Source organism: Glycine max, chromosome 18, assembly GCF_000004515.6.
Source record: "Glycine max cultivar Williams 82 chromosome 18, Glycine_max_v4.0, whole genome shotgun sequence".
In the NCBI taxonomy this organism is placed as follows: Eukaryota; Viridiplantae; Streptophyta; class Magnoliopsida; order Fabales; family Fabaceae; genus Glycine; species Glycine max.
In genome coordinates, this window is record NC_038254.2 from 43,345,170 (window position 1) to 43,417,258 (window position 72,089).

Genomic DNA, 72,089 nt, shown 5'->3' on the forward strand with positions numbered 1-72,089 from the left:
CTTGTGGAGAATCACCCTGAGCCTGCCTCTGTGTGCAATACTTCTCGATAAAGGCTCGGGTGATGGGTGGCCGAATTACCTTACTAGGTATGACGGGGACTCCGAATGACTGGCAGAGTCCTGTGATCAACGCCGGAAATCCCAGGGCCCTGTTGGACTTATCTGGGTCCAAAGGGTGCCTGGTAGGTGCCATACCTGCAAACAAACAAATGGCATCAGCGATCAACTGAGCCACATGAACGCTCATCCGTGTCATGATGGCATACACCAGTTGACACTTCGGCAGGGCGAGGTCAGAATTATGGTCGCTGGGCTGGATGTTGCTGAGCAGCAACGTCATCCATATCTGGGTCAGAGTAGTCATGCTGGTGCGCATGATCCGTACTCGTCTCCCGGCAGCGGTCCGGGCAAAATCCTGTCCCGGTATGCACAGTAATTGGGCGATGGCCTCCTCATCAAAACCATCGGCCCGATTCCTCCTCTGGCCATACTCGCACTCATGGCCCTCCTACAGCACTAAAGGGTATCCCAGGAACTGGCTGAGGGCGTCCGCATCGAAAGGAATCCACTGACCCCTCACCCAAGATCGCATATCCCGCACACCCTCCTTTGTAGGCCAAGCATTGGCATAGAATTCCAGGACTATGTCTGGGTCGAACTTGGCCATGGGGGTGACCAGCGACGTCCACCGCCGGTGAGCTATCTCTTCCTGGAAGTCGGTGTACTCATCGTCCCTGAGCTGGACGCGTCTCTCTCGGTGGAATGACCATCCTTTGATGGCCTCGAAACGCTGCTGGTGCTCAGCACTCCGAAAACGATGGCTGTCATACTCGGGAGCGGCGCTGGTCCCTTTAGCCGCTTTGTCCTTCCTGGACCTCTTTGCAGGAAGCTTTCTCGGAGCCATTTCCTGCGAAGACAAACATTTGGAAAGTTAGTTTTACCAAGAAATGCTACTTTTAAAACAAAAATGGCATACAACCTCCTCCAATCAACGTAAATTTAGAGCAAACTCATACACATATTTCTTTGTGAACATATATGCGTGCATGATATTCTGCTAAGTAAAAATTGTACTCATGCACATTCAAGGCATTTTTGTTACCTAGACCACATGCATGTACTTCTAAGGCGTATTTCCTAACTAAACCACATGCATTTCCTTTGCTAAATTTATATATATGCATACTCAAGGTATTTTGGCTACCTACCCAATACGGTATTACATTTCATGCCTATTCAGGTGTCTTTGCTACCTAAACTGCATGCAAATTCAAGTATTTTTTGCTACCTATGAATGCATTCAAATTGACAAGGTATTCTGTGAGGTATATATTTTTTATAACATGCAATATTCATGCATTTTGTGAGACATTTTGGCTACCAAAAATTACATGTACACACATCCAAGTATTTTGCTACCATATCCAAAAGGCGTAAATTAATAAAGGTATCTTGCTACCTATTCTACACCACATGTTCATGATGAACAAAATTTCTAAACATCTAGGTGTAAGGAAATTATCATGGCGTAGCTCATAGCTGATTACTGGCCTAAAAGGGTAGCTTCACCTAATATGCACCCACTCTGGTGTTCTCTTGCATAAAAACTTTGGTTCCTAGGCCTAGGGTATATGTGGGGCAATCGTTCTAGCCCTTAGGAAACTGAACACATGTTCCAATAACAGCAAACACGCGCAAACCAAATTGCCCCATAGGTTGTTTCCCCACAAAATCATGCGCAAATGCCATTGAGGCATTTCACCGAACACTTGGTGGGTGCATGTTTAGGCATGAATAGCAAGAGAATGGGGACAATGTGGCATGCCCCATTGCTTCAAAATGCATTATAGGCCTAGGGCCATCTCATACATACCCTCAATTCAACCCAATCAAGCAAGAAAACAAACCAAAATTGCCCCACATATTTGAGCACATTCCCACAATTTAGAGCACCAAAAGAAGATCAAAATACACCAATGGAAAGCTAGAAAGCTTAAGGATGAAATACTTACTTGTTGGTGATGAATGAAAGTGCAAAACGGAATCAAAAACGCGAAAAAATGGTGATCCTAGGGCTGCAACCTCGTGAGTCCCGTGGGTATTGCTTTTGGGGGGGGGGGGGGAGTTTTTGAAGTGAAGAAAATTCCGCCCCCCCCCCCCTCGTTTTTTCTTTTTATATTTTGGTGCAGGGGTTGCTCGCCCAGGCGAGCTAACCTGCCATTTTTTTTTGCACCGCAGTCTGTCAACATTGCCCAAAACCTTGATTGGACAACATTCCATAAACTCTTAAAATCAATTGATTTAAGAGATGACTGCATACGGGAAGGACTTGTGTGAGGGGCTCAAAGCTTTTGATGCTCCGCCAGCCACTCCGTAAGGTACTGATCGAAACCCCTCAGGACAGATTAGGCATCTTTTATTTATTTCCAATGAACAATGGTAATAATTACTGTGAATTTAAAGGATACTGGGCTGCTTTACAGCAGCGCTTTCCGCTTGTCCTAGGCTAGGCATAGGACGACGACCTACTGGTCGCAACCCTAGCCTCTCTTTGCGTCCGTCCATAAGTACCTGAAAGTAGGAAACAACGAGGTGTGGAAAATCTCGACCGCGTCGTCGTCTTACCTTGATTGGTTTCTGTCGTTTTAACTTTGTCTCGACCCCTAATGGTAGCTCGAGATGATTCTGCCCCTATTTTACCACAACAATATGCATGCGTATGCGTATGCATGAACATTTTCAAACGCAATAAATTTTGGTGAAAGCCAATTTAGGTTCAATTTTAATTAAGCGCTTGGGGCATCCCATGAATTGAGCGAAAGGGCTCAGGTGATCACAAACTAACACATGGTTTAAAACCAATGTAAGGACTGAAGCCTCGAACCCACGTTCACTTCTTTAAAAGATTGTGACGAGAGATATAGAAGACGGGGAATCCCTGGGGGAAACCCAGAAAACACACAAAAATAAAAGAACATGCAGCGACATCCTTAATTGCCCCAGATTCTAAGCATAGTATCGCTTGACAACATCAGAGTTCACGGGTGAAGGTAGCTTCTCGCCGTCCATGTTGGTAAGCACCAAGGCTCCTCCAGAAAAAGCCCTCTTCACAACGAAAGGCCCTTCGTAGTTTGGGGCCCACTTTCCTCGATTGTCTTTGACAGCATGGGACATTTTCTTTAGCACAAGGTCTCCCTCATGGAACTTGCACAAGCGTACCTTCTTGTCGAATGCATTCTTCATTCTTTGCTGGTACATGCGCCCATGACTCATGGCCGTTAAGCGCTTACCTTCAATAAGGTTGAGTTGGTCATAGCGCGTTTGAGCCCACTTTGATTCCTTTAATCCGGATTCTACCAAGATTCTTAATGATGGGACCTCTACCTCAAATGGTAGCACAACCTCCATTCCATATACCAATGAGAACGGTGTTGCCCCAGTCGACGTGCGTACTGAAGTTCGGTAACCGTGTAACGTGAATGGGAGTATCTCGTGCCAATCTTTGTACGACACGGTCATCTTTTGGATAATCTTTTTGATATTTTTATTAGCCGCTTCCACGGCTCCGTTCATCTTTGGTTGGTAGGGCGTGGAATTGTGATGTTGGATTTTAAACTCCTCGCACATTTCCCCCATCATCTTGTTATTCAAGTTGGTGTCGTTGTCCGTGATAATATTCCTTGGCAAACCGTATCGGCAGATGATCTCTCTCTTAATGAACCTGACCACTACACCCCTCGTGACATTGGTGTAGGAGGCCGCCTCAACCCACTTGGTGAAATAATCTATCGCCACGAGGATGAAGCGATGACCGTTCGAGGCCTTGGGCTCGATGGCCCCGATGACATCTATTCCCTACATGGAGAAAGGCCAAGGGGCGGACATGACATTCAGAGGATGCGGTGGAGCATTAACATTGTCTGCGAACGCTTGACACTTGTGGCATTTCCTTACGTAGACGCAGCAATCACTTTCCATGGTGAGCCAGTAATAACCTGCCCTCAGGATCTTCCTGGCCATAGCATGCCCGTTGGCGTGCGTTCCAAACGAGCCCTCCTGGACTTCCTCGATCATGTGGTTTGCCTCTTTGGCATCCACGCACCGCAGGAGTGTCATGTCGTGGTTTCTCTTATATAGTATGCTTCTGCTCATGAAGAAGTCGGCCGCCAATCTTCTCAATGTCCTTTTATCATTGTCGGCAATCTCTGGTGGGTATTCTTTGCTTACGACATATTGCTTGATATTGAAATACCAAGGCTTACCGTCCCGTTCCTCTTCCACTTGGCAACAATGCGCGGGTTTTCCACGACACCAGAACTCAATGTACGGTAAATCCCCGTGCGGCATTAGCTGGAACATGGACGCCAAAGTGGCAAACGCATCAGCCATTTGATTTTCCTCCCGGGGAACATGATGGAAGGATATCTCATCAAAGGTTTTAGCCATTTCCTTGATATAGGCTTTGTAGGGTATCAACTTAGGATCTTTAGTTTCCCATTCCCCTCTCAGCTGATGGATCACCAACGCTGAGTCCCCGTACACCTTGAGTAGCTTGACATTGGAGTCAATCGCTGCCTGGACGGCCAGGGCACATGCTTCATACTCGGCCATGTTGTTGGTACAGTCAAATCCTAGCCTGGCTGTGAAAGGTACACATTGATTATCCGGAGAGACTAATACTGCCCCAACGCCATGGCCTAGAACGTTTGACGCCCCATCAAACCATACGGTCCATTTGTCCCGGTCTACGTCCAATTTTTCCTCAAACAAGGCCATGATGTCCTCATCCGGGAATTCGGGATGCATGGGCTGATAGTTTTTAAGAGGCTGCTGAGCCAAATAATCTGCTAAGACACTTCCTTTTATTGCCTTTTGGGTGACATAAACTATATCAAACTCGGATAGCAGGACTTTCCATCGGGCGATTCGTCCCGTGAGAGCTGGCTTTTCAAAGATGTACTTAACCGGGTCCATCTTGGATATCAACCAGGTAGTATGACTCAGCATGTACTGGCTTAGGCGATGGGATGTCCATACTAAAGTACAACACGTTCTTTCGAGCAAAGAGTAATTCATTTCACAGGCCGTGAACTTCTTACTCAGGTAGTAGACAGCGCGCTCTTTCTTTCTGGACTCGTCATGTTGCCCCAGCATACATCCCATCGACTCGTCCAAAATTGTCATGTATAAGATGAGAGGCCTTTCGGGTACCAGTGGCATAAGCACAGGAGGATTCATGAGACATTTCTTGATCCTTCCAAATGCCTCTTGACAATCCTCATTCCAACGATCAATTTGGTTTTTGCGTAAGAGTTTGAACAACGGCTCACAAATGGCGGTGAGCTGTGATATGAATCTGGCGATATAATTCAAGCGTCCCAGGAAACCTCGGACTTGCCTCTCGGTACGGGGTTCCAGCATCTCAAGGATGGCCTTTACCTTTTCGGGGTCTACCTCTATCCCTTTCTGGCTTACGATGAAACCAAGCAATTTCCCTGATTTGACCCCAAAGGTACACTTAGCGGGGTTCAACCTCAATTGATACTTCCTAAGCCATTCGAACAACTTCCGCAGGTTGACAAGGTGTTCTTCCTCGAATTTAGATTTAGCAATTATGTCGTCCACGTAGACCTCGATCTCTCGGTGCATCATATCATGGAACAAAGCTACCATAGCCCGTTGATAAGTTGCCCCGACATTCTTGAGTCCAAAGGACATCACCTTGTAACAGAACGTCCCCCACAGGGTGACGAAGGTAGTCTTTTCCATATCCTCCGGCACTATCTTTATCTGATTGTAACCGGAGAAACCATCCATGAAGGAAAACAAAGCGAAATTGGCCGTATTATCTATGAGGATATCGATGTGTGGCAAAGGAAAATTGTCCTTGGGACTGGCTCGATTCAGGTCCTGATAATCCACACACATACGTACCTTCCCATCCTTCTTAGGGACCGGTACAATGTTGGCAACCCATCCTGATAATCCACACACCTCTTCTTTTATTTTCAAGGATGTTTCGGGCTTCATCCTTCTCAGTTTCTGCTTTACCGAGGAGCACTCGGGATTTAGAGGTAATCGGTGTTGTACAATGTCAGAACTCAAACCGGGCATATCTTGGTACGACCAAGCAAAGATGTCTTGGTAGTCTCTTAGCAGGGCTATTAATTCTTCACGGATAGGTGCGGTAATACCCATGCCTATCTTTACTTCCCTTTTTCCACTACCAGTTCCCAAGTCTACTAGTTTTGTTTCTTCTTGATGAGGCCCCATTTCTTGGTCCTCATGGGCGACTATCCTTTCTAACTCCGAGGGAAGTCCCACATCCTCATTCTCCTCATCTTCCGTTTGATTCGTTTCTTGCTCGAAGTCGATAGGTGGGTCCCAGGTATTAGTACCTTCGAGGGACTCGTCGTCGGATCTGCCGTTTTTAAATATAAAGAAGTAAACATGCAAATGGATGAGAATGGGTAGAGACATAGGAACAGATGAAGAAAGATCCTTGTATTATAAATTCAAGAACAAAAGACACAAAGCCTTAACAAAAGAAAACTCTAAAGCCTAGGCCCAACTATAGAGCTTTTAAAACCGTAAAGGTTTACATTATGCTCGTCGCGTAAATGTCCTGGCGTTCCTCCACTCACCAATTTCCTAGTTGGAAATCAGGAGGGCATGGTCGTACCAAATTTAATGCACTTGGAACATCATCTTCGTATATTGCGACGACTTGACCTTCGTCCCCTAGACCCGCGCTTATAAAGCTCCTACTTACGTGGCAGGGTGAGCTTCCTTCACCTTCTTGTCTCAACCGCGAGCCTTGACTTCCGCCCTTCCTTCCCGCAATGCTTCTCTTTACATCTGCCTGAGTGGGTTTATAGCCTAACCCATACTTCCCACGATTTCCTTTGGCATTTATCAGGCTAGTTATGCCGTCGTTGTCCTTTCCTAAACCCATTCCGGGCTCATAACCACTCCCCAACATCACTCGGGCCATCATTACTGCAGCATTGGACGGGCAAGCTTGCCCAGAGAAGGAATCCACGGAGGAAATGCTTACCACCTCGAAAGACTGGAAAGCGGTTTCTAATGACTTCTCTGCGGCCTCCACATAAGGCATAGAGGACGGGCAGCTCACCAAGATGTCTTCCTCGCCTGATACGATGACCAGATGCCCTTCCACTACGAATTTCAACTTTTGGTGGAGTGTAGAGGGAACAACTCCCACCGAGTGGATCCACGGGCGCCCCAACAGGCAGCTGTAGGGGGGGTTAATATCCATTATTTGGAAGGTAACTTGACAGGTGTGAGGGCCTATCTGTACTGGGAGGTCGATCTCTCCCCTAACCTCTCGGCGGGTGTCGTCGAAGGCACGAACCACCATGGAACTTGGCTTTAGGTGGGAAGCATTGAATGGTAATTTCTCCAAAGTGCTCTTGGGCATCACGTTTAAACTGGAACCATTATCGATGAGCACCTTGGCTACAACGTGGTTCATACACTTGATTGACACGTGCAAAGCTTTACTATGCCCTCTTCCCTCGGCAAGGATTTCTTCTTCGGCGAAGGCGAGATAGTTGTTGGCAGTGATATTATTGACGAGCCCTCCGAAATCTTCTACAGAGATATCTTGGGCCACGTGGGCCTCATTCAGAACCTTTACTAGCAGAGCCTGATGAGGCTCGGAGCTCATGAGTAACTCCAACAGCGAGACCCTGGCCGGGGTTTTGTTGAGCTGCTCAATAACCTTGAATTCGCTCTGCTGAATTATACGGAGAAACTCGCTGGCTTCCACTAGTGACACCTCCTTCTTACCATAACCATCCCTTTTCTCCGGAAGACCCTTCACCGGAATATCTTTATTCAGAGTGAGGGGTGTTTCATCATCTTGTTCTTCCACAACTTTTGCTTTCCCCTTGACGTTTGTGGGTTGAACTGGTAGGTTGGGGGGTGCAAACACACGACCACTGCGGGTCACATCGCTCGGTCCCATGATATTGGTTACCTTGGCTGATAACGAGCTGACATCGGTGGCTTCTTCTTCCCTCTCACTCGGAGGTGTATACTTCCGTGGGACTGCATGGCTATCTAAGTATGGGAAAGGGACAGGTTTAGCTGCCAAGGGGTGTCCGGGCTTTTGCGAAGCTGCGCCCTTAGTGAAGTATATCACCAAGGGTTTGGGCTTCGCAAGACTGCTCTCATCCGCGGACTGCATACATATATGCTGCTCTTCCCTTCCCTCACTGTCGACTTCCAGTCGACCTTGATCTATCATCCGCTGTAACAATTCCTCCACTTCCAAACACGTTTCCATGTTATGCAGCTCGCCGGAATGCAACAAACAAGAATCCTCTTTATGCCCACCATGGGGAATCACACCTCCCTTTTCTAGGGCCTCAAAGATAAACCTCCCAGGGGTTGCCACATCCCTTAAAGGTTTAGACCTATGCGGCCTATCGGACTCGATGGCATTAACCGCTCCCCCTCCATGATTGGCGAGTGGGTTGGTTTTCACGTTGGGTCGATCCTCTTGGAAAGTCAGTCGTCCGACATCTATTAAATGTTGGACCTTGTATTTAAGGGCCAAGCATTTTTCAATAGAATGCCCCGGGGTATTCCCATGGTACTTGCAAGTTGCATTAGGATCATACCACTTTGGGAAAGGGGGTTGGAAGACCTTTCCGGGAGTTATCACGACCAGTTGGTTGGCAATGAGGGACGGCAAAAGGTCTTCATACGTCATTGGGAGCGGGGTGAATTCTTGAAATGGCCTCGGAGGGAAGTTCCTCATTGCGTTGGAATTGTCGGCCGGGCGAGTTGTGTTTGGAGTTGGAACTTGGGGGGCCTCCCTCTGGATGGGTGCCTTAGGCTGCACGGGTGCTAAACTAGAGGAGTTCCCGGCATGAGCTGAGAAACTCGGATAATGTTGCGCGTACTGATGGGTACCATGAGATGGCTGCGGGGGTTTGACCCATGCGGGTGTTGAAGTGACGGCATGGGCATCTCCTTCCTTCCTTTTTTCCCCAGTTGTCCCGATTCTTTTAGCATTCGCACTCGTGGAGGAAACGTAATTGAACTTCCCTCTTTTCAACCCTACTTCGATTCTTTCCCCGCCGAACACTAGGTCCGCGAAGCTGGATGGCATGTAACCTACCAACTTCTCATAGTAGAACACTGGCAAGGTGTCTACCATCATAGTGATCATCTCTCTTTCGACCATGGGAGGGGCCACTTGTGCTGCCAGGTCTCTCCACCGCTGTGCGTATTCTTTAAAGGTTTCACCTTCTCTCTTGATCATATTTTGTAGCTGAGTGCGATCAGGAGCCATATCGGAATTATACTAATATTGCCTTAGGAAGGCAGTAATCAGGTCCTTCCAAGTACGGATGCGGGAAGCTTCCAGATTAGTGTACCAAACCACCGCAGCTCCGACCAAGCTATCTTGGAAAAAGTGTATTAATAGCTTCTCATCCTTAGAGTGTGCGCCCATCTTGCGACAGTACATCTTGAGATGGTTCTTGGGACAAGTCATCCCTTTATACTTGTCAAAGTCCGGCACTTTGAATTTCGGAGGGATAACAACACCGGGTACCAAGCAGAGATCCGTCATGTCCGCGAACGGATAGTCACCAAATCCTTCCACGGCCTTCAATCTTTCCTCAAGGAGATCGAGTTTCCTCCTTTCTTCAGTTGCTGGGGGCGGTCCTTCCGTGGACAAAGTTATTGGCTGTGCTGTGAGGTTGGGCTGAGGCAACGTGTTGGGTGCCGGCCCTTCAGGGATTGGGGGATAGAACTCGACATCCCTCCGAGCATAGTCTTGAGGATCTTCATGGGCCTCGTCGGGCTGTTGAGGAGGCTCCCCTTCAAGGATGGGAGAAGAGATATGACCCGCATCATCTTGCATGACTGGTGGCGAGTAATTAGGCGGCAATCCATAAGGGTAAGCCGCTCGGTTGTATCCCAAATGAGGGTTGCCGTTGTGCCCCAGTGAGTTCCTTCCTCGTCCTATTGCGTTTGAGGGAGGATGGCACGCGGTAGCTAAGAGAGTTGGGTCTACTTCGGCAGCCGAACTGACAGCGGCAGCGGTGGCCACGATTTTCTCCATAAGTTGCCTCATTCCTAACATGGCCTCCATCATGGAAGCCATTTGTTCTTTCAGAGTCGACATGTCGGCTTTCATATGTTCCTGTGTCTCCTCTTGATCACCCATCGTTCTAGATTTGGATCTGGTGCGATAAGGATGCCTTGTGGCGCGTTTAGTTATGGTGTTCTTCCTAAAAAACCAAACGTGAGGAATGGGTAAAAAATGAATGCATGCTAGAAATAAAATGCAGGAGTGATTTGATTCGCACAAGCTTTTGGAGTAGAAACATGGGATCAACTCATTTTATTTCAGAAAGTCATATCTAGTCAAGATCTGAGAGACCATACAAGTTTCCTAGCGGTTTCTAATTATATAGGCCATTAAGTCTATCATATGCTGACAATAGCCGAGAAGCCCGTGGATTTCTTCGGGGGCGGAGTAGGTGTCCGCCATTGCTTTGGCCTTGGCTAGCAATCGGGGAAATTCTTGACTCCCGTTCAAGGTAAGAGCAAACCGGTCCATCCACATGGTCGCCTCTTGGTGTAAAGAGTCGATCACCCTTCCTCTAGCCTCCTTTTTCGCGTATACTTAGGCATACTTGTCCGCCACCCTATGCTCGTGGGCCGTGGCTAGACTTAGCTCTTCTTGGTACTTGGCGATAATAGCTAACATGTTGGTCTCCGTCTCGCATAAACGCTGAGACAAGTTTCTTTTGGACCTTGAACAGGCAACTAACTCCTCTTTCAAGACCACGCCATGTGCTCGCAATTGGTCTCTCTCTTCCCTTCGTAGCTTGAGTTCACTGTTGCTGCCCCACAGAGCTCCGCGAAATTTTTTACGGCCATACTCTTCCTTGCAAGCCCTCTTGGTCTCTTGTTCAAGGGCTCTTGTGGTAGTTGCATTTTCTTCTCGTAATCCGGCACACTCTTTTCGGATGTCTGTAGTGAACAACTTGAACTTCTCCTTGGCAAGTCTCGCCTTTCCTAACTCGTTTTTTAGAGCTTGGACTTCTTCGTCCTCTTCCGGTGCTTCGAAGCTCTCTTCGCTGATGACCTTTAACTTGGTGAGCCAATCTAAACCTCATGCATGAACTTTCAGCCATTCATGATAACCACTAATGATGCCATTACGAATGCCCCTAAGTTCTTTATCTTTCCTTAACGGATTTTCCCACGCCTTATGGATTCTTTGTATAACCTTGAAGCTTTGCACACCAAAATCTCTCACAAGGAAAGGGGACAGGCTTTCTTCCGTCGATGCTCCCCTCATGGGGTACCCTAACTGTCTTATAGCAAGTGCGGGATTGTAGTTAATACAACCCCTCGTCCCTATCAAAGAAATGTTTGGGTACTCCCCACACGAGAAAAGGACTTCCTCCTTTCCTTCCTTCCATCGAGGAAACCAGCTGATTGTTCTACCTCCTATCCTAGCCAAGTGTTGGTCCCAATCTACTCTTCTCTTTTCACCGCACGAGCGATGGCTTTGGAGCGGACATGGATGCCTTGTGTTTTGTTGGAACACGTGTGGAACCAACCATACACAAAGAGCGGGCAAGCAACATATGATCCGTGTGCTACTCTTCTCGCACCTTCGGTCAAATGTGTCAAATAAATTTGCCAAGATAGCTACCACCGGGCTTTCTTTGCTATGGTGGTATGCAAGGAAAGCTTCGATTGCGGCAAGGTCCACCAAACCATCCACGTTTGGAAAGAGGACAACCCCAAAGATTAGCAATGCCAATACATCCATAAACGGGACCCACTCCTCTTGATTTGCCATATCCCTCGCCTTGTCTTCTAAGTACTTTCGTGGTAGGCCTACTATGCCGTTTCGAGCTTGCTTTACGCGGTCCAAACCTCTTGCTGAATCTTTGATCACAATTGCAATTCTGCTCAAGGAGGGAAGAAACCCGGAGAAAAGATATGGTTTCCTTCCCCCGAGAGGACATCCTAGAATCTCCTCAAATTCTTCAATGGTCGGTACTAATTGGAAGTCTCCGAACGTGAAGCATCTCAAAGGCTGGTCGTAGTATTGGGTGAGTGATGCAATGGCTTCTGTGGATATCTCTGCTATGGTCAAATCTAAGATCTTTCCGTACGTCTTGCGAAAGGCTTGCATTTGGAGAGGTCCCATCAACCGCCCCAATTCCTTAATGCTGGTGATATCTAGGCCCTTAATCTTGACTTGATAAAACCTTTTGCCAGTTTGATTTGTCCCCATGTTTACTAAAGTGTAACAAAAAGCCGGTGCAAATCAAAACTCCGACATCTCATGGGTGGAATGGATGAATGCATGAAGGAATGCATATGACACAGATGTAATTTAGGAATACGGGAGCCCGGGAAATTGTCTCCTTCTTAGATACAACGTCTTGGGGTAGCAAAGTGCCCCAACGTATGTATTTAAGAAGGTGACACGGACCCTCCGTTGGTTTGTTAACAGAGGGGATCAAGACAGAACCCTTGTGTGATGCATATGCGAAAGGCGCAACACGGGAATGTACATAGTATGACAATATTCACTGAATATAAGCAAAAGGGTATATGACACTTATGCATGGTAGTGTGAAAAATGGCACGCAGCGTGTTTGCTCCGTGCCCCTATTTAAGGGACCTATAAGGGAGAGAGATAACTAGGCTTTTAGTGATAATTCCCAAGGTAGTCATATCTCTCTTGATGGTTTCTAGAGGTATCATCCTCTTCGAAGAACATACTGCAGCAGTAGGGACTACTAGCAACAATATGTTTTCAAAGAGAAAAACTCTAGATGAGGGTTCACTGTAATCAAGCAAGTCGGAGACCTAGCGTGATTACAGATTCACCTCCGCTCCTTATGTTCCCACGAACCCGAGTATAGGGCCCTTTTTCAACTCCCCGTGTGTGCAAATAGTGTTGGTGTTTGTGTGCATCAAATGAATAAATATTTACCTCACGCATACATTTAAAAATGCACTAAAAGCATCAAAGAGTTATATATACAAGAACATAATAAAGGGAAACCAACAAAGGAGTAAGTCATGGCAAAACATTGCACAAGATTAAATGGCCTAACTCTCTAAAAACAGTCCCCAGTGGAGTCGCCAACTGTCGCAACCTACCCTTCGACGGGAGGACGACGCGAGACTCACGGGATGCGTGTTCCAAGGAAGGAATACGCGCGGAGTCACCACCAATGTTTATTTAAGGAAAACGTCAGAAAACTAGAAAAGACGTGATCTACGACCTCTTAAGTGAAAGGTTCGGGAGTTGTATTTACGCACGGGGAAGGTGTTAGCACCCCATACGTCCGTCACAAGAGACGGCAGCCTTTAATCAACTGTGCAAATATGACTTCAATTTTTATGTTCCCTTTTACGTTCTTATATCTTTTATGCCCTTTTATATTTTTTCTCTTTTTGTGGTCGACAAGGGTGTTTCCCTTTGCTCCTACGTATTCCTCAATTGTGATGAGGAAATCAGACCTACGTAGTTCTTTCAGAACAAAGTGTTTGGTTAAGTTGTTTTTATCCTTTTTGCAAAACATGTTTTTATTGAATGAAAGGTCATTTAAGGCGTTGGACCATTAAATAATCTTTCGATTCTTTTGAAAGATGAGAAAAACATTAAGGCTTTGGACCATTAATGATTTCTCTATTTTTGAAAGAGGTAATAAAGTTACATATTGATTTTAGGGTTTTTTAGAAATCCACATTTAAACAAATAGAAGTGAAAAAGACCATTTCAAGGCGTTGGACCTTTGAAAATGGCTTTTTAGGCAATGTCAAAAGTTTGGTTTGTGAATTGATTTTAGCCTTAGTTTCACTTTGGTTATTAATCGATTCGATTAAGAAAGAGAAATCCCAAAGAAAAACATCCGATTGATTTTTTTGTTTTATTTTACTAAAAGATATTTTTGATTATTATATTACTATTTTACCTCTTTTTGGTTTCCAACGTAGTTATGGCACGACCGAACGGTCGGATTTTATTTTAACAGAAACTAACTGGTATTACAATTCAAATGATCGGTGGAAATTTATTTTATTTTTTGATTAGGCGAGAAAATAACTTAAGCAAATGACTAAAGCACGTCAAAGAGGGGTACGGAAAGTAAATGAAACGTAAATAAAAGCACGTGAAAACAAATGAGGACCACTAAGGGTACGTAGAATGAATTGAAAAGTTCGATTTAGGGAACTTACCGGTTGAAGACCAAAGAACGACGAAGAACGAATGAAGAACGTCGAAGAACGGTTGAAAATCTTCGCGAAATCACCCATGGAAACGTTACGGAAACTTTACGGAAGCGCCTCGGCTTGGATTTTCTTCACGGAACTAATTTTTTCACTAATTTTAAGTGATTCTGAATTACTAGGAGGGCTGAACGAAATTCCTCTTCACTTCTCCCCCTATTTATAAGAAAATGGGGGAGAAGCTTGCCACCCAACTCGCCCAGGCGAGCAAGGTGGCTTCCTCCAGAAGCAACCGCCTTCTGGAGGAATCTTCTGGAGGGCCCAAGTGGGCCTGGTTGCTATTTGCACCCCCATTTTTACTAAATACACCCCCTGCCTTTTTTTGGTGATTCTTTTTTCGTAAAGTTACGGAAACTTACGAATTTCATAACGATACTTGTTTTCTTTCTGTAATGTTACGGAACCTTGCGAATTACATAATCATCCCTTTTTTGGCTTCCGGTATGTCACGAAACCTTACGGATTGTGCATCAATACTTTCTTTTGATTTCTGGTATGCCATGGAACTTCACAAATTGCCTAATGATGGGTGCCAAGTACCTCAAAATGGTCAAACAAAAGTTGCATGCCACCAAGCAAAGGTCCCCGGACGAAATTAGGGTATGACAGTTGTCTAGCTTCATTTTCATTTCCTTGACGTAATTGATAGACAATCTCCAAACTGAAGATCAAATCCCAAAAACTATTTATTTGATGTAATTTGAATTATTTAGGAATACAATTAGTCTCCAAGGTATGATATTCGGACAACAGTTTGCACATCATTGCTATATTTGGGAGTACTTGGGTTTGACATAAATCTATTGATTGTACCAACAACATGTGCTATATTTGGTCTTGTGCACACCATTGATACATCAAGCTACCCATCACATATGCATAAGGAACACATTGCATATCTAGTTTCTCAACTTTATTAATTTGATGGACTTTGTATAGAATTCTGATGGAAGCTTGCTTGTGGTGATTCTATGGAGGCTGGATCTTTGAGCTTCAATGAGGTCCTTTAATGGTGATTTTCCACCATGGAGATGCAGCAGAAGACAAAGGAGAAGAGGTGAGAGGAGGCGCCATCCACTAGGGAATGAGCCATGGAAGAAGGAGCTTCACCACCAAGATGAGCCTTGGATAAGAAGCTTGGAGAGGATGCTTCAATGGAGGAAAAGAAAGACGTAGAGAAAGGGAGAGGGGGGAGCACGAAATTGAAGGAAGAAAAAAGGGAGAGAAGTTGAACTTTGAGTTGTGTCTCACAAGACTCTCATTCATCAAAGTTACAACAAGTGTTACACATGCTTTTATTTATAGACTAGGTAGCTTCCTTGAGAAGCTTCTTTGAAAAAACTTCCTTGAGAAGCTATAGCTCAGCTACACACATCCATCTAAAAACTAAGCTCACCTCCTTGAGAAGCTTCCTTGAGAAGCTAGAGCTTAGCTACACACACCCCTCTAATAACTAAGCTCACCTCCTTGAGAAGAGAAGCTAGAACTTAGCTACACACCCCTATAATAGCTAAGCTCACCCCCATGACAAAATACATGAAAATACAAAAAAAAGTCCCTACTATAAAGACTACTCAAAATTCCCTGAAATACAAGGCTAAAACCCTATACTACTAGAATGGCCAAAATACAAGGCCCAAAAGAAGAAAAAAAACCTATTATAATATTTACAAAGAAGAGTGGATCCAACCTTGGCCCATGGGCTCAAAAATCTACCCTAAGGTTCATGAGAACCCTTAGGCCTTCTTTATCAGCTCTAGCCCAATCCTCTTGGAGCCTCTTGCTCATGGCTCTGGTATTGGTCCTTTCCTAGGGCGGATTGCATCATCCCCTCCCTCTTGAAGAGGATTTGACCTCAAATCTGTTGGTTCCTCCTCCTCTATATCAGCTCCACCTGCAAAAGGAATTAAATCAGAAATATTAAAAGTGGTGCTCACTCCATACTCTCTTGGGAGGTCCAACCTATAGGCATTATTATTATCCTCTCCAAGATCTGAAAAGGTCCATCCCCTCTAGGGCTAAGCTTGGATTTCCTTTTAGTAGGGAATCTTTCCTTCCTAAGATGGAGCCAAACCCAATCCCCCTCATTAAGAACTAGCTCCTTTCTTCCTCTATTGCCTTTAGTTGAATACACCTTTGTTTGGTTCTCTATTTGGGTCTTAACCCTCTCATGCAACTTCTTTACAAACTCTGACCTAGATTCCCCTTCTTTATGTATAAAAGAAGTGTCAAGTGGGAGGGGAATGAGGTCTAAGGGTGTTAAGGGATTCAACCCATAGACAACCTCAAAATGGGATTGCTTCGTGGTTCTATGAACCCCTCTATTGTAGGCAAATTCTACATGAGGAAGATACTCATCCCAAGACTTATGGTTGCCTTTTAGAAGAGCCCTTAAAAGGGTGGATAAATACCTATTCACTACCTCTTTTTGCCCGTCAGTTTGTGGATGACAAGTGGTAGAGAAAAAAAGCTTAGTTCCTAGCTTAGCCCATAATGTTTTCCAGAAGTGGCTAAGGAACTTAGCATCTCTATTGTAGAAGCAAAGCTTCATGGTGAATCAAGAGTGATTCAAAGATGTTTTGATGATAACAAAAGATGATGACAAAGGTGATGACTAAAAGCTCAAAGGTCCATCAAAGGATGAGTTCAAGATGTTCAAGAAGGAATCAAGAACAATTCAAGATCAAGACTCAAGAGGAAAAGTTGAAGAACACTTCAAGATTCAAGAAGAAGGATGAATTCAAGAATCAAGATTCAAGGATCAAGCTTCAAAAATCAAGATCAAGATTCAAGATTCAAGATTCAACATTCAAGAATCAAGAGAAGACTTAATCAAGATAAGTATGAAAAGAATTTTTCAAAAACTGAGTAGCACATGAATTTTTCTCAAAACATGTTTACCAAAGAGTTTTTACTCTTTGGTAATCGATTACCAGATTGTTGTAATCGATTACCAGTAGCAAAATGAATTTCAAAAAGTTTTCAAATGAATTTACAACATTCCAATTGATTTCAAAAAAGTTGTAATCGATTACAATGTTTTGGTAATCGATTACCAGTGCCTTTGACCGTTAAAATTCAAATTCAAATGTGAAGAGTCATATCCTTTCACATAAAAGCCTTGTGTAATCAATTACACTGATTTGGTAATCGATTACCAGTGTTTGTTTCTGAAAAAATCAAAAGATGTAACTCTTCAAATGGTTTTTGACTTTTTCAAATTGGTTTTTAAGTTTTACTAAAAGTTATAACTCTTCTAAATGGTCTTCTTGACCAGACATGAAGAGTTTATAAAAGCAAGGCTTTGATTTGCTTTTTAATACACTTTTTACACTTATTCAATCAATCCTTTAGAAGCCTTGAATCTCTTTGAACTTCTTTTTCTTCTTTGTACCAAAAGCTTTCTGAAGTTTTCTGGTTTTCCAAACCTTGAAAACTTGTGTTATTCATCTTTTCATTCCCTTCTCCCTTTGTCAAAAAGAATTCGCCAAGGACTAACCGCCTGAATTCGTTTTGTGTCTCTCTTCTCCCTTTTCCAAAAGAACAAAGGACTAACCGCCTGAATTCTTTTGTGTCTCCCTTCTCCCTTGTCAAAGAATTCAAAATGACACAGTCTAAGAATTCTTTTGATTCTTCCCATTCCCTTATACAAAAGTGTTCACAGGACTAACCGCCTGAGAATTCTTTTGTATCCCCATTCACAAAGTATCAAAGGTTTAACCACCTGAGATCTTTGTCTTAACACATTGGAGGGTACATCCTTTGTGGTACAAGTAGAGGGTACATCTACTTGGGTTTGACTGAGAACAAGAGAGGGTACATCTCTTGTGGATCAGTTCTAGTGGAGGGTACATCCACTAGGTTCAAAGAGAACAAGGGAGGGTACATCCCTTGTGAATCTTTGCTTGTAAAAGGATTTTTACAAGGTTGAAAGAAATCTCAAGGACCGCAGGTCGCTTGGGGACTGGATGTAGGCACGGGTTGTTGCCGAACGAGTATAAAAACTCTTGTGTGTTTGTTTCCTTCTTCCCTACTCTTTTACTTTCCATTGCGCATTTAATTTCCACTTTTACTTTCTGTTAAGTTTCTCTTCTACTCCTCATTCTCTTAACAACTTAGTAAAAGCCTTAGAAGAGTAATCTTTAATTAGTAAAGGTTTAGGAATAATTAATTCAACCCCCCCCCCCCTTCTTAATTATTCTGAGGCCACTCGATCCAACATCTATCTGACACAATGGTCCTAGGCAAACCATGGAGTCTCACAACTTCCCTAAAAAAGAGTTTTGAGATGTGGGAAGCATCATCCACCTTGTGGCATGGTATAAAGTGTGTCATCTTGCTAAACCTATCCACCACCATAAAGATAGAGTCTACAACTCTTTGGGTTCTAGGGAGCCCAAGGACAAAGTCCATACTAATGTCTACCCAAGGTGCAGATGGAATGGGTAAGGGTGTGTATAGCCCATGAGGCATCACCCTAGACTTGGCTTGTAAACAAGCCACACACCTAGTGCAATGCTTATGGACATCTTTCTTCATATGGGGCCAATAGAAATTTTCTTTGAGTAAGACAAGGGTCTAGTATATCCCAAAGTGGCCCATGAGCCCACCCTCATGGCTCTCCTTCACAAGTAATTTCCTGATGGTTCCTCGGGGTATGCAAAGCTTTCCCTCTTTGAACAAATACCCCTCAGCCAAATAGAATCCATCTTGGGCCTTTTTCCCACAACTCTTGTAAATGGGAGAGAAATGTTCATCTAAAGCATACAAGTCCCTAATGTTATCAAATCCTAAAATTTGAGCTCCTAGGGAGCAAAACAATGTGTGACTCCTAGAGAGGGCATCAGCTACCACATTTGTTTTTCCCTTTTTGTATTTGATAACATATGGAAATTGCTCTAGGTACTCTACCCATTTTGCATGCCTTTTGTTTAACTTGCTTTGCCCTCTAATGAACGTAAGTGATTGATGATCACCATGAATGACAAATTCCTTTGAAATAAGGTAATGTTCCCAAGTTCGAAGTGCTCTTATTAAGGCATAAAGCTCTTTATCATAGGTGGGGTAGTTAAGGGTGGCACCATGAAGTTTTTCACTAAAATAAGCAATAGGGTGCCCACCTTGTAGAAGCAAATGACTTTGATGTTTTGATGATGATCATGATGATTTGATGCAAATGATGCAAATGCGCTTTTCAAGTTTAAATTCAAGATAATGATTCAAGAATGCAAGACACAACATCAAGATGATCACTAGTATTTTAGGAAGGGAATTCCTAATTGATATAGCAAAAGGTTTGGCCAAGTAATTTAAGTTAAAACGTATTTTTCAAGAGATTTACTCTCTAGTAATCGATTACCAGAGGATGTAATCGATTACCAGTAGCCAAAAATGGTTTACAACAGCTACTAAATATTTGAATTCAAATTTTAGACTCTGTAATCGATTACACAATATTGGTAATCGATTACCAGCAGTTAATAAACGTTTTAATTCAAATTTTAAAAGCTGTAATTGATTGCACAAATCCTGTAATCGATTACCAGAGAAGATTTTCATAAAATTATTTCTAAGAGTCACATCTTCTCAAATGGTTTTTACATGACCACCAAAGGTCTATATATATGTGACTTAAAACACGAATTTGCTCAGAGTTTTTCATATCAAAATGTCTTATTCTCTCAAAGAGCAAAAACATTTCATCCTCTTAAGAATTCCTTGGCCAATACAATTGCAATTCAATAAGGAATTAATTGAGTGCTCAGATTGTACAATCTATCTCTTTCAAGAGAGATTAATTCTTCTCTTCTTTCTAAATTCTCAAAGGGATTGAGAGACTGAGGGTCTCTTGTTGTAAAAGAATTCTGAACACAAAGGAAGGATTGTCCTTGTTTGTTCAGAACTTGTAAAAGGATTTTACAAGATAGTGGAACTCTCAAGCGGATTGCTTGGGGACTGGACGTAGGCACAAGGGTGTGGCCGAACCAATATAAATCCGAGTTTGCACTTTCTCTTCCCTTAAACTCTTTTATTTACTTTTGCTTTATATTTATATTCAGATTGTTCTATTTGAATCATTCACTATTTAAGAGTTCATTTTTTTAAAGGGAATTTGTAACTTGCGTAGAAAGTGAAATAGAATTTTAATTGGGGAAATTGTTTGCAATATCTTAATTCAACCCCTCCCCCCTTCTTAATATATATGAGGTCACTTGTCAAACACACCTTGTAACAAAACAGCTCCAACTCCCACTCTAGAGGCATCACATTCTAGCTCAAAAGTTTTAGAAAAGTCAGGAAGAGCTAGAATAGGTGCCTTAGTAAGCTTTTCTTTTAGCAAAGCAAAGGCTTGCTCTTGTTTTTCACCCCAGGTAAATGCCACATTCTTCTTCACTAGCTCATTAAGAGGTTATGCAATTGTAGAGAAATTAGGAACGAACCTTCTATAGAAGCTTGCTAACCCATGGAGGCTCCTAATATCTCCCACACTTTTTGGGGTGGGCCATTCTTGGATGGCCTTGATTTTCTCAGGGTCCACTTGGACCCCATTTCTACCAACTACAAACCCTAAGAAAACTATATTATCTACACAAAAAGTACATTTCTCTATATTTGCATAGAGGGTGTTTTTCCTAAGGACTGAAAGAACTTTCCTGAGATGTCCTAAGTGATCATCTAGGCTCCTACTGTACACTAAAATATCATCAAAATAAACAACTACAAATCTACCTATGAAATCCCTTAAGACATGATGCATAAGCCTCATAAAGGTGCTTGGTGCATTAGTGAGCCCAAAAGGCATCACTAGCCATTCATACAAACCAAACTTGGTCTTGAAAGTGGTTTTCCACTCATCACCCTTTTTCATCCTGATTTGGTGATACCCACTTTTAAGATCAATTTTTGAAAAGATATTGGCACCATGCAACTCATCAAGCAAATCATCAAGTCTAGGAATGGGGCGACTATACTTTACAGTGATGTTGTTGATGGCCGTGCAATTTGTACACATTCTCCACGTACCATCCTTTTTGGGCACCAACAACACTGGCACAACACATGGGCTTAGGCTCTCTTGGACCCAGCCCTTCTCCAACAATTCTTTAACCTGAGACTCTATCTCCTTAGTCTCCTGAGGATTAGTTCTATAGGCTGGCTTATTAGGAAGGCTTGCTCCTGGGACTAAATCTATTTGGTGTTCTATTCCCCTTAAAGGAGGTAGCCCAGGGGGTATCTCTTTGGGAAATATATCACCAAATTCATGTAAGAGTTCTTGGACCTTTGGGGGTAAGGTCTCAAATGTAGGAATTGTGGCAATGCTAAGGGATGTTTCCCTTGATAGGAGAAGGTAGAAATATTGTTTAAGAAGGAGTGCTCTTTTAATATCACCTTTTGTTGCAAAATGATTTTCCTTCTTAACAATCTTCTTGGAGGAATCCTTTTCCTCTTTTTCCTTCCCCTTGGCCTTTGAAGACAAGGCCTTACTATCCTTCTTTTTCTTTTGTTTTTCTAGTTTTTCTTCCTCATCCCTCTTATCTTTCATAGTTAGTTGATCTCTGGCCACCTGTGAAGGTGTTTGAGGATGCAACACAAATTTAGTGCCAAGATGGGTGAGGGTAATCTCATTAGTTAGGCCATTGTAAATGATCTTCCTATCAAATTGCCACGACCTTCCTAAAAGAATATGTCCTGCCTCTATGGGAACTATATCACAATTAACTTCATCCTTATATGTCCCAATGGAGAAAGGTACCTTCACTTGTTGGTTAACTATCATTTCGCCTTGCTCATTGAGCCATTGAAGTTTATAAGGTTTTGGGTGGGGAATGATAGTGAGGTTCAACTTGGAAACTAATCTTGTGCTACAACAATTGCAACAAGATCCACTATCCACAATGAGAGAACAAGTTTTATCTAAAATTTTGCATCTTGTATGAAATATGTTCTCTCTTTGGGATTGAGATAGATCACAAGATTGACCTCCAAGGAGCCTTCTAACCATTAAGAGGTCACCTTCTTCATGGGGGTAGACTTCCTCACTAGACTCTTCACCCCTTACTTCATCTTCACTTCCACTAGAGGAAGCGCAAGAAGTAGTTTCCTATTGACTACTATAAATGTCTTAACCCCTCATAATCATGGTTTTCTTTGTGGGGCATTGAGAGGCAATGTGACCTCTCCCAAGACATTTGAAGCATTTAATGTTGCTAGTCCTTTCTTGGGAACTAGTCTTAGGGGTGTATTTCTCTATGGTCTTACCCTTTTCTTCCTTGGGTTTTGAAGGTGTAGCCCCCAAAATTCGTTGGGCTTGGTCCTTCCTTGGATAAGAGTGAAAGCCATAAGATTTTGAAGAAGGCTTTCTTTTTAGTTGTTGTTCCACTCCTATACAAAGTTGGACTAGTTCATCTAGGTCCCTATATGGAAGGAGTTCAACCTTGTCCCTTACTTCCATATTAAGCCCACTAAGGAACCTCTCTATGCTTGTCCTTTCCTCCTCCCTAAGTCCAGCTCTTAAAAAGAGTAGTTCCATTTGTTGTCTATATTCTTCAACACTCATACTCCCTTTTTTAAGCCTTTGGAGCTTGTCCATAAGCTCCCTTTCATAGTAGGAGGGAATGTGCCTCTTCCTAAGGGCACTCTTAAGATCATTCCAATACTCTACTGGAGGATCCCCATGAATCCTTCGTTCCCTAACAAGGAAAGTCCACCAATAGAGGGCATACCCTTGAAAGCTAAGGGTAGCCAATGGAACTTTTCTCTCTTCACTAATATGATGGCAAGCAAAGAGTTGTTCAACCTTCATTTCCCAATCTAAGTAGGCCTCAACATTATCTTTTCCATGGAAATATGGAAGACTAATGTTAACCTCTTGAGGCCTTCTATCCCTTTCCCTTCTTTGGGAGTGATGTTTAGTATGTGAACTATGGCGCCCTCTATAATAGTAGCTAAGTTCTTCACTTAAACTCTTGCAAGAGTCATGACTACTATAGGAGGCATGTTTTTCTCTTTTCATTTCTTTTATTATTTTTCTTCTTTCTTCCTCTCTTATTTTTTCTCTTTCATCTTGACTTATTTCTTCCACTCTTTTTTTCCTTTTTCTTTTCTCTCTTGTTTTTCTTTCCATAACTTGAGAGAACTCAACTCATCTAAGATTCTAGATAGAGGGTCCTTATGACTAGTACCCTCATCATTAACACTAGTTGAATGATGACTCATGTTGGTTTCTAAGTTATGGTTCTTTCTTGTTGGAGGTTTGAAAACAAAAGGTAAAAGAAACTATGGTTGAAACTAGCCAAAATAAACACTAAAAGAGGTGTGAAAGATAAGGTAAAAAAAAACTAATTGGTAAAATGCAAGCTATCTAGGCGGTTTGACAATGGAAGGTAAAAGAAATAAGCTATGAAAGTAAGCAAGAAATGTAAACTAGGTGAATCCTAAGAGTGTTTGGATGACCACATTCAAGGTTCCCAACAAAACACTCACTATCCTAAGGAAAAATTGCCTAAAATTATTACACACAAATGGAAGTTTGGTAACCTATTGGAGGCTCCCAACACACTTCCAATGAAAGGCCTTTTTGTTACAAAACTTGAAAGTAATGAAGGTAAGTAAATTGCAAATTACAAAATTACAAAGCAGTCCTCAATTTTGGTGGTTGTTCTCTCTTTGGTGATTCACTCAATTTGGAGTGCTTCTTAGTCCAATAGCTCTTAAGGTGGTTGGCCCCTTGCTTCTTGACTCAAATTCTTCAAGGGATGACACCAATCCTTCTTCCAATTCCCTATATGGCAACCCACAAACAAGGAAACAAAGAGACTAGCAATAACCAAAGACCAAAAAAAAAATGAAATGAAAGCTAAACCAATGGAGTTTTAACAAGACAATTTTTCAAGGATTATTCAACAATTAAAGCAATGAAAAGGACATAGAAGCAAGCTAGGACTCAAAGAGAAACTTAGAATGGCTCTAGAGTAGAGTAAAAAAACTATAAAAAAAAGACTCAACAAACCTCTAGCATTGGCACTTGTTTTCACAGTAATTTTCAATTGAAATTTTGGAACTAAGATTGGTATAGCATAGGCACCAATTATAGAATAAATTTTGAGCCAAAACAACAAGCACACTTCACTTTTACTTTTTTTTTTCTTGGATACTGATTTTTCTGCCAACTTGTGTGATTTTTAGTATTTTTTCCTTTTATCTAAATCACTTGGTTCTTTTTTTATAATTTTTTTCCAGATGTCTAGAAAATTCAGTAAACATTTCAGCTCAAAATTCAAAGTAACCAATTCTCAGTGATTTTTACAACTTTGTATGTCCAAGCTGCCAGCACCAGCGATTTTTTTTAAGCATGGTATATTGATTGCATTGGGCTTACTTTCAACCTTCCTATGCATGTTGAACTCACTAGGATTGTTTACCACAATTTTAGAAGTTCAATATTCACTTAGGATCAACATTTCAGCCAGCAATTCAATCACCAAAACTCAAATTCACAATAGACACAATCATAAGGAAACCTAAAAGTTCAAGAAAAGGTTCACAATCAAAGACTCTCTAAGAATTTTGCATGAACATGTTAAGGACTAATTAACACGAAAGATTTGACTCAAATCAAATAATAGGCTAAAATAATTTCATACACTCATGAACAAATGAGTTAGACAAAGAAACAAGAAAAATAAAATTCAGCACAACATAAGAAATCTTATGTGACAAGTTTCATGACTAGACATGACTTCTATGACAAAACTACAATAGGTGAAAAAGTCACTCTAGATTATTGAGGTTTTCTTCTAATTTAATATTTTTGTAAGAATTTTATGGTTTAGGTTTCAGCCACAAAAAATAACAAGACAAAACTCAAAGGAACCTAAACTCAACACAATTCGTGGTTCAAGAACAAGAACAAGAAATTTGAACCATAGAAAATCAAATCTAGCTTCTATAGCAAGTTTAATCAGTGGAAACTCTAAAGAATCGTGTTAACAACATTTAGCACAAGACATGTGAGGAGATACAAGGAGATAAATTGAAGAAACAACAATGGAAGAGAAGGTAAAGCAAAAAATTAATGGAGGTTTAAGGAGCACCTACTTGAAGCTTTGGTGCTCTGATTACCACTTGATGGAAGCTTGCTTGTGGGACTTCTATGGAGGCTGGATCTATGAGCTTCAATGAGGTCCTTTAATGGTGATTTTCCACCATGGAGATGCAGCAGAAGACAAAGGAGAAGAGGTGAGAGGAGGCGCCATCCACTAGGGAATAAGCCATGGAAGAAGGAGCTTCACCACCAAGATGAGCCTTGGATAAGAAGCTTGGAGAGGATGCTTCAATGGAGGAAAAGAAAGAGGGAGAGAAAGGGAGAGGGGGGAGCACGAAATTGAAGGAAGAAAAAAGGGAGAGAAGTTGAACTTTGAGTTGTGTCTCACAAGACTCTCATTCATCAAAGTTACAACAAGTGCTACACATGCTTCTATTTATAGACTAGGTAGCTTCCTTGAGAAGCTTCTTTGAGAAAACTTCCTTGAGAAGCTATAGCTTAGCTACACACACCCATCTAAAAACTAAGCTCACCTCCTTGAGAAGCTTCCTTGAGAAGCTAGAGCTTAGCTACACCCCTCTAATAACTAAGCTCACCTCCTTGAGAAGAGAAGCTAGAGCTTAGCTACACACCCCTATAATAGATAAGCTCACCCCCATGACAAAATACATGAAAATACAAAAAAAAAGTCCCTACTACAAAGACTACTCAAAATGCCCTGAAATACAAGGCTAAAACCCTATACTACTAGAATGGCCATAATACAAGGCCCAAAAGAAGAAAAAAAACCTATTATAATATTTACAAAGAAGAGTGGACCTAACCTTGGCCCATGGGCTCAAAAATCTATCCTAAGGTTCATGAGAACCCTAAGGCCTTCTTTATCAGCTCTAGCCCAATCCTCTTGGAGCCTCTTGCTCATGGCTCTTGTAATTGGTCCTTTCCTAGGGAGGATTGCATCAAATTCTGCTTAAAATGAGCATCAAGAGAAGTGCTCACCTTCTTAGCTTTTTTCATTTGGAATCTTTGCAACACTCTTTTGATGTAGTGTTCTTGTGACAACCACAACTTCTTCTCTTTTTGGTCATGCATGATTCTTATCCAAGAATCTATGTAGCAGCTCCTAAGTTCTTTATGGCAAATGATTTGCCCAATTGTTTCTTTAACCTGTCAATCATAGAAACATTTTTCCCCATAATAAGCATGTCATCAAAATACAATAATAGGATAATGAAGTCATCATCAAAAAACTTTCTAACAAAGACACAATGGTTAAAAGTAGTTTTCTCGTAGCATTGCTCACACATAACAGACTCAAAATTCTTGTATCGCTACCTTGGAGACTGCTTCAAACCATGTAGGCTTTTTCTTAGCTTACCCACGTAGTTTTTTTTCTTCCTTCAACATGAAAGTTATCTAATTGCTTTATGTAGATCTCTTCCTCCAAATCACCAAGAAGGAAAGTGATCTTCCAAACTCAACACGACTCTAATGGATGACGTTTTCACCACAAGTGAAAAGATCTCATTAAATCAACACCCTTCCTTTGACTATAGCCCTTCACCACTAATATGGCTTTATACCTTGGAGACATAGAGTTACTCTCATGCTTTACTCTATAAATCCACCTATTATCCAAGGCCTTAATCCCCTTAGGCAACTTCACCAAATCAAAAGTATGATTATCATGCAAGGATTGCATCTTGTCCTTCATTGCATCTAGACACTTGAGTTGAACTTGAGGTGGTTCAGGAGCATCACCAAGATTCTCATCCTATGACATGTCATGTTCCTCATCATTATCAATAGGAACATCTACCTCATCTCCACATTGTTGGTCACCAACATAATTATGTTGCACATCATTCTAAACATTAGTATCAAATTCTGAATAGGCAACTAAATTGGATCTACATTAACCATGTCACTATCTTCCATGGTTGTAGACTTCTCCACCTTATCAATGTCTTCCATGAACTTCCCATCGGATCTTGTAAAAAGCTTGTTCTCAACAGAATCATAAAACATGTAACCAAGTTCATCCTCACCATAACCAATGAAGATACAGTATCTTGACTTTGCATCCAACTTGGATCTTTCATCCTTTGAAACATGCACAAACGAAAGACTATCAAGTGGCCATACTTAACATCCTTGCCAAAGCAAATTTTGTCTGACACCTCACTATCCAATTCAACAATAGGACTAAGATTGATAACATGCATTGCCATATGTAGTGTCTCATCCCAAAAATGCTTGGGAAACTTAGCTTCAGAAAGTATACACCTCACTCTTTCAACAAATGTCCTACTCATCCTTTCTACCAAACCATTCAGCTGAGGAGTTTTAGGAGGAGCCTTCTCATGTGAAATAGCATGTTGCTTGCAGTAAACATCAAAGGGTCCACGATACTTACCGCTATTGTTAGTACGAATGCATTCCAACTTCTTTTCTGATTGCCTCTCTACCAAAGCATGAAACTCCTTAAACTTTTCTAGCACTTGGTCTTTTGTCTTCAAAGCATAGACCCAAAGTTTCCTGGAACAATCATCAATAAAGAAGCAAAATAAAGTTCACCACTAAAGGATCTTACCTTTAAAGGGCAACAAACTTCTAAATGCACCAATTCAATTAAGGATCTTACCTTCAAATTTTTTTGGAGGGACAAGGCTTCTTGAAGGATACTCTAGTTTACTTACTAACCATGCAATGAGAACATTTCTCCAACTCTGCATTCTTCAATCCCAAAAGCACATCCTTTGTGGCTAAACAATTCATCCCCTTTTCATAGATATGACTAAGCCTTTGGTGCCAAAAAGATGCCTCCATATCCATAACATTCACATTGTCTTTAGCAGCCAAAGCTTTTATCCAATACAACTTAAAAATCTTCTCCCCTCTGGCCATAACCAAGTTACCTTTGGTGTTTCCACTTTCCAAAACCAAAGTGGTTATCATAATCACCATCATCAAGTACCTACACAAAGATCAAATTACAATGAACATTTGGAGCATGATTTACTCCTCTAAAAAGCAATTGTATCCCTATGTTGATTTGCAACCAAACATCATCAAAGATTGGGAAATACATATAGTTCACAAATAGCAAGTCCTTCATCTTATCCTTCCAAAAGTGATAATTAGCTCCACTAAGAGAAACCATCTTCATATGTGCCTCCATCATTCAAGCAAGTAAAAAAACATAATTCATTCAACCAAATAGCTTTGATGTCAACACAATAATACAAACTTGATAGAATCTACAAGGAACACTAATAAAATAGAGCAAAAATAGAACCACAATAATTGCACAAGAGACGCACAATTTTTAACATGGAAAGCCCCTCAAAGTTAACGTAAAAACCACAGATCGTCCAGACTAAAGAAATAATTCACTATGATCAACATAGGATACAAGAAGGTCTCCAAGGAATGCACAAAACATTCTTACAATCAGTCAAAGCAAACAAAGCACCAATGTTCACAAATAAGAAATAAGAAGATGACAAATCCCAATTTGCAAAATAGAAAATTGTGAAGCACTTATTGCCCTCTCTAGACACCGTTTTGACGATCCAACAAAACATAATGAAATTTCATGTGTGTTGAACCTTTTGTCCAAAAGTAACCCATCCAACGGTGAATGAATTTGAAGTTACTATCAGAAAAGTGACTGTTTGGTGGTGTGCAAAAATCACAATGGGTTTTCTTTCTCTCTTCTCTCTTGGTGTTTGTTGTTATATGTTTCACTCTAATGAGGCTCACTTCTCTCCCAAATTTGACCCCTTTCCACTAGGTTTAGTGAGACATAATGGACTGATATATTTGAACCTTTCTCTAGGAAGGGAGCCCAAACCCAACAAATAATAACAAATAATTGCCATGACATCACGATTTTGCAAACTAAAAAGATCTTGGCACTTTAAATTTTTGTCTGGTTCAACCCTGTATCTCTTTTATCTTTCTTTTCTTTCTTTGTTAGTTGATTTCAATTTGTTGATTTGAATATCTTTTCCATGAAGCTTAAGTACTATTTCTAGAAAGAAGTAACATTCATAGGCTTGTCAGAACCAAGCAATTGTCTAGTGAGCATTAAAAAAATCTTGGTACTTTTTCTTAATTAATCAATTCTTAGTATATAATAAATGATTCATTTCATATAATACATGATGATGCAGAAGTCCCTAGCAGCTCAAAATATTGAACCTTCACAACTACACGTAGTTGTCTCATTTTGCATTGCATGGAATAGCTTTCTACAGACTACAATCCATCAATTTGCATATCTTCTTTTCACCTTTGTTGATCCCTAATTATATTCTATCTGTCGTATTAATGTTGGAAATTCATAACCAGTCCTGAATCTAGTAGATGAATTAGTTAGTTTGTAAATATATTCTAGTAACCACATACATTATTTAAGTATTTTTTAGTTTAAGTAAAACTTGAATATGTGTGTGTGTGTGTAATGTAAAATATATAAATATATATAATATGTTTTGTAATTGTTTACATTTTCAAACAAGTATTTTTCCTAATGTAACTCAATGTGGAGCATATAGGCCTTGGATCATCTTCATCAATGGAGTCCTTTGCTTCTTGAAGTTTAACGGTAGCAGAATGGAGATGGAAGAAAGATGATTGGAGACGCCACTTCAAGGAAAAGATGAGTCAAGAAAAAGCTCACCAACATAGGAAGCCATGGGTAAGAGCTTGAAGGTAGGAGAAGATGAGTGGAGGGAGAGGGAGAGAAAGTGATGGAAGCTTGCTTGTGAAGCTTCTATGGAGGCTGGATCTTTGAGCTTCATTCAATGGTGATTTTTCACCATGGAGATTCAGCGGAAGACAAAGGAAAAGAGGTGAGAAGAGGCACCATCCACTAGGGAATAAGCCATGGAAGAAGGAGCTTCGCCACCAAGAATGTGCCTTGGATAAGAAGCTTGGAGAGGATGCTTCAATGGAGGAAAAGAAAGAGAGAGAGAAAGAGAGAGGGGAGCACGAAATTGAAAGAGGAAAAGGGGGAGAGAAGTTGAACTTTGAGTTGTGTCTCACAAGACTCTCATTCATCAAACTTACCACAAGTGTTACACATGCTTCTATTTATAGACTAGGTAGCTTCCTTGAGAAGCTTTCTTGAGAAATTTCCTTGAGAAGCTTCCTTGAGAAGCTAGAGCTTAGCTACACACACCCTTCTAATAACTAAGCTCACCTCCTTGAGAAGCTTCCTTGAGAAGCTTCCTTGAGAAACTTCCTTGAGAAGCTTTCTTGAGAAGATTCCTAGAGAAGCTAGAGCTTAGTTACACACACCTCTCTAATAGCTAAGTTCACCTCCTTGAGATGAGAAGCTAGAGCTTAGCTACACCCCCCCTATAATAGCTAAGCTCATCCCCATGCCAAAAATACATGAAAATACAAAAAAAAAAAGTCCCTACTACAAAGACTACTCAAAATGCCTTGAAATACAAGGCTAAAACCCTATACTACTAGAATGGCAAAAATACAAGGCCCAAAAGAAGAAAAAACCTATTCTAATATTTACAAAGATAAACGGGCTTATACTTAGCCCATGGACCCAAAATCTATCCTAAGGCTCCTGAGAACCCTAGGGCCTTCCCTTGGATCTCTAGCCCAATCTACTTGGAGTTTTCTATCCAATACCCTTGCGGGGTAGGATTGCATCAGAAGGAGCACAGAATTTTGTGCCTCAAATGAGGTATGAACTTTGAAGTATAATTCTCAGATGATCAAATTTGAAAAAAAAAAAAGCACACATATGACCTCTATTATAGCCTAAGTGTCACTCAAAATTGGAGGGAAATTTGAATTTCTATTCAAATTTCACTTGAATTTGAAATTGAATTTGGGGAGCCAAAATTTTACTACTTAGGATTAGTGAATTTTAGCTATGGCTCGGCCCACTAATCCAAGATCAAGTCCAAGATTCTCCACTAAGTATGTTTAGGTGTCATGAGGCATGTAAAGCATAAAGGACATGCACAAAGTGTGACTATATGATGTGGTAATGGGGTGTAGCAAGCAAATGCTCACCTCCCCCTCTAAAATTTAATTGGATTGGACTTCTCCCAATTAAATTAAATTTATTTCCCAACACACACATCAAATATTCACTTAATGCACATGAAATTACAAAACTACCCCTAATACAAAATCTATAGTCTAGGTGCCCTAAAATACAGGGGCTGGAAAATCCTACATTTCTAGGGCACCCTACCTACATTATGGAGCCCTAAATAAAAGGCCCAAAAATAATGAAACCTTAATCTAATATGTAAAAAGATAAGTGGACTCATACTTAGCCCATGGGCCAGAAATCCACCCTAAGGCTCATGAGAACCCTAGGGTCTTCTCTTGCATCTCTGGCCTAATCTTCTTTGAGTTTTCTATCCAATGACCTTGTGGCGTAGGATTGCATCATTCCTTCCCCCCTTGAAAAGGATTTGACCTCAAATCCAAAGGTTCTTGAAACTCTGGGCTTATTTCCTCAACACCTGTAAAAAGAAAAAACATATATATTAGTGATGTTTGGTATGTTAGAGTAAGGTAAGGTCTGAAAACCCATTTCCTGGGCATCTTCCTGTGAGGGAACATGGTTCCTCACCAACTCAATGAGTGGTGCTGCAAGTATAAAAAAATATGGGACAAAACTTTTGTAAAAGTTTGTTAAGTCATGGAAGCCCCATATTTTCCTTATACTTAGTGGAGTGGGCCAATCAGGAATGACCTTTATTCTCTAAGTGTTTGTGGGAACCCCTTCATTACTATTTAAAAAATTAAAGAAAGTAATGCAATAAAACATACCTTTTTCTGTATTTTTATGTTGATTATTACTACCAAAAAGTACGCCAAACCTAAGGTGTCCCATATGGGCACCTAAGCTTGTATTGAAACTAAAAATAAGAACAAACCTACCTAATGAGTTTCTATCTACACGAATCTTGAAGATGTTTGGTGTTAGTCGTTATCTACAACTAACTTTTGTATTGAATAGTTTCATTAAAATTTCATTTTTCCCCTAATTTATGGTTCTTTTTATAGGATTTGTACATAATTTCATGTTTAGTTGATTTTTCTCAGTAGATATTCCCAATTTTGTGAACTAATAGTGAATCAACTTCAGTTTCAGGCCATTTGAAGACAAGGCTAGCTACTGGTGTCTCGCTAAGCGAGCCATGTTCGCTTAGCGAGTGACATCTGCTAAGCGAGGCACTCAGCCTGCTTAGCGCGTTGGGAAACCCTAGAAGAGGATCAGTCAGAAGGTTTCACGCTCAGCACGCCGCCAGCTCACCCAGCCTAGAGTTTGTCCCTTCTCGCGCTTAGCGCGCCCAGCTCGCTAAGCAAAAATTCACTTACTTGCGCTTAGCAAGCAAATCACGCTAAGCGAACCTTCAAAATTTGAAACGTTCAAGAGCCTTTTAAAACACTGAAGATTGGCAAAAATTGGGAGTTTGAAGAGACAAGAGACAAAGGAGAGCAAGAGGAGAAGCTAGAACGACAGAGCCTTAGCTTCAAGATGGTTTTAGGTCTTTGGGAGTGATTTTAGGTTTCTAAAGGTGGAGGAGGCATCCTCACCATTTGTAACCTCTGTTTCCCTTCTAAAAATCCCTTCTTGGTGCTGAAAGTTGCTATCTTGCAATGGAAGGCTAAGCCTCTTGTTGGAGATTTCTGCTAAACATTTGATGTAACATTTCTTACTATCTATTTAAAGTTGTTTTTATGTGTTCATTGCTTCTATCTGTGCTTATTTCTTGCATGCTTGTGGCTTGATCACCCATTTGTATGTCTAGACACGGAATATAGGGATTTAGTTTATTTTATGTCGTAATCTCATTGCAACTCATTTAGGCTAAGTTTGACGAGGGATCTAGAACAAGGTTTAAATAGAGTTAGGCCATTTAGTTGAGGAATCGTGGTTTGGGGTAGTTGTTTTCGACATAGAACACTAGAACAACGTTAAATAGAGAAAAATCCTTAGTAACATCAAATAGGTTCAGTAGAATGACCCAACGTTTGTAATCATTTGTTTTATCTCTCATTCTCATATACTTTAGCTTGTAGTTAATTAGAGTTATAGATAAAAACCACCTTTTAATCATTTACTTGCTTTATACAAATGTTTACTCATTGAGCGCTTATTTTCTGAATGAAACAAGTTCCCTGAGATTCGATACTCGGTTCTTATCGTTTTATATTACTTGTGCGACTTAGTACACTTGCTGACGAGCATCGCTGATTAATTTTACAAAAGAGGGTTGCACCACTCAACACATTCATCATATCACCTATTATAGGGATTTGATGCCTAATAATACCTAATTTAGGAACCAACAAATCATAAGGATTTAAGCTCTTACGAAACAAACCCTCATCCAACAACTTCTTTACTTGAGGAATAATATCAAGCTCAAGAGGTGTGCCAATGCTAGCAAGTGTCTTTTTACAAAGGAGAATATGTGGAGGTTGTCTAAGAGAGCAAGTTTCTTTAATATTTGTCTTTATTTCAAAATGACTTTCCTTCTTAGCTAACCTCTTGGAGGAGACACTTACCTCCTTACACGCATCCTTAACCATTAAAGGTTGTCCTTCTTCTTGGGGGTAGATTTCTTCACTAAATTCTTCCCCTTTTGCTTCTTCACTTTCACTAAAGGAAGGTGAAGCAGTAGCCTCATCTTGGCTACTATAAATGTCTTGGCCCCTCATAATCATGGTTTTCTTGGTGGGGCATTGAGAAGTAATGTGTCCTCTTCCAAGACATTTAAAGCACATTATAGAGCTAGTCTTTTCTTGCATACTAGCCTTAAGGGTTGTTTTTCTATTGTGCCTCAAATGAGGTCTGAACTTTGAAGTGTAATTCTCAAATGATCAAAGTTAAAAAAATGCGCACACATGACCTCTATTTATAACCTAAGTGTCATTCAAAATTGAAGGGAAATTTGAATTTCTATTCAAATTTCACTTGAATTTGAAATTGAATTTGGGGATCCAAATTTTGGAGCCAAAATTTCACTACTTATGATTAGTGAATTTTCGCTATGGTTCAGCCCACTAATCCAAGATCAAGTCCAAGATTCTCCATTAAGTGTGCTTAGGTGTCATGAGGCATAAAGCATGAAGAACATGTACAAAGTGTGACCATATGATTTGACAATGGGGTGTAGCAAGCAAATGCTCACCTTCCCCTCTAAAATTTAATTGGATTGGGCTTCTCCCAATTCAATTAAATTTATTTTCCAACAGAGACATCAAATACTCATTTTATGCATGTGAAATTACAAAACTACCCCTAATACAAAATCTATAGTCTAGGTGTCCTAAAATACAAGGGCTGAAAAATCCTACATTTCTAGGATACCCTACCTACATTATGGAGTCCTAAATACAAGACTCATACATAGTCTATCGGCCCGAAAATCTACCCTAAGGCTCTGTCGCAACCTACCCTTCGGTGGGAGGGTGACATGGGGCTCACGGGTGCGTCTTCCAAGAATGGAAAATGCACGGAGTCGCCACCAACGTTTATTCGAGGAAAACGTCGAAAAAATCCGAAAGGTGTGGTCTACGAACTTTAAGTGTTAAAGGTTCGGGAGTTGTTTTTACACACGGGGAAGGTATTAGCACCCCACACGTCCGTCACAAAGGACGGCAGCCTTTAATCAAGTGTGCAAATATGACTTCAAAATGTTTTATTTTCCCTTTTTTATGTCTTTTTGTGTTTTTATGCTTTTTATGTTTTTAATTTTGGTGTGGTTGACAAGGGTGTTTCCCTCGCTCCTACATATCCTCAATTGCGATGAGGAAATCAGACCTACGTAGTTCTTTGAGAACTAAATGTTGGTTAAGTTATTTTTATCTTTTTTTCGCAAGATAGATTTTAATTGAACAAAGGTCATTTAAGGCGTTGGACCATTAAACGATCTTTTGATTCTTTTGAAATGAGAGAAAAATTAATGCATTGGACCATTAACAATCTCTTGGTTGTGAAAGGAGAGAAACGTTAAGGCATTGGACCATTAACGATCTCTTGATTTTTGAAAGGAGAGAAACGTTAAGGCGTTGGATCATTAACGATCTCTTGGGGTGGTCGAAAAAAGCGGGGTTTTTGCTCCTATGTATCCTCAATTGCGATGAGGAAATAAGACCTATGTAGTTCTTGCAAAAGCGGTAAAGTTACATGTTGATTTTATGTTTTGTTGAATGGTCCATGTTTAACTGATAAAGCAAAAAGGACCGTTAAAGGCGTTGGACCTTAAAACGATTTTTAGTGATTTTTGCGGACAAAGCTTGATTTGTGAATTGATTTTAGCCTTAGTTTCACTTTGATTATTAATCAATTCATTCAAGGAAACTTCAAAAGAAAAACGTCCGATTTATTTTTTTGATTATTTTATTCTAAGATATTTTGATTATTTTATTATTATTTTTCCTTTTTTCAGTTTAAACGTGGTTACTGTGTGAATGATCGGTTGGATTTTATTTTAACAGTGATTAAACAATATTACAACTCAAATGATCGGTTGAAATTCGTTTTATTATTTATTAGGTGAGAAAACGACTTAAATAAATGGTTAAAGCACGTTAAAAGGGGGTACGGAAAACAAACGAAATGAAAATAAAAGTACGCGAAACAAGTTGGGACCACTAAGGGTGCATAGAATGAATTGAAAGATTCGATTTCGAGAACTTACCAGTTGAAAACCGAAGAACGACAAAGAACGAACGAAGAACGATGAAGAACGGTGAAGGATCTTCACGAAATCGCTCACGGAAACGTCTCGGAAGCGTTTCAGAAGCACCTCGGCTTGGATTTTTTCCACGGAAACAATTTTTCTCACTAATTTCGAGAGAATCCTAAATACCAGAAGGGCTGAACATTTTTGCTCTGCCCTCTTTCCCCTATTTATAGGAGAAAAGAAGGAGGTGATTGCCGCCCAGGCGAGCTGGGTTGCATCCACCAGAAGGCACCGCCTTCTGTTGGAACCCCCTGAAAGGCCCAAGTGGGTCTGGTTGCTATTTGCACCCCCTTTTTTACTAAATACACCCCCATTTTGTGTTTTTTTTTGTTGATTCCTTTCTGAAACGTTACGGAACTTTACGGATTACATAACGACACCCATTTTCTTTCTGGAATGTTGCAAAACTTTATGGATTACGCAACAATGCCCTTTTTGACTTCCGGAATGTTGTGGAACTTCACGGATTACCTAATGATGGGTGTTAAGTACCTCGAGGCGGTCAAGCGAAGGTTGCATGCCACCAAACAATGGTCCCCGGACGAAATTAGGGTATGACAGGCTCATGAGAATCCTAGGGTCTTCTTTGCATCTCTAGCCTAATATTGTTGCTGCATCTATCCAAAGTCCTTTTGGGGTAGGATTGCATCATTTCCTTTGACTTCACTACAAAAAAAATGATTTTTTGGATGTTTATTTGTGGTGCTACAAGAAATCGTCAGAAATGCTTTATTTTACACATATGAATGGTTTGTGTCAATAATTCTAAGATGGCACGTGATTATTAGGATAAGCCATATATGAAATTTAAAAAATAGAAAAAATGGAGAAGTCAAAAACACTTTCTACAACCCTTCACAATTAAAAATCAAAAGCCCTCTTTGTGGACAAAAACAAAAATCCACTCTCGTCTTCTCTCTTTGTCTTCTCAGGTTATGCTCTCTGGACTATTGTCATCATCTTTGTTGGAATCTGAACACTCTTTGTTTTCATCTCCTCTATGCACTATTGTCTTCATCTTTCTCTGGTTGTGCTTGTTTCATATGTAGTTGGAAGCATTTTCTTAGACTCTGCATTCCAAAGAATTTTCTCATTCTCTTGCACTTTCACTTTCAACTTCACATTTATTGTTTCCGAAATAGTTCGCACAAAGCTCTTTAGGTCAGTGTTTTTCTGTCTCAAGCTTTGATTTAGATCCACTAACTCTTTGGTCACATTTATCTTTGTTGGTGAATCTAAAGAAAAAAAAAGAGATGAGACGGATCAGATCTAACATTTTATGGTTCTGAATTCGTGTGACAGATACGATATCAAGTTGAATGATGTGATTCTCCCCGAGAGCTGATGAGAATCCTGAAAATGGCCAAATACAGGCTAAAGGCCCAAGTGGAGAAGGACGAAGGCCCAAGTGGAGAAGGACGAAGGCCCAAGTGGAGAAGGACAAAGCCCCCGAGTGGAGAAGGATGAAGGCCCAAGTGGAGAAGGATAAAGGCCCAGAGGCAGAGACATTATCAAGACTATTAATTGTTGTTGAAGGCCCAGATTAATTTGAAGGCCCATAATAAATATGTTCTATTTTATTAATAATTTTTATTTATTGTAATTTTGGCCCAAACTGTTTAGAAGGCCCATGTCTATTTTTATCTTTTTGTTCAGATACACTATAAGTATTGGTTTTTGTTTTCAATAAAAAAAAATTTGGCATTTTCATAAAATTGGGTGAGAGTTTCTCTCTGGGTTCCTTGTTGAACCAATCTCAGACTTATCAAGGTAATCCTTGTGGCGTCTACCCTGACTTATCTTCCTTCACAGGAAGTGGCGTCATCCAAAAACTCCGTAGCCTGTATCAAACGATCTGCTCCTAGTCAGGTTCACATCATCTGGTATCAAAGCCAGGTTCTTGATACAGGTTCTATCCTATGCTATTTTTTTTCTTTGTAATTTGTCCAGGTTCGTGTTTTGTCCTTGTTCTGTAATTTGTTTTCTTGTTTGCACAAACCTATGTAAGATTTTTCTCTTCTCTATTAGTATGTATCTGCATAACTTCATGTAAGAGTTTTGATAGTGTGGTACTATTTTGTCTCTCTTTTTTGTGAATTAATGTTCAATCAGAGGACCAATTCCCTAAATGGGGAAAAATCATAAAATTATGTAAATCTTAGTGATATTTTGGGGGAAATATGTGGGTTGTTGTTATATTAAGGTACGAATAATGAATAATAAGTAATTGTTCTTAGTCAAAGTGGTTTTTATGTGGGAATTATGATACTTAATCTGATTTGGAGAGAAATTAAAGGTTTCTTTGTCAAAAATTTGGTTTTGTTCTGTGATGTGTTGTGTTATATTCTTCGTCAAAGATTGGAGTAGTTCTAGCAGCTTGTTTTCTTTTTTAGGCAAAAAAATTAGCTAGCTACACTTGTCGAGAGCTATCCCCTTCTCCACTGAGCACTACTAATCAAGGTTCAACTCAACAAATGTCTAACTTCCCAATTATAACTCTATATCTTTTTAGTTTTTATTTCTTCTAGCAGACTAACTGATATCCACCAACTTCCTATTCTTTGCCTTCTAGAATAGATGCTTAAGGTCTTATTACATTGTGTTGTATTTAACTTGCAGGAGACATGGCCCTAACACCCACCTACAGTTCCTTAGTGTTTCTTGTGCTCAATCACCCAGTATCAATTTCTTACACCGTGACACGCATTCTGATTTTTTACTATCAAGTATGGTTATGATATCTCCAGTCCTTCACTTTTTATAATAGAAACATACCTAAAATCATTCAAGTATAAAATATCAACCACTAGTCCTAAAGATGTTGTACTACTGTATGAAAATTTTCAATTATTTAGAAGTTATAACTGTAGTTTTGAACTACTTAATTCGCTATAATCAAATTTAGTGTGTACTTGCTTCATTTATATGAAAGACTCATCACTTATCACTTATCAAACTAGAACATTAGTAATGAACAATTTATACAAAACACCCCTTGAAATTACATTTTTGACCATTTTGTTCACAAGATCTTTTTGCTTTATCCCAACTGCCATTGCAAACAAATTGGTTGATGCATTTTCCTTATTCTGTTCAAATGTGTCCAAGTCAAAACATAACCACAAGAGGAAAAAAAATAACTAGGAGAAGAATAGCATAAAAGACAATGCAAACTGAGGTTGAACTCACTTGAAGAGACTACTTAGCCTACTTCAATAACTTTACACTAAAATATCTATAGTTTAGAAATTCTAGAGTTTAATGTGGCTTAGGCTCACAAAATCAGCATATATATGCAGTTTCAAATTTTCTCTGGATAAAACACAGTAGAACATCTGAACATATTATTCTTGAGTCTTGCTATAGTATATTTACTAACACCATAAATAAACATGCATGCTAGTTCTTTTTAACATTATTAATTTTACAAAGTACCCAATTGTTATGGATGTGATGAAGAACAAACAAGAACAGTAGCAGATGAAATAGCAGAAGGCTATGTCATACACACAGAGTTTTACAGCAAGGTGAAAGAGAGAAAAATGAGAAAGAACACACAAACAGATTTTACGTGGTTCACCTTTGATCAACGCTAAATCCATGAGAGGGAAAAACAGAAAGCCTTTTATTACTAATGCGATATTCAAGTGGAAGCTTCTCCTATATAGAAAATACAGGGCATCCTTGCCCTATATAGGCAGAGGACAAAACAGAAAAATAATAGAATAAACTTCCATATGGATTTTAGTCAGGGGGGCGATAATTCACCACCTTGAACGAGGGAGCCATATAAAACACAAACTGCACCCTCCAAACACATGATTTTAACCCCAACAATCAACATTGAGCAAGCTTAAGCAGTGATCAAACTTGCTCTTTGGAACTGGCTTTGTGAACATATCAGCAAGATTGTGCAGAGTGCTGATCTTATGAACTTTGATTCTTCTTTCTGACCGAATGAAGTGATATCTAACATCTATATGCTTGGTTCTATCATGATGAACCTGATCCTTGGCCAAGCATATAGCACTAAGGTTATCACAGTAGATGTTAGCATATTCTTGATTAATTCCGAGATCATTTATCAGACCTCTTAGCCAAATTCCTTCCTTTGCAGCTTTAGTAAGAGCCATATATTCAGCCTCAGTAGTTGAGAGGGCAACAGAAGGTTGAAGTGTTGCCTTCCAACTCACCAAGCAGCCACCAAGGGTGTAATCATACCCTATTAGGGACCTTCTCTTGACAAGATCAACAGCAAAATCTGCATCAGAATATCCAGTGAGGCAGCAATCTGAGTGAGATCCATAGATCAAACCTACATATGCAATCCCTTTAAGATATCTGAAAATTCTCTTCACAGCCTTCCAATGTTCCTTCTGAGGTTGGTTTAAGAACCTACTAACCATGCTAACAGCATAAGCAAGGTCAGGTCTGGTGCAAACCATGGCATACATGAGACTGCCAACAGCACTTGAGTATGGAACCTTTGACATATAGTCCTGATCAGCCTGAGCTTGAACCTTTATCACAGCAGACAACTTCTCTTTTTCTGAAAGGGGAGTGTTGATAGGTTTAGAATCAGCCATTCCAAACCTCACAAGTATCTTTTGAATGTAATCCTTTTGGGACAAAAATAGCCTTTTTTGAGTTTTGTCCCTCTAGATCTCCATTCCTAAGATTTTCTTTGCAGCCCCTAGATCTTTCATATCAAATTCACCAATCAGGAGGATCTTCAGATTTTGTATATCACACATGCTTTTTGCTGCAATAAGCATGTAGAAGATAGATCATTGATCCATCATCCACCTTGTTGTGATAAACACAGTAATCATAGAGACTTCTCTTGAATCCTTGGTTGGTGATAAAGTTGTCAAACCTCATGTACCATTGCCTTGGAGATTGTTTCAAACCATACACCGACCTCTACAGTTGACAAACATACCTTTCTTTTCCTTGAACTTCAAACCCTTCAGGTTGTTTCATTAGAATATTTTCTTCCAATCTTCCATGGAGAAAAGCAGTCTTGACATCAAGTTGTTCAAGTTCTAGATCTTGGTTTGCCACTATAGCAAGCAGAACCCTAATGGATGTATGTCTGACCATAGGTGAAAAGATTTTGTTGAAATCTATTCCTTCTTTCTGGCTGAATCCCTTGGCAACTAACCTAGCCTTGTATCTTATCCCTTCCTTTTCTGAAAGACCAAGTTTCCTCTTGAATATCCACTTGCAACCTACCACATGTCTTCCTTTAGGTAGTTCAACAAGTTTCCAGGTCTGATTCTTATATAAAGATTCTATTTCCTCTTTCATAGCTAACAACCAATTTTCAGCTTCAGGATGATTGATAGCTTCTTGGTAGGTGGCTGGTTCATTTGAATCTATTTCTTCAACTGCATGTAATGCATAGGCAGCCATGTCTTCAAATACGTATCTTTCTGGAGGTTTAGTGACCCTTTTTGGTCTCTGATTGATTACAGAATTGAACTGTGGAGGATCAGGTTCAGCAACCAAATGAGACTCATTTGCACTGGAATCTTCTGATTTCTCACCTTCTTGAAGAACCACAGGAGATGTTTCGGAATGACCCCTTTTTCTGAGTCTTTGGCTATAGATTCTACATCCTTTTCTTAAAGAGAGTGGCAGCTCTGTGTTCCAGCAATTGGAACCTCAAGTTTGGGATGAAACATATGTGATTCATCAAAAATTACATCTCTGCTGAGAAGAACTTTCCTTTCAGATGGTGACCAGATCCTATAGCCTTTCACCCCATCACCATAACCCATAAACAGACCCTTTCTTGATCTAGGTACCAGCTTTCCTTCATTGACATGATAATAAGCATTACAGCCAAATACTCTTAGGTTTGAGTAGTTTGTTGTTTTGCCATTCCATATTTCAATAGGAGTTTTAAGTCCTATAGCCTTTCAGATAGTGACCAGATCCTATAGCCTTTCACCTTATCACCATAACCCATAAACATACCCTTTCTTGATCTAGGTGCCAGCTTTCCTTCATTGACATGATAATAAGCATTGCAGCCAAATACTCTTAGGTTTGAGTAGTTTGTTGTTTTGCCATTCCAGATTTCAATAGGAGTTTTAAGTCCTATAGCAGTAGAGGGTGTTCTATTGATCAGAAAACAAGATGTATTGATAGCTTCTCCCCAAAAACTTTTGTTGAGACCAGCATTAGACAAAAGACATCTTGTTCTTTCCAGGAGTGTTCTGTTCATTTGTTCAGCAACTCCATTTTGTTGAGGAGTATTCCTAACAGTAAGTTGTCTAGCAATTCCTTCATCTCTGCAGAATTTGTTAAATTCTGATGAGCAAAATTCCAAGCCATTATCAATTTTAAGTCTTTTAACTTTCCTTTTAGTTTGTTTTTCAATCAATGCTTTCCATTCTTTGAAGCATTTGAAAGCTTGACTCTTCTGACTCATGATGTAGATCCATGTCATTCTTGAGTAGTCATCAATTATGGACAGAAAATACCTTCCACCACCTAGTGAAGGTACTCTTGTAGGCCCCCAACAGTCAGCATGAATGTAATCAAGAGTTCCTTTGGTGGTGTGAATTGCTTTAGGAAATTTAATCCTATGTTGCTTGCCAAAAACACAATGCTCATAGAATTTAAGTTCATCCAGTTTTTGATTTCCCAACAGCTGCTGTTTTTGAAGTATCATCATACCTTTTTCACTCAATGACCTAGCCTCATGTGCCACAATTGAGTTAAGCCAGGTATGCTCTTATTGGATCTTGATGCAACAGCTACTAGACCATCATCAATACATGTTGTACCTTGAAGTATATAGAGATTACCCCTCTTTATACCCTTCATCATCATTGTAGAGCCTTTCTGAATTTTCATGACCCCATTTTCAGTGCTGCATTTGAACCCCTTTCCATCCATAATACCTATGGAGATTAGATTCTTCTTCAGCTCTGGAACATGCCTAACTTCAGTGAGTGTTCGAATAATTCCATCATGCATCTTGATTTTTACTATGCCAATTCCAATTGTCTTGCATGAGACATCATTTCCCATGAAGACATTTCCACCCGGTTTCTCTTCATAGGTGTCAAACCAGGTTTTGTTAGGACACATATGAAAGAAACAGCCAGAGTCTAATATCCACTGATTTTCAGAATGCTGGTGATGATCAACAACTGAGAGAACAAGCTCATTTTCAGATGTGGAACCTTCCTTGGCAACAGCAGCAGATGGTTTGCCATTTTTCTTGGGACAATCTTTCTTCCAATGACCTGGCTCCTTGCAATAGTTACAGATATCTTTTGGATTGATATGAGTCTTCTTCTTCCCTTTAAACACCTTTTTCTTAATGTTCTTGTTAGAGTTAGAGAGAACGAAGACCAGATCCATTTGATTCTTCAGAATTTTCGGGTGCTTTAGATCGAAGTTCCCTTGAGTATAAGCAGGATTTCACCTCCTCCATGGTGACACATTCCTTACCAACACTAAGAGAATTGACAAAGCTTTCATATGATGCTGGTAGAGAGGCTAACAAAATCATGGCAGCATCTTCATCCTCTATCTTAACATCTATATCTCTTAATTCCATCAAAATAGAATTTAATTCATGAAGATGATCCTTAAAAGATGCACCTTCTTTCATGTGTAAACCAAATAGACGCCTCTTCAAGAAGAGCTTGTTGTAGATTGACTTAGTCATATACAACTTTTCCAACTTGAGCCATAAGCCACTTGCAGTTTCTTCATTTGCAACTTCACATAAAACTTCATCAGACAAGGAAAGCAAGATTAGTGAGTAAGCCTTTTATTCTTGTTCTGCAAGTTCTTCAGTCTTTGAAACAACGGCCTTTTCTTTTGATTCAGAAGCCACTTCTTTCTTCACAGATGCAGAAGCAACAGGAGCCCAAACATGTTGTTCCTTCAACAAAGCACGCATCTTGATGCGCCACAGATTGAAGTTGTTCTTTCCATTGAATTTCTCAATCCTGATTATGTTTGACATGATTTCTTGAATGTTCTTGATCACAAAGAAACAACGAAAGAACCAGAAACAAGACTCCCACAGCTTGATCTTTGTATTCAGACGAGAATCTTGAATTCCCTTGATCGCAACTTGAGCTCTTGATACCAGTTTGTTATGGAAGTGATGAAGAACAAACAAGAACAGCAGCAGATGAAACAATAGAAGGCTATGTCATACACACAGAGTTTTATAGCAAGGTGAAAGAGAGAAAAATGAGAAAGAACACACAAACAGATTTTACGTGGTTCACCTTTGATCAAGGCTACATCCATGGGAGGGAAAAATGTGGCATCCTGGAAATTTCTACCCGGAATTTTTGGAAACGATGTATTTTGAATGATTATATATATATAAGTATTATTCAGTGTACATGCCTATATGTTCTTGGTAGAAGTAGGAATCGTGGGGGGCAAGATACGCGGGTTAGGCTAATTAAGGAAGATAAGTCCATAACTGGGAGGTTATGGGTTAATTCTTAATTAATTAGTCTAAAAATCATCGTTTTGCGTGCGACTTAAAATTTAACGAAACCAACCTCTAAACCACGCTCGGGGTTTTATTCTGAGCGTTTTGATATATATATTAGTTACTTTCGAAAGCTGGCCCCGACGGACGCAGAGAAACGCGAGGAACTGGAAACAGAGAAACGGCACGCAAATCAAGGCAGGATTTTAGCGTTTCAAAGGTCATATTTTTCTCACTTTTTGTGACTGAGTATGGGTCACAATCAAAAGAGAAAGTGGGCCCTTTTTGCTCCACTCAAATGGAGACATGTGGCATAGCTTAAATAAAATAATAATAAAAGAGGAAAAAGCTTTTTTTAAAACTAAAAAGCAACTCTCTCTCCTCACTCAGCCCAAAATTTCAGACAGCTCTCTCTTTCCCTCTCCCTCACGCTACTTTTCTCCTTCTTCTTCATCCACCATTGTTGCCCAACAAAGCTTCAACCTTTGGTGCCGATTTCTGCTCCAAATCGCGAAAGGAGGGCATTTTCAGAGTCGTGAAGCGCGTCTCTACGTGTGGGACTTCGAAATTTCAGGTTTGGATGGACTTCTTTCTCTCTTGATTTTCGTGGGTATGGGGTTTTGGGAGATATGATGGGTAGTTTTGCTAAGTTTCTGCTTCATGATAGTTATTTGTGAAGGAATTTGTTGAAAGCATGTTGAACTTGCCATGTTTGGATGAGTTAAGCTTACCCATTCAGTTCTAGGGTTTTTATGATGATGCTTGTGATGTTTATGTGCTGAAATTGCTTATGGAAAACTGTTAGAGATGAAGGGTAGAGTTAACCTAGGGTTAGAAAGTGAGAATGTGGTGTTATGAGTGTAAAAAGAGTGAGGCTTTGAGAGTTGGAAGGTTAAATCTGGATTCTGTGGTAAATGGAGATTAAAGTGAGTAAATCCTAGCTTGAAATGTCATTTAGGACTCATGAGAAAGCTTGGACTGTGCTAGAGAGAAAAACAAATGACCAAAGTGAACAAAGAGCCATTTCTAGGGTAAATTTGGGTGTTGAGGAGTCAAATTTTGATTCGGTGAAATTTTAGGCGTAAATCTAGTTTGAACAAGTTTAAATTGATGTTATGGACTGGTGTGAAGTGAGAGTTTGCTTCAAATTTACCTCATTCTCAATTTCACTTCTCAAACCTAGAAAACCCATTGAATTGAGGGGTATTGGACACCTAGATTCTGTGTTGCTGTGTTTTGAAGCTTGACTTTGGTTTAGACATGATTGATACATGATTTGGGACTTGTAGGATTTGATTTGGGCAAGATTGGATGAGAGGAAGTGTGATTTTCGAAATCTGCACTTTATACAGAATTTTGCTGTAAAATTGTGCAGCAGAATTTTGCATAAGTGCAGAAAAATGCTATGTATTGCTGGTTGTGGAAAGAGTAGTGCAGAATGAGTTCTGGATGTTTGCTAGTAGATCCCAACGGTCAAAATGTAGGCTTATGTATTAGAGACTTCCAGTAAAAATTTTGCGTCGATCCAACGGTTAACGAACTGGAACGAAGGAATTGTTACTGGAGTCTTTAAGTGAGAAAAGCTGTGATTTTGGTTGGTGTTTTGGGCAGAGTTTTCTGCCTTTGCCCTGTTTTCTTGGTTGTGATAGTTTGTGCTGTTTGAATGTTGAATTACCTGGATGTTGGGGAAGCTTGGGAGGATTGATGGGGACCCGGTGTTGAGAGAAACGAGGATATGGGCTACGTGGGAGTACGTGAGCTCAGTTGGAGGTGGGCAACAGGGGATGGTGGGTTTATGCGCGATTTGTGAATGTGGAAAACTTGTTGTGCACCATCGCCCGACCGCCACCTAGTACCACATGTGATGGGTACCCCATAATCCTACAAGCTTGAGATGAGGAAGTGTAGAAGGGTGAGACTTCTTGCTTTTATTCGTTGACCACAGAGTGGTACCTGGAGATATGTCGCAGGGGTCAGGAGACCTTGGGGACGTCAGGTGGGGTGCCATTGCCCAAAACCAAGCTTGACCAATCCCGACCCAACTCGGGCATAGTCAGTCAGTGAGAACCTGTGATGTACCTAAACAGGCGAGCTCCTGGCAGTCAACAGATAAAAGGAACAAAACCACAAAGCAAGGAGGCTTGTGTGGTGGCTGACCAGCTGTGAATCTTGTGTGATATATGAGTTATGGCCTCTGGTAATCGATTACCAAGGGTGGGTAATCGATTACCAAGGGTGGGTAATCGATTACCAAGGGTGGGTAATCGATTACAAGGCTTAAAAATAAAGACAGGAGGCTAAGATAGTCTCTGGTAATCGATTACCAAGGGGTGTAATCGGTTACCAGGCTTGAAAACGAGGTCAGGAAGCTAGGAGAGCTTCTGGTAATCGATTACCAAGGGGTGTAATCGATTATCAGGCTTAAAAAGGGAACTGGGAGATGGTGGAGGCCTCTGGTAATCGATTACCAGCCTGTGTAATCGATTACACAGAGGAATGGGTCACTGGTAATCGATTACCAGGTATGTGTAATCGATTACACAGTGCATTTTTGCAGATTTCATGTCCTGAGGCTGTGTAATTCGAGTTTGGCCTCTAGTAATCGATTACCAAGGATGTGTAATCGATTACCAGAGATGAAAAGCCTTAAGATACCCCTTTTAATTGCATGTAGTGGTTATGAGACGCATTGTGTTGCGGCATAGTTAGATTCTTGTGAAAGAGTCTACCCCTTTCTTTTTCTTCCTTGTAGATCGTGATGGCGGCGCAGCTAATCCATGATCGAGTAGAGATGGAGTGCCTAGAGGAAGCTTGGGAGACCCTCGAAGGCAACACGAGGTGCCGATTTCAGGGCACGATTCGATTCACGGCTACTTCTTTGGTGCATCCAGATGAACCTGCACGGACGCTTCAGCGCATGGTGGAGTGGATACTACCCACGCCTACACCATATCGTCTAGTGGAGCCCGTCCAAGTGATCGAGGTAACGTCATCCGAGGAAGACCCTAAGGAGGATCTGGAGGAGCTACCTCCTGAGCCTGCTGTGGATGCCCTTGACTTTCTAGAGGGTGACGAGGATCCACTTCTTGAGGTGGATTCTCCCGAGGAAGTCATGTCGGCATCTGAGGCAGACTCTATGGAGGATAGTGGCCCGGGGGAGATGGCGATCAGCGGAGGCTCTTCATCCTAGTGGACAGTTCCATGGATTAGTTTTGTATATTTTTTAGGGTGGGTGTATCTAGGACTGACTGTTAGGTTTACTCTTTTGTTTTTGTATGGGTAGACCTGTTGTATAGGAATTTGATGATTGTATACATGTGGCTGAAGCCACCACTGTGGACACATTTGCTCTGGATGATACTATGCATTTTGTAAAACTCCCATATTTTGGACAACTTTAAATGATGAATGTATTTATAATCAATCTTGTTATTTGAGAAGAAAGCATTAGCAACTTTATTTGTAAAAGAGTTTATCGACCGTATTTTATTCTTTTATTTTCACGTGACGACCTAAAGTAATGGCTGGTACATTCTTCCTTTTGAAACAGCAAAATAGTTTAGAGATTATGAGCGGTAAGAAAGAAATGACTCCGAATAGAGTTGTGAACTGGCCATTCAGAACTCTATAGTGAGGATTTTCCTTCTAAACCTAGTTATAGTGAAAAGAGAAAGAAATGAAAAGAAAAAGAAGAAAAAAAATGTACCATGGTTTTTGTTATTTAAATCATTACTATCAAACCAGTCATTAATTTAGGGACGCCACAAAAAACATAAAGCCTTTTATTACTAATGCAATATACAAGTGGAAGTTTCTCCTATATAGAAAATACAGGACATCCTTGCCTTATATAGGCAGAGGACAAAACAGAAAAATAACAGAATAAACTTCCATACGGATTTTAGTCACAACTCAACACCAATGAGTGTAGAACAGTTTTTGGGAGAGGATCTCGATTCGATCCCCACACAATATAATCTTGGAAAGGGGTGTAGAGTTTTAAATGTAACTAAGTTTCGACCAAGGATTAGTCCCATAATCGATCCAAAGGACTAAATCTTGTGAGAATACCTTGGAGGTATCATTTGTAAGTCTAAGATCCTAATTATGGTGGTACCAAACAAATAAATAAAATAAAACATTGCAAAGTGAGAACAATAGTAACAAGCATTCATTAGTAGTACTAGTACAAACAAATTTACATTCCCCAAGAATAAAATGTATGACCCTAATACATATCCGTAGCCTCATAGGCCACAGGACAAAAAGTTGAGTGGTCATGAATGACTGAAACTCACCTCTATTGTCTTAGTCATAGGAAGATCCCACAAATGTCAGCATTTCCAAATCAGAAGTGTTGGAGATTATGCCTTCAGGTAATGCATGACTTTCACCAGGTCTGCACTAATTCTACTAAGCAAAATACGCAAATATAAGCATCTAAGATGAACATCCCAAACAATAGACTATCAATGACTCAAATACTTTCTAATTTGGTAGTAGATTAAATATTGTGTGTGTGTGTGTGTTTTGTTACTGAATTTATGTATAATGATTAAGTCTTTAAATATTAATAAAATTGATTATAAATAGAATTAATTTTATAAAATTGATTTTGAAGTGATACAATTTATGTTTAAATATTTTATTATAAGTTAAGTTAAAAATAAATAAAATTAAAGTAAAATAAAATTTAGTATAAAATTTTTATTCAACTTAAAATTTATTTTAGCTCAATCAATTTTTGGATCCTAATCAATTCTAAAATTTTCTTTGGTTTCATGAAACTAGACATACAAAATTTATTTAAAATTAATTTTAAATTCTAATCAATTCTTTTACGTAAAATCAAATTTTACACGGACATGCTAAGATTTTGCTGTCTGCTGGAGGCATGGTAAGACGATAAGTTGGAGAGGCTCCCAATAACAACTTAGAAAGCAACTTCAGCCGTGGAAGCAATGCACTATCCAATCCAAGGATTGTAATTAACCCCATAACAAAAAAAAACTCCTGATCAACATTTTAAAGCGTCGATTTTCTACAAATATTGAAATTTGGAAATAGTATGCAAGAACAGTTATTTTGTACATAAATGATATTTAGTTTTATCACATGTGATTTTTATTAAAAATATCAACTTATAAAAGTGTAGAAGTTATTTAATATTATCTTTGATGTTCTTTTAAGAAAACTAAGATAATATTAATCATATTGTTAATCATTTTATTTTTACTTAATTTTTAAATATTTCACACATTTAGTATAAATAAGGTAGAAATAACAATAGACGTCATATAAGTTAAAAATAATATTAATATGAATGAACATATTAATTACATTTTTTCTAATTTGTATATTATCTTCTAGAAATGGACTAGAAATGAGTAATTTAATGAGTGAAGGTGATGTAGGAGTAATTTTTAACATTTAATAAGATATATTTAATATTTAATGTCCTCATTTTTTCCAACAAATATTTATTGCCTTCATATTATGTCTTAATGAGTTCGGCTAATAGTGGCATGAAATTTTGGCTCCTTTTTATTAGCAAGTGTTGATCTTCCTTTGTCACTTGATCCCGAAAGATTCAGTCTTCACTGAAGTAATTTATTAGCAAGTATATACATCCTCTGTGCATACTAATTAGCCGTATTGCAATTACTTTCTCGTTCAACCAAAAAGAAGCATTATTGCATTAGTGTACTTATTTAATTGTATCATAACTATTTTAGAATAGTAGTAAACCTGAGACTACTTTCTCTCTATATCAGAATTTTCACCACATGAGAGAGTAGTTAAAAGGTGGCTTATGTCATATAATATAGAAAAATGGTCAATTAGTGAAGTTTGATTGCTTATTATATTCATTGCTTCCTATCCTTGTAACGCTGCAGACGCCACGCCTTTGTCATTTTTAAAATTAAAGTAATCCATGTCACAAAAGTTCACTTTGATGGGTGCAATATTTTAACTATCCTTGCATTGACTAGTTTAAAAATGTTTAGTTTCCATATGCTATTATCCTTCCATTTCATAGAGATTTGCCAATTGAAATTTTTGTGTCATTTATGTTTTTCAATGATCTGATTTGATTAATTTCTGAATTCCAATATTTTGTGTCATTTATGTTTTTCAGAAGGATCAAACTCACCTAAATTTAAAAGATAAAAAATCAAAATGAATATAAAAAAATAAGATAAAAGACTAAAAGTGTGTAATTGAGCCTATTCATAATATATAACCTCATTTAATTTTCTTACAAAGTAGTAGTAATAATTAACTTTATAATCAAGCCATTTTAATATTTTATATTAAATTATATATGAATAATTATATATTTAATATTCTTATAAAAAATTTATATACTTATTAATTAACATTTAATTATATAAAATATCATAAATACTTTTTTGATAGAAAATGTCATAAATATTGTAATACTACCTTCGGTACTATATATAAGAAACAAAAATTAACATTTTCTTCTTATTATAAGAAATATATGATTACTTTATTGTTCAATTTTCTTTTTATCCTTAATGATTACACTCATTTTCCCATAAAAGTGATACATTTACTAAGCTATCAACAAAACAAGGTAAATTCATTGGTTTAAAAATTATCTTTTAGAAAAGGCTTAAATACTTTTTTTGTCCCTGTAATTTTTTTATTATTTTCATCCGTGCAAAAATATAAATCATTTTAGTCATAGTAAAATATGTTTGTTTTTTTTCTTCCTTAAAGCGCTTTAGAAAACACATTAAATAGTAAAAGAAAGTACTTTGAATAGTGAAAAAATGTTATCTGAAAAACTTTAAGAACGAAAAATAAAATAGACACATCTTACAATGACTAAAACGGAAAAAAAATTGTAAGGACGAAAATGAAAAAAAAGTTAAATTATAAGAACTAAAAAGTATTTAAGCCTTTAAAAGATAATTAAGGATATTCATAAAATAAAACATAAATTTATGACAAATTAACTAATTCAATTATTTTTATTGATCATAATGAATTAGGTAATGATTTCTTATATATAGGATGAGCCGTAGTATTTACTTCCTCCATTCCAAAACTATAGATATTTTAGCAATTTTGTTTTGTGGCATTACTTTTATTAGTGCATTGAATACTTTTTGTTATCCAAGATGACACCAATTGCTAATCACTCATCAATGAGAATGTCCACTTAACATTGTCTCTAGACTCTCCACTATCCAAACATTTATGGTTAATAATGATTCCAACAACATGATTAAATAGGTGTATTTTAGTCCAAAGTTTTAATAATTAATATATCTTAATGGGTGTGCATTAACCTTAAACATTTATAATTTTGGAATAGAGTAAATAATATTTTATGTAGAGCTAGGGATGGCAAAATAGACTTGGACCCTATAAGTACCTGCAAAATTATATACAAGTGGGAAGAGGAATTATCTACTTATTGGGGATGAATATTTACTCGTAATCTTTTGTGAGTAAAGGTGCTAGATGTCATATATATTATATATTAATGTAATTAAAATATTTTACTTAAGTAAATAATATATATTATACATATACTCTTCTATAAAAAAAGTATATTTTCTTAATTTTGACTAAAAATAACAATCTAACAAAGAGTAATGAATCCTAATTCAACATAACTTATATTAAATTTTCTTTACATTCTATTTTAAAATATTGAATTATTATTTACTTTTATATATAAATTTATGATTATGTTGATAGGTTCTTTTAAGATTGACTTTTAATTCTGAATCGATATTTTGTATTATTTAATATTTCAAATTAGTAGGATAGATTAATTTGCATCTATTTAATGATTTATCTTTGTAATGTTGGATGTTTATATTTTTAATGTTATTTATTTATTACTTAAATTTGGATGAATCATTATTATGTTTGTTTATTTTTAATACTACCTCATCTCTTATGCTATATATAAGAAATAAAATATAACATTTTCTCATTCCTAATTATACAAAACATAAGATTACTTTATTTATATAAAAAAATCATTAATTAATTATCATATCTATTAATGATATACACTCATTTTCCCATGAAAATGAGGGTACTTATTGAGCTATCAACAAAACAATGTATACTCATTGGTTAAAAATTCTTCGAAAAATAATCACCTCTTATCATTTAATGTCATGGATAGTCTTAGAATACAATTAAAACTTATGAAAAAATAAATCATTTAATCACTTATGTTGGTCTTCATGAATTAAATAATTGTTTCATATATAGGACCAGATGTGGTATTATATGCAGATGTTTTTAATGTTATGTTTGAGTTACTTAAGAGTACATTTTCAATACTAGTACTAATTTTTTAATTAATATATTTTTATTGATTTATTAATTTTATACATAAGTAAAATGCGTATAGGAATAGGTACTATAGGATCCTACCCCATTCCTATACCTAGACCTTACCCATCCATTATCTAAATATTTATAGTTAACTAGTTAGGTTACCTAGCCATGCATGTGTTAATTTTTTTAATATTTTTTATACAATAACAATTAAATATGTAACGTAATACATCACTAAGTGAAATTAAAATATGAACAAAGTCACAATATTATATTCGATAAAAGGGTACAAAAAACACATTGTGTATATATATATTGTTGGGAATAAATTTGCATGTTCAAGATTCAATCCATCATGTTATCAATTTTAGTAAATAATTATTCTTTATTTTATTATCATATTTATTATTTTATTAAATTGTTAATTTGACAAGTCCTTGATTAAAATTAGAGATTTGTTATCATGATAGAAATAATGATAATGAGAAAGTTCTTTATAATTTTAATCTAAATTATTTTTTATTGTAGGATTATTATGAATAAAACATCAATAATCTAGATAGATCAATATATATATGTAATTATCTTTATTGGATAAATATTAATAGTGTTAATATTCTCATTTATTAAATTTCATATATAGATTATGTATATGTGAATGTCATCGTTGAATTGACACAATTGAAAATTTCTAATAGTTAATAGTATCTTGATATATCAATAGAAAGTTCTCAAGAAGAAATATTATAATTTTCTTTGACTTGAGATTATCATAATAATTAAAAAGTTATTTGTTATATTTTAATTTTGAACGCCTAATGTCGCAACCTACCCTACGACGGGAGTGCGGGCGAAAAGCCAAAAGTGCGTCTTCTTATGAAGAAAATGTGTGAAGTCACCACCAACGTTTATTTGAAGAAAGCGCTAGAAAAAACCAAAAAAAGGTCTGCGAATTTTGAAAATAAGAGTTCAAAAGTTGTTTATGCATGGTGAAAGTATTAGCACCCCACGTGCTCGTCACAAGGGACAACAACCTTTAATCATGTGTGCAATAACGTGACTTCAATATTATTTATTTTCCCTCTTTATGTTTCTTTATTTTTTCGGAGTCGACAAGGATGCTGCCCTTACTCCTACGTATCCTCAGGTGCGATGATGAATTCAAACCTACGTAGTTCTTTAAGTCTGAATGTTTGTGTGTTAAATTGATTTTTTATGTTTTTGAAAGATTCATTTTAATCGTGAACAAAAAGTCGTTTAAGGCGTCGAACCTTGAAACGATCTCAAGCGATATTTGATAAAAAGAAATTAGTTATGAGTTGGTTTTATCTTGGTTTTCTTTATTAACTTTCAATCTCTTTAAAGATAACTTTACAACACTAGTGATCAGTTAAGATTGAGCTTTACAAAGAAAAACAAGATTGCCGATGATAGATAGAGAAGATGGATGTGCACATAGTAACAAGGGAGACCCCTAAGGGTACATAGATCACATTAAATCCTCAAAAATAAAAACTAACCAACGATCGCACGAAGAACACAAAACAAGAAAATGACGTAGGGAATGATCGCGGTCGCGATTCGGTAACGCCTCAGTTTCGTTTCCTTTTCTTTCTTCTTCTCTCAATTCCCTCACCTTATGGCCCTTGGAACCCCTTAAAACACCCCTAGGACGCTTATTTATAGGCAAATGGTCACTTTGGGGAAGTTGCAGCTCGCCCAGGCGAGCTGAAACTTAGTGCTAAAGCAATGAGCTCGCCCAGACGAGTTGGTTGCTTCACCATGAAGTCATTTGGTGGCCCAGGCTAGCCTGGGCGAGCTAGGGTCCAGGAAAGCCAAGAATAAGACCTTTTTTTTGGTATTTTTCGCATTCTTGATTAAAACACAGAATGATCATTTGTTTCACACTGTAACTGGTGTTTGATATCATAAGTCAACTAGTAAGGATCAAAAGATCAACAAATGATAGTCCTTGGACGAAATTAGAGTATGACACTTAATGACTTAGGACACTAGTTGAATGAATATTGGGTATGATTAAATACTTGTAGAATTAATAATTAACCAAGAAGGAATCCATCAACTTTAGGTAATGAGTTTGTGCTCTAGGATAAAATTTAGACCTTGGCCAAGGCAACTGAGTGAAAGAACAAAATAGTTTCTTAAGTCATCCATTGATTAAATGTGTTAGCTTATTAGAATTTGATAATACTACTATATTCTAGAGTTAATATTGAGCTATAACTGACGGAAGGAAATATTACATTATTCCTCTGTTGGTTCTTGAAGGTAAAAAATGTTATTTCATGCTATCCGGACGTTATGGAGTGTTGTTAAATGCCTACCTTGATTAGGATTAATTTACTACCAGTTTAGTATTTAACCTACGAGATCACTCACAAATGAGTGTTCTAATCTTTGCAAAAGAAAATAATTTGTTTGATTATTAAATTAGATAATTTAATTTAATCAAATAAATATTTTAGTAGAATATTATTATTTTTTGTTAGCACCAAGAATATCATTAAGAAAAAAAAGAGTATTATTTTATAAATGTGGAATAAGAATAATATTTTATTGCTACATATCAAAAATGTGATTAATTATTGTAATTAGTCATGTAATTAATTATGAATTATTTTTATCTTATACGAGAAGCTTCATAAAATAAAAGATATGAGCTAATTTTAATTTTTATAAAGATAAAGAGATATGAAATTATTTTAAATCTTTCTTCTTCTTTTTTTAAAAAAAGGGTCAAAATTCATATCTCTTTAAAATTATAATCAGAAACATCCACACGTGAGGTAAAGTGCACTAAACACAAACTAAAAAAGTTCAAGCCTAGTTTAGACCTATAAAACATAAAGAGTATTTGTTCTTTAGAGATCTACTCATCAAAGAGCTGACAACAGATATTGATCTCGGTATGGATACACGTAGAGTCTTCACATTATCGAAGAAAATTTTTGTTATTTCAAGAACTCACATTTGGGTACACAAACCTATTTTTTTCTATTTATTACTCTTATATATTTTTAATGCAAAATAGATCATAATTTTCCATGGTAAGTGTTGGGAACACTTCTATGTAACTATCAATTAGTATTAGAGCCATGGATCTTTTGTGTTTAAAATTATAATGTGAAATGTGTTTTTCTTCTAAAATTGAATATATTTTTGCTCGGTGTCATCAAACATATTGAAATTATTGTAAAAAATGTGTTTTATTGAATCTGAAACATGTTGAGATGCATAGTCTTTATATTAGATTATTAGATATGTGATATCTCTTGTTTTTAGGAAGAAAGTTTGATCCAAAAATAAAGCATTGTGTGTGTGCTCTTTCTTTTTTACAAAACCTTTTATTGACTTCATTGTGAATAACCAAAAATGTGTTTTTATTAAATTGTACTTCAATAGTTGCATAATATTTTTTGAGATTGAAATCGTAAATGCATATATTGTGATATAAGCTTGCTGAAATATCTTTGACTTGATTTGTTAAATCTTAAACCTATATTCAATTGTTGGATTATGTCTAATGAGTTTTTATATTAGACATACCAAGCAAGATTCTAATATTGTATACTTTAGATTATTGTTATATAATATATGGTGATTGCAATAAAAGTAAAAATAATATATCTTGATCACCGTGTGATATTGAATTTGGTGTACATGTGATGAATTGAGATATATATTTGTTTATTATATATTCAATATATAATAGTAGATTTTTTTTTCATGTATTGAAAGGTTATAGAAATATAGATTAAATATGTGAATTATAAGATATTAAGATAATCTTTATTAGATGTAACATGTTTTCAGTTGCTTTGAAGATGAAAACTATTGTCTTCAACATTGTTATATAAATTGATGACTTTGATATGTTTGAGTATATCAAATGTTAAAACCATGAAAATCTATCCGATTAAATGTTAATGAGTTCATTCATTTTAAGTGAAATTATATTTTGTATAATTTATAGAATGATTTGGCTCGACATTTTTTCATTGTGAATTTGTTCACAAAGTATACATTTAAATATTGTGATATATTTGTTTGGATGTTTAGAAATTCTTAAATTAATATCACATTTTTACGTGAATATTTATTAAATATCTAGGGAGATATTTAAATTTATAATTTATTGTTGGTATTTATTTGTGAAATATCAATATGTGTCAATTTTGATTGGTGATTTCTTTTCATGATTGTTCTTATATTATATGATTTCAATATATGAAAATATATTGTAACATATAATTTATAGGATTGTATCAAAATTTTGATTATTATTATTATTATAAAAGTTCATAACGTATGACATTATGTCGATTGTATGATATATCCATCTGATTATGATTATATACTTCTACATGGAGATATTTGACTTATCGATTAGATTGTTATATTATAGTGATAATTTATGAAAAATTATTATTATTATTATTGTTGTTGTTGTTGTTGTTGTTGTTGTTATATATCAGATATATTATATGATTGTAATATATAGATATATTGTAGTATATAATTTATAGGATTGTACCAAGATTTTTATTATTGTGATAAAAGTTAATAACATGTGATATTATATATCCTTTTGATTTTCTTTGTATGGATATATGCTAAAAGTTGGTAGGTTAAAAAAATAATGATTTTGTTTTAAATTTAAACATGTTAATAGCTAGCAGATAGAAACAAAAAAGGAATTTAGTTTTTAAATTTAAACATAAGATAGAAACAAGAGAGAAAATGCACCATGAGACTTGCAGCTCAAAATAAAAGCATGTGATGCAAGTTATTTATTTAATTAATAATAAGGAATGACCATACAACCAGGGGCGCTAGTTGAATGGATATTGGATATGATTAAATACTTGTAAAATTAATGATTAATCAAGAAGAAATTCATCAACTCTAAGTGATGAGTTTGAGCTCTATGATAGAATTAAGACCTTGATCAAGGCAACTAAATGAAAGAAGTTCGAGTTTCTTAAGTCATTCGTTGGTTAGATGTGTTAGTTTATTAGAATTTGACAATAATACTATATTCTAAAGTTAACCCTGAGCCATAAATTATGAAAGTAAATATTACATTATTATTCTATTAGTTCTTGAAGGTAAGGTAAAAGATAGTACTTCATGTTATCCGAACATTAAGAAATATTGCTAGACGCCTACCTTGATTAGTAAATTAATTATGATTAATTTACTATGGTTTAGTATTGAACCTATATGATTACACACAAACGAGTGTTTCAATCTTTGCAAAAGAAAATAATTTATTTGATAATTAAATTAGAGAATTTAATTTAATCAAATAAATAGTTTAGTAGAATATTATTATATTTTTCGCTAGCACCAAGAATATAATTAATATACAAAGGAGAGAATTATTGTATAAACGTGGAAGTTGTCCATACAATAAGAATAATATTCTATTGTTACATATCAAGAATTTGATCAATTATCATAATTAATCATGTGATTAATTGTGAATTATCTTTGTCTTATAGTTAGGAACTTAAAACAAAAGATATGAGATAATTTTTATTTTTATTAAAATAAAGAGATATAAATTATTTTAAATCTTTACTTTTTTTTCTTAGGAAATGGTCTAGGCAAAATGCACCAAACATAAGATAGAAAGCCTTGTTTTAGACCTGAAAAGTAGAAAGAGGATTTACTCTCTTGAGTTCTGCATCAAAGAATTGATAGCATAAATTGGTCTAGGTGTTGGTACATGTTCACCCTGTTAAAGAAAATCTTTGTTGCTTCAAAAATGCAAATCTTGTTGCACAAATCTATTTTTCTCTATTTACTATTGTTGTACATTTTTTTAATGCAAAATAGATCATAATTTTTCGCTGCAAGTGATGGGAGTACTTCTATGTAACTATCACATATTTGCCGCTAATAACAAACCAAATTTTCTATTTTCCAACCACTATTATTACAATTCCATCAAAAAATGATCCCCAAAATACATAGAATGTCAAATATATATTTATCTCACTTTACACCTACGTTGTACCCCAACCAATATCTTTGTATGCACTTGTACAATGTTTTAGAATTAAGAATTCATTGCATCCAAAGCTCTCCAATACATAATGTAACTCAAATTTGTGAACTGCATTTGTTGTCTCTTACTAAAACAAAATAAAGTTGTAACACCTGGACCGCTATTCATTGCATCCCATAAAACTCTTGGTAATATAATGAAAAATAAAAAATTAACCTGAAACTTTGACTAAAGGGAAAATTAGGAAAAAGCATAATCAAACATTCTGGTATTAGGATTAAAGGAGACATCGAAATGCAATATAGATAGCTTGAATTTGCAAATCCATTTTGGCCTTCAAAAGTGCATAATTGAATAACTTGAGTAGTCTTTAATAATTTAATTTGATAGAAGTCGAGAGGCAAATACTACAAATAAATTAAAAGACAATATGGAGATTAATAAAAACAAAGGTGTTAGAAGGTCAGTAGAATAAAAATTTAAGAAATGATACATAAACAAAGAAAATATCTATTACCCGACTTTGATCAGATACGTTTAAATGTTTGAATTTTAAATTCAAATTGTCACAAAAACAATGACTTAGGGAAATATAAAATATTTAATCGATAAAAATAACTTCAAAAAAGAACTGAAAAATATAGAAGTATCTTTTGTTTCTCATATTCCAACATGCTCCCTTTTGTTGGAAGTGGTTCTACCTCTTCTTAATGACCCTAAAGTCGGAGCATGCCCTGTTGAGATGCAGCCGGTAATGTGACAATATTGTGAAAGTCAATATAGTTAGCTTATTTGAAAGAGGAAAAAAATGCTATATATTTAATTGAAGAGAGACAGAGGATGAAGAGAAAATGGCTAGTACCTCTATAAGGTGTAAGTGAAGAAAACTTACAAAGCATAACATCAAAAATAAAAAGAAATGAACTGTGTTAATAATTAAGGTTGTTGGGGGAGAAAACATTAATCTAAAATTTTATCAATTAATGTTTTTTAATGGTTGTCTATTAACCTTAAATATCTATATTCTTGGAACCAAGCGAGTAATATTTTATGTAGAGCCCTGGAAACGAACCCAGCCTAAATAGCAAGAAGTCACTTCATGTTCGTCACCTCCTGTCTCTGTCTCTGATTTGTGACTTTCTGAGCCAATGTGAATGAATGAATGAATGAATGTGGTTAGTTGAAATGTTTCCATTTGGAACCAAAGAAGCTCGCTCTGCACGCGTCTGTGTCTTTTATCCGAATTTATACTCTATCACTGCTGGTGAAACTTTATAGGATTGTTTTGTTGTTTGTGCTCTTTGTTAATTCAACCTTTCTGTTAGCCTTTTTTCTTGTTCTTTTGGTCAATGGGTACACAATATGAAGGTGCGTGATTCTTTTTTATTTTTGTCCGAAATAACTTCTTTGGATATTTTCCAATCTAGTATTCGTTTCAGTATAGTTACGTCATTCACTTATACTAATCAATATTATTCTTCAAGAAAGATAGTAATCTCACCAGGTACCATCTTCAAGAAATGTTTCAATTCTTCTTAATTTTATTTCTCTAGCCTTCTTTTCAAGTAGCTAGTATAAAAGGATCATCGTGTTAACCATCTTCGTTACATGAGAGAAAAAAAGAAAAAGATAGGAGAGTTCAAATTAAAGGTAAAATCTTTTTAAAAAATGGATTTGCACGTCTTTGGAATTTTATGCATTGTTTTGGTCCTGACTTCAGGTAATAAAGAGGTTCATTTCATCTATTTAGTTCTTTTTCTACAGAAGAATACTAGGCAAATATAAAAATAATAATATTATGTATCTTTTAATGTTGTTTCTTCTTAGTCTGTTTATTCGGGAAACATTTTGGTGTTAGGCGAGTAATCTACCAGTTAACGAATTTTTAATCAATTTTAATATAATTTTCATAATTATTTTAAAAATACATAAGTTGAATAAACACTTCTCCAAATATTAGGATATAATTATACTATCTATTTTTAAATCTAGTTGAAGGTTTAGTCATCATGTTTTGACCAGATCAACATTACTTTCTCCATCTCATTTTATTTTTCACAACGCACACATATTAAAAAATTATTGATTATAGCAATTGCCATGATAAAATAATGTTGTTTTACAATACTCTAATTTACTACAATAGTGATTAAGTAGATAGTAAAAACGACTAAATAATGTAATGTAAGTTAAAACAATAAATAATGATATTATAGGAAAAAAAGGAATTAATACTTTCTTGATATTCTTTTTTGGTAGTATACTTTCTTGATACACTATAAAAAAATTAAAACAAAAATATTCTAAAAGTAAAAATAAAATGAGATGAAAGGAGTAATCTAATTTTTCTTTTTCTTTTTACAGGAATTGGAAGGACATGTCTATATTAGTCACATATATATAATTAGTTAGTTAATACATAATCATTAATTTCACATCAATGAAATGAATTATGTGCATAAATTTGTTAACTTAATTATCACAGGAGCAGTAACATGTCTGGATGATGATCCGGAGGATCTGTTTTGTTTAGGACCATGCTCACCATTTTGCAACCATGACTGCATTGTCCGTGGCTATAAATACGGAGGCGCCTGTTTCGCATATATTATGTGTTGTTGTAAGAAGAATTGATCATGACTACCACCAATTTGCAACCAAGCAAGAATAATGCAACAACAGATGATATAAGAAAAAAGTGCATGCTTCTATGGAATTTGATGTGTTTTAATTTGTTGTAAGAATAATTGAATATTTTGTACCTCTATCTAAAATAAGGAATTGATCGATCGTCTAAAACTGCATGAGATTATAGTCCTTCAACATATTCTATTAATATAATATATTTCCATTTTTAGTTAAAGTTTAAAAGAATAAAAAATGGAATCCTCATAATTAATTATATCAATTTTTTAAAAACTTGAGAGAGGATTTGCTTCCCTCCAATGCATGAAAAATCAAATATATATATATATATATATAAACTTACAAAATACATCTGATAAACAAGTGAAACGGATTTATATTTCTTAAGCAAATAGTCTAAGGTTAAATCTTAACTTTAGATATGAAATAAACTATGTTAAAAGAAAAATATAAAAGTATTCATATTGTATACAGTTATAATTGTAGGTGAAATCAATTATCATTTCTAATGATAAATATTTTTTAACAATATGTTGAAATATTTTTAAAAAAATGTTTATTTTATAACTTAATTGATGAGTGTTATTAAAAGTTTATGTAGTAACATTCGACCCGATCGACTATCAATAAATCAAATAATTATCACCCAAGCATTTTTTTAAGTTTTTTTTTATATAAAACCTGAATTACATATAATTAAATTCTTAATTCATAAATTTAATTTCCTTAAAAAAAGACTATTGGCATATACAATTCTTTAAAAAAACACCATCAAGAGAAGACCAGCCAAACAATAATTTTCAATTTTGCTCTTGACTAATTACCTGTATAAATAAATAAAAATTAATAACTTGAAAAGGCAAGGCATATCGTTCTAACAATTGAAAAGAGTACAATATTTTTTTTAAACAAACAAATTGGAAGATATTGTTCTCAATTAAAATAAATGTGAACTGTGTTATATAAATTAAATCAGATTTTTGGTCGATTCAATTGGAAAATCAGTAAACCGGTCCAATGTTCACTCACAAACACCCATTTCATAATATTTAGGAAAAAAACGTTTAATATGGTATTGTTTGGATTTTCTTTAAAAAAAAAATGAAAAATCAACTTTATGTTCTAAGTAGAGGTAAAATAAATGAGTTAGGCCAGCCCAAATAACTCGTCAATAGTCTTGGGTTGAGCTACAAAGAAAATGATCATTTTAAGCCTAGTCAAATTAGTTAGACGGACCAATTGAGCTTGAGTCGGACTAGCTTGATAACTATAAAAATTACACGTTTCAGTCCCCAACCCCCACTTTCCCTTTTATTCTTAGAGCAATCATATGCAAATTACCTTTTTTTGTAAAAAAAAAAAAAATCAAGAGCTCATATTATTTCACTTGATAAAATGCCAATAATACAAATAAGAGGATCACTAAAACTGAGGGCTAGCGTAACCTCTAGATATCCTTGCTAAAGCATGAGCAACTAAATATTCTTTCCTTCTAAAGAAACAGACTTTAGAGTCTCGAATAATATTAAGTAAATCCTTAAACTTCTTAATAATAACTCCATATTCTAAAACATCAGCACTTGTGATGGATACACTATTTGTCACTCTCTGACAATCAAGCTCTATGGTAACATTGATCTTATTCAACTCCTTCAGTCACTAGAGTGCTTCCAGAAGAGCTAAGGCCTCTCCTTCATGAACCAAAGGAAGGAAGTAGCTGTTCTTGCTTGAAGGAAATTCCCAAACTCATCCATAAGGCACATTGCTATACCCAACACATTATCTTCCTCAAAAAAGCAGTGTCAACATTACACTTTACCTGACCTGCTCTCAGTGCTACCCAACACTACTGGAAAAGCAGCTTTCTACGTCAGCAATTCAACGACGGTTTCAAAGAAACGTCGTAGAAGCTGAACCGGTGGCATATCCGTAATTAAGGGCTTCAGAACGACGACGTTTGCCGCTACCCGTCATAGACATCCAGCTGTTGTGGCGATTCGTATTTAGCTGGGTAAGTTACAAAGACGGTTTTTTGGAAAGAACCGTCTTTGTATCGCAAATGGTAGCACGTGGCAAGCACGTGAGTGGGCCGACGAGTATACAAAGACGGTTCATTGGTGAGACCGTCGTTGTTTTTAAAGTACTTTCACGTGGCAGCCACGTGATTTGAGGATTTAAAATCCAAAGACGGTTTTATCCAAATACCTGTCTTTGGATTGTTGGTGGTTTCACGTGTAGGCCACGTGATTGGAGGCGTTAAAATACAAAGACGATTTTTGGCTAACACCCGTCTTTGTATGGTTACAGTATAAACACGTCATCAATTTCGTCATTTAGATACAAAGACGGTCCTACTGCAACACCCGTCTTCGTATTGTTTGTGGTACACGTGGATTGCACGTGATTTAATGCGTTAACATACAAAGATGGGTTTACCCGAAGAGCCGTCATTGTATGTTTAGTATAGACACGTGGCGGCCCCCTGGTTGTTGTTGTTGTTGTCATTCAAAGACGGTCTTTGGTAGGAACCATCGTTGTATCCTAAATTCTATCACGTTTACGGCACGTGCTTCTTACTATCTCTTACGTTGGCGCGCTGTATCACTTCTTTTCTCCATTTTTTCGACTACTTACTATTGCTTTGGCGCCCTAGCTACACAGAGCATCTTCTCCGACAAAGACCATCGTCTCCGACAACCACCATCTCGTGTCCGTTGCGTCTCGTTCCGTTTGAAGCCGCCGCCGACAAAGGTAAGGGTGCATTTAGCTCTTCTTTGTGTATCCCTTCATTTGCATGTGTTATATTCCTTCATTCATGTTATGATTCTGCTTCGTTGTCGTCTTAGGCCCTTGGTTGTTGTTGGTTGTCTTCATCGTGGTCTACATTGTACTGTTTAAGGAAGATAAGGTGGTTCCATAAGGTAAGATACATTGTGTGTTTTGAGAGAGAAAGTACGATTTTTGTCTACCTTCTTATGTAATCTGCAGCTATGGGTTGTAATTTTTTTTTTTTGCGTTTCAGTGGGGTTTATGTGGGGCTCGTTGATGAAGCTGACTTGCGGGCAATGAGTGAACGACCTTCGGGAACAGCCTGCTGCCATCCTTCATCAGTGGTGTGTCATCCTGTGCCACATTATCAGTTTCATTGAACGTTTGGTCTAAGTTAGTACACTGAACTTGATGAAACCCATGATGTTTAATTTGAGCTTCAGATTTACTGTCTTCATGTTTAGTTGTGTCTGTAATTGAATAAACTGGAGAATAAATTATATATAAGTATGTTGTTTGTAAAAGTTTTATTTGATGACTTACATAAGTAAATTGATTTATTTTATAATTGCCGTTAAGATGAAACATTTTGGTAGTTGCAGTAGCTTGTATGAAATGTTATGAGTACTGATGGAAAGAGTTGAATCTCCCTCTGAACCCCTTTTCAACTCAGCCCCTAACTAACTCTCTAATTATTCAACTAACTATTGGGGTTACATATTAATATTGTACCCTTTAAAGGTTCACCTGTAGAATTCTTGGATCTTTCAAAATTGCCCTTGCTATGGCAATTCTTTGCTTTTGACCCCCAAAGACCTGGGTAGCATGCTCGCCAACAATTGTGTCAAGTCCCTAAAATCATAATTTTACTAGTTCAATGAGGTAATAACAATATAAAGTAGTCTTCGTATTGTGAAATTTGAAGTTAATATTGTTGCAAAGGCAGAACAATAGAAATTTCAAAATATGAAAGTGCGAACTCAGATGTGGAAATCTATCAATGAATTTAGCTGCATTAGCAAGTTCAGTGGCAGCTCTGCTTTCTTCATTTGTTGCCCCATCCTTACCATAGGCAATGTTTTCTTTGATGCTGCAACTGAAGAGTATTGGTTCCTGACTGACAAGGCCTATAAGCTTTGGTTAAGGATTGACCCCAGGCCTAAACCAGCAACCACTCCATCTTGCACTGCAATCCTGTAAGCTTTGGTTAAGGATTGATTGTATTGAGCTATAGCTTGACTCTCGCCTGTAAATGATGCAACCTGCATTGGAGGAATGTGTATCTTTTATATTCTACTGTCTACAAACATGTAAAAGAACAAGATTGACAAGTTCCATTATGAAGATTGGCATACTTGTCGAATTGAATCAATTGTGCGCTCTACTACAGTTGCTGCTTCAGAATAAGCTGCTTGTCCACGAGATGCCAACTTTGCAAAAGCAAAGCTCATCATGGAACCAGAGATGACAAGAGGTGGAATACAAGATAGAAGGACAAGGGTTAGAAGCCAACCCTTGATGAATGCTATGACTAAACCTCCTAAAAAACATGCCACACACTGTATGAATTTTCCTACCTGGTATTATCACACAAAGGATAAAGAAAAAGTTAATTTTTATTTTTATTTTAATTTTTTTGTAGAGGAAATAGTGATGATTTGGTACTTGTAGCTTTTCATTAATACCTTCTCTCCCAGGGCTTCTTGAATAAGAAGTGTGTCACCTGACATCCTTCCAACAACCTCACCAGTATTGGTTTCCTTGTCAAAGAAGCTGATATCTTGCCTTAAAATTGCTCTGAGGTATAAGCCTCTTATTCTTGCTGCTTGTCTCTCCCCGGTGGACACCCAACAAGCAACCTCTGAGTAATCGTTTACCCAACATATCCAACCATGAACACTCCTTCATACTTGATTCACTTCTTGTTTGTTCTTTTGGTTACTTTCATCCGATAGTCTTCATGATGCAAACCATTTACCTTTCAAAATTTTACCTATACCTCAATTTTTTTCTTGTGTTTTTCGTGTAATTATATAATGAAAATAGAATTTATCTCTAACTTAGAGATTTTTCATTTGTTGTTTGTATAAATGCTGTTAATAAAAATACAGAATATATCCCTAACTTTTGGCTTGTTGTTTACATAAATGCTCTTACTAATGGAACGTGATTGAAATGAAGATAGTAAGACACAAAAATACTTTGTATAAATACTGAGGCTTGAAATACTCCTTGTGATTATTATTAAGAGAGTGCAAACTAAAGAAAATATTACTGAACTGAAATGGAACAAAACACTTTGGTTAAAAAACCTTAGACTTGATTTCAGCTGCTAGCCCTTATGGGCAATCCATTATTCATTATAGTAAATGTTAGTTAGTATCTTATCACATCATGCTAAAAAATGATTAGGTTGCTCTAGATCAGTATCTGTCTATGATCTATGGTTCCGATTTATTTTATATGCAACTTATGAAATTATAAGACTGACTTGGTAGGGTTGAATTGTCGATCTAAATAAAAAGAATTTTGTTTCAACTTGAATACATATTTTGATGAATTTTGTTTAAACTTATATTAATTTATTATGATGAATTATCTTAGATTCATGTTTCATGCATTTTGATGATATTAATTATATATATAATGAATTTATATATCTATTTTAAAAAGAATCTAATTTAGGAACATCTCTAATCAATTATAAGGTTGTATAAATGAATTAAAATTTATATATTCTCTTTTATGATCTCTAATTAAACTATGAAAAATTAATAAAATAACAACTAAGAAGCTGTATATACTAGTATATTCAATTTTTTTCTTCCTACCCTTAAAAGTAAGAATCTGTCTTAATTTATTTTGCTTTTCTCAATACATCACAGGACCTATTTTTATTTATTATACCATGTGTTTTTTTATACATGTGTGTGACTTGCTTGGTCGGCTTTTCACTCAATGAACAATACTAGTGGCACTGTTTTTTTAAAAGTATTTTTATGATTGATTGAAAAGGTTTAAAATTTATTAGGTGATGAGTAGTACTTCTAAATATATATAGAAAAAGAGTTATTAAATGGCCAGTGTGATCCATCAAAATTCAAGATTTTTAATAATAATAAATTTGAACCAATCATATAGATAATGTTGAAGAAAAAGATCCAGATAAATACAGTGTTACTAAAATGGTCTTCATTCCTATTAATTATTTAAGAACTTGAGTTTAATTCTAAGCCATCATTTTGTTGAAGTTAGCAAGAGAAACAGAAGGGTACAATAGAGGGTATAAATGGGGCCAAAACTTAGCAAGCACACCAGTCAATTTGATTGATTGAAACCTAACCAAGAATGCAATAAAAGAAGCATTTAAGAGCCTAAGAAAGAATGCACTAAAAGAAGCATTTAACAGCATATGTAGTGCAAGTTTTTTATATGAATTTCTTAATATTTTTTTGTGATCTCTTACTGTCATATCCGTCATAAGAAAGTCTTACATAATTTTACTCCAATATAAGAAATGACAAGAAATCTAAACAAAATTGACTGAGTTAGTATTTCTTTTAAAATCTGAGGTTTAGCATTGTGAACTTCCTTGCTTGCTGATTATGGGGCTAATTACTTTAGTTGACAGGTTTTACGAGTGAAAAATTGTTTATGATTCCAATTCCAATACCACCCTCTCTTGGTGTAGTACCGATTGACCGGGAGATCAGCTCAATATACCTAGATTCAGAGTTTAAAAGAAAGTTATATATAGCTAGTATTTAAGATAAGAATTCACTTATGAGTTGGTCTGATGAGCCTTTGTCTACTGTCAATTCGTTGGTCATTTTTGTTTTATGCAAGTACGGTTAGTAATGGTAGGAATTGCTTCACCATGGTTAGGCTGGAGTTGTAATTCAATTTTTAGGTCTGAAGCTTTTGCTTTTCTGTATTGTGCAGGTATCAGTCTGATTGTAGCTTTGTGAATTTTTTGTATTCTGTTTCAGTTTAGGCACATGCTGTGATTTTAATAACTTTTTTCTTTGCTATTAAAAAAAACATCATTTGATTTTCATTTATGTGAATCTGATGTGATAAGTTTCATGTCTCAAATATCAGTAAAAAAAAGGTTTAAAATCATGTCCCAAAGTTAAAAACAAAATATTGTTTTAGAAAGATTATTTTAGCTCTCTTTACAAGTATAAAAAACATAAAAACCTGATGTATTTAAACCAACAAACAAACTTAGATGCGTGGAAAGGAAAAATAAACAAATACTACATGAAAGTAGTTCAGATTGTACCTTCACTCCGAATGAAGCCATCAAAACAATTAGACGACAAATCAAGACTAGTAAATTCTCACTATATAAATATAGATCCTCAAGATCAAGACCCGTTTCCAGTCACAACAATTGCTCTTTGGCTCATTCACACGCAGCCATGAGTCATTGGCATAAGTATCGTAGTAGTAATCCAGCAATGCACCCTTCTCTTGCTGGAAGCAACCACTACTAAGCACTACAAGCTACTGGTAATTGCCTTGTTGCTGATTTTTATTTCCTGAATCATATTTATAACAAGGAAAATTATAACATGTGCTGAAATTGAACTAATTAGCCAGCTGTCCGTAACAAACTCAAAATGGAAAATAACATAGCTGTCTAGTCATTGTGCCCTTCAAACATAATCCTGATATTGGGCTGATCTCCCGGTAACTCTCTTGGACCTGTTGCTATCTTGTGCTTCCAATTGGTACTACACCAAAATTGTTTATCATTCCAATTCCAATACCACCCTCTCTTGACCTGTTGCTATCCCGAGTGAAAAAATAGGATTAGAAGTGATAACATACGAAGATAAATTGGTGTAGTACCGATTGAGGAAAGAAGACAGAAAATTGGTTAAGATGATTTTCAACACTTGCAAAGAAGGTCACTATAGGTACAAGTAAGGAGAGTGTATGGCATGGTTTTTAGTCTTGTCAAAAATAAGGGGGAGGGATACCAAAAAGGAAATTGAGAGAAGTTTTTAGGAGAGATCTGATAGTAAATAATATCTCTAAAGATTTGGTCTTTAATCAAGATTAAAGATGTTTTGTAGTTCATGTAGCTGACTTTACCTAGTGAGATAAGGCTTTTGTTGTTTTTGTTGTTGTTGTTATGATAAAAAAAATATTCTGATTCCAATCCATTATGAAATCTAAATATGGTAGATCCATTTCCTCTCTTTCTCCTTTTTGGCTTAAATTTTCCCCGTCCCTCTCTTCTTTTCATTTGATTTCAAGTTGATGCTATGGACCTCATTCCCGTATTATATGCTCATTCTTCCCTACCATGTTCTTTTCCTTTAAGTCCAAAGTCTGGTTGCACATTCTTATTCTTAAACCTTTTCTCCATTTGTTAAATTTCCTTGTTTGTTTGTTCATTTGGCTTAGGAAAGCTGTGATTGCAAAGAAGGAATTGCATCTTCTTATCTCTTAATAACCTGTTCTTGTTCTGCCTCCCATCATCGTGCTTTGTATTACACAACACTGACCATGGACCGAACTTGGATTACAGCACCTCGCATAAGCGAAGCGTATCAACACGGGGTTGAAGAGTTTTTGTCATTTGCCCAAATACATTCAGCAACCACAGATGCCAACTTTTTCTGCCCTTGTGTAAAATGTGTCAACGGCAGGCGTCATTCGTTGGATGACATTAGATCGCATCTGATATGTGATGGCTTTAGCCCCACGTACACAAAGTGGATATGGCATGGTGAGTTGGTTGGTCATACAACAACATGTCCACCTCATCCGGTTGAGCTACAAACCGGAGATCTCATGGAAGACATGATACGTGATCTTGGGCAAGAGGGCTTTCGGGAATGTCATGCAGATATTTACGAGGCTCTTCAAACAGATGCGCAGACACCGTTGTATGTTGGATGCAAAAGCTTTAGTAGGTTATCAGTTGTGCTAGCTTTGGTTAACCTAAAGGCCAGATTCGGGTGGAGTGACAAAAGCTTCACTGAGTTGGTTTTGTTATTGAAAAATATGTTTCCTGAAGATAACACCTTACCGAAGAGTCACTATGAGGCGAAAAAGATATTATGTCCCGTAGGCTTGGAGTACCAAAGAATCCATGCATGTCCGAATGATTGCCTTCTCTACAGAAATGAGTTTGTGGATATGCGATTCTGCCCCACTTGCGGACTTTCACGGTACAAGGACAACGATGGGGAAGGTACTGAAGGTTCAGCCACCGCTACTAGTCGTCCAGCAAAGGTTTGTTGGTATTTGCCAATAATACCTAGGTTGAAGCGGTTGTTTGCGAGTGTACAGGATTCTAAATACTTAAGGTGGCATGTAGATGAAAGAAGAATGGATGGTATGATCAGACACCCCGCTGATTGTACACAATGGAAGACATTTGACTCCTTGTATCCAACTTTTGCACAGGAGCCTAGAAACCTAAGGCTTGCGCTTGCCTCAGATGGAATGAATCCCTTTGGTAACTTGACCACCAATCATAGTTCGTGGCCGGTATTATTAATGATTTACAACCTTCCTCCATGGTTGTCCATGAACGCAAATATATGTTGCTCTCTATGATGATAGCTGGTCCAAAACAACCCGGAAATGATATTGACGTGTACTTGGCTCCTTTGATAGAAGACTTGACCAAATTGTGGGTTGATGGAGTTGAAGTGTATGATGCAAATGCAAAATTGTCATTCAACTTGCGTGCAATGCTCTTGTGTACGATTAATGATTTTCCCGCTTATGGTAATTTGAGCGGATACAGTGTCAAAGGACACCACGCATGTCCTATTTGTGAAAAAAACACTTGTTACATCCAACTAACCCATGGGAAGAAAACAGTCTATACAAGGCACAAAAGATTTTTAAGCCGAAATCACCCATATCGGCGTTTGAAGAAGGCGTTTAATGGAGATAATGAGGTTGAAATAGCGCCTGAACCATTATCTGGACATGATGTTTACCAAAGGGTCAGAGACATAGAAACAACCTTTGGTAAGACACAAAAAAAGGACATGTCTTCGAAGAACATTTGGAAAAAAAAGTCAATATTCTTCGATCTCCCATATTGGTGCAATCTGGATGTTCGGCATTGTTTGGACGTTATGCATATAGAGAAAAATGTGTGTGATAGTTTGATTGGCACCCTCCTCAACATTAAGGGGAAGACAAAGGATGGTGTAAAATCTCGTCAGGATTTGGTTGAGTTGGGTATACGGGAGCAACTACATCCAATTTTACGAGGTGCTAGGACATATTTGCCCCCAGCATGTTACACAATGTCCACAGCTGAAAAAAAAAGTTTTTGTCATTGTCTAGTCAATGTCAAAGTTCCTCAAGGATACTCTTCAAATATGAAGAGGCTTGTGTCAATTAAGGAATTGAAATTGATTGGGCTGAAATCCCATGATTGCCACGTACTAATGCAACAACTTTTACCAGTGGCCATTCGTGGAATCTTGCCTGAAAAAGTTCGTAATGCCATCACTCGCTTGTGTTTTTTCTTTAATGCTATCTGCAGCAAGGTTATTGACCCATCGCAATTGGATATTTTGGAGAATGAAGCTGCCATTATTGTTTGTCAATTGGAGATGTATTTTCCCCTCTCATTCTTTGACATAATGATCCATTTAATTGTTCATCTGGTTCGCGAGGTTAGGTTGTGTGGCCCGGTTTATTTACGATGGATGTATCCGGTTGAAAGGTTCATGAAAG

General features: G+C 37.2%; 1 protein-coding gene across 1 annotated transcript; it reads right to left on the minus strand.

The window, feature by feature from the left end:
* Window positions 1–39,929: 39,929 nt before the first annotated feature.
* On the minus strand, window positions 39,930–40,691 carry LOC121173958 (secreted RxLR effector protein 161-like). Its single transcript, XM_041011818.1, has one exon. It carries the CDS (start codon window positions 40,689–40,691, stop codon window positions 39,930–39,932), a length of 762 nt encoding a protein of 253 aa, XP_040867752.1.
* Between the last annotated feature and the right edge of the window lie 31,398 nt (window positions 40,692–72,089).

Excerpts from the sequence above, each read along its gene's own strand:
- LOC121173958 (XM_041011818.1), bottom strand. The coding sequence starts at position 40,691 with ATGGCTGATTCTAAACCTATCAACACTCCCCTTTCAGAAAAAGAGAAG.